The sequence below is a fragment of the Gossypium hirsutum genome, chromosome D11 (genome assembly GCF_007990345.1).
Source record: "Gossypium hirsutum isolate 1008001.06 chromosome D11, Gossypium_hirsutum_v2.1, whole genome shotgun sequence".
Classification (NCBI taxonomy): Eukaryota; Viridiplantae; Streptophyta; class Magnoliopsida; order Malvales; family Malvaceae; genus Gossypium; species Gossypium hirsutum.
The window spans coordinates 33,279,718-33,351,806 of NC_053447.1; the positions used below are offsets into that span (position 1 = coordinate 33,279,718).

Here is a 72,089-nt window from a genome sequence, read left to right on the forward strand (position 1 = left end):
TCTAAAGAGGAGGAAGAGGAAGAAGAAGGAGGAAGAGGAGGAGGAGTAGGATGAGGAGGAGAGGGAGGAAGAGGAGAGATTGAAGAGGACTTCCTAATTGCCTATAATTTTGAAGAGGAATTTCGAAGGGAACAACCTTCGATGAAAGGTGTTAAGCTTCGTAACCCAACCCACTCATCTAGTGGAAAATCTTCAAAGATGGTTGCCAGAAGGGATAAGGGGAAAATCATGATGGAAGAATCGTCAAACTCTAATTCGGACGATTATTGAACTTTAATTTTTAGTTTTTTAGTTTGTAAATTTTTAAACTTGGATAATACTTTTAAATATGTACTATAGATTAGGATTTTAGTAGTTATTATTATTATAATTATGATTGACTAACTCAAAACAAATTTGATATGTTTCTATGTAGGTAACCTATACAGAAGGTGCACAACCTTACCAAGCTGAATATACAAGAGAAGAACAACCCAATTACACCTCGCTTGGTTGGATAGTTCTAAATCTTATCTTTAGTTGGGGCACATTAGGGACAATGTGCAATCTAAAGTGTGTGGGGGGTTACGTAAAAAATTTTTATTTTGCTGATATTTTTGTTTATTTTTATTTTCATTTTCATCAATTTTTTTGTTTTGTGTGCATTGTTCTTGAGTTTGCAGCAACGCAAGTGATTACATAGGTAATTATAATTTTGTAAATTGGACATGATAGTAAAATATTTTAGGTTGTTAAAATTTAGACTAGTTAGTTCACTTTATTACACTGTAAATAAGTGAAAGAATTTGAGTATACCGAAGGATGAATGATTACATAGGTAGTTATAATTTTATAACATGCATGATTGAATCCAAGGATGTCGAGGTGACTTGGGATGAATGACCTAAGGCATTGTTTGGTGAAAACTAGTGCCAAAAAGTTAACTGTATGCGTGTGTAATCTAGTACTTATACTTGTGCCTAATCCACTTTTTGATAGCCTTCATATGAAACCATGAACTGAAAGGAAAAGCTATTTATCATTTTACTACCCCCAAATATAAATGCATGAATTTCAATGTCAGTCCATATATATTGAGGGTTAGGTAGATACATCAAAGAGGTTTTAGAAAAAAATAGAGTGAAACAGTAAGAAATGTTATGATATAGTAAGTATAGAATTCTTGTAAATAAAGTGCCTAAATGAAAAATGGTGTAAGACTAAAAGCATTGTGAGGATTAAAAACAATGTGAGAGATATAAAAGCATGAGACGTGATCAAATCAGTGTGAGTGAAAATTAGCAAAATAAAGTGATTTAATAAAAATCACAAATACTTAGAAAATTTTCATTCATGTTGCACAAAACTCGCTAAGTTAATTGTATTTACCAATATTATAATTTTTCTTCACATATGGAGAGAAAAGGAAGGTGAGAAAGGGGATAAGGAGGTGAGCTGAAAACTTATACTAAGGGGGCGCATAGGGAACAATACCATGTGCCAAACTAATTTCACACTTGAATTATTTTGGAGCTCCCAGTTCTTGAATTCCAAACCAATTTTAAGCCTGAGAACGTTACAATCTGAAAAGACCTTTGTGACTTAGGCAACTATGTTTATGGATAAAAATCATGTTAAGTATGTGAAATCATAATTACTTTAAATCTTCTAACATAAATGTTATAACTGTGTAGTTGTTTTGATGGAGTCATATGCTTAGTTATCCTTTTACTTATTCACCTTGTAATTTAATGAAATCTCTTGTCTGAAATTAAAAAATGTGAGTATTTTATACATCATGTCGAAATTGCATGTTTTAACAATCCTTCCTGTTATCTATGTTTCGAATTAACCATTTGTATGAAGCATGCTCAAGGGGCGTCTTTTCTTTTTATTTTTGCATATGATTGTCTTGTTTGCTTAAGGACAAGCAATGGGTTAAGTGTGGGGGAATTTGATTTACCACAATTTGTTGCAGCAAATTAAGCTCTTTTCAACACTTAACGAGCTAGGATTCAAGTCATTTGTTATATTTTCATTCTGTTTATCGATTTAGTAAGTTGATCTTTGAATTTAAGAAAATAAAGATTTTAGTATGTTTTATGACTTGTTGGCCAATCTGGGCCTAAGGAATGACTAATGTGTTGGTTGAGTGTGTAGAACGACGTTTTAGGCAAAGGAATCAATGGACTGCCTCGAATTTCACAACATTTAGTGAAGACGTGTTGCAAAATAATTTGAACGATGTGCAAGTGTACACAATCATTGAAAAGTAATAAAGTAATGAGTAAGAATTATCATCTCCATAGGGGCTGTGTAAGCAATTATTGTGAAATTTATCATTTACAAGTTGGTGATTAAGATTAATTAAGAGAGGTTTGAATTAACTAATTAACTTAACTAAAACTTAACTAAGTGTGCTAAAAATGAATGAAAGATGTAAGAATAAGATAGCAAGCAACAATTCACAAGGTTTAATTCCAATTACATAAAAAAGTTAGATTAATTGTCATCTTTAACTTAAAATTATGAAAACATTGTAATGATGTTATGAAATAAATCCATGGCAACTTGGCTTTCTATTAGCCCTAATTTTAACAATGCTCGGCTTCTCTCGGAGACTAAGCTTAACTTTTTAGTCTCCTTGCATATTTCTATGTCAAGTTCGACTTTAAAATTACCTTTCTAAGCATCGTTTAAGAAATCACACTTATTAAATTATTAAGTTTTTCTAGCATATGTTTGTGTTCAATAAACTCAGTTCTTTAATAAGAAGAAATCATATTATGTGAGGTAACCATAATTTTTCTATACTGAAACAGTTTAATCACATTAATCCTAGGGTTATGCAACATAATAAAGTTCTTTCGATATTATTACTAATTTGACCTAATTTCACCATAAAAAGATCAAACATGCACCATTCAGATATTGTGTCAATTAATTACAATATAGTTCTAATTTAATAATTAATTCAATTGCATCCCTACATTTATAATGAACGAATAACATGTTCATGATTTTATCTGAATGAATAAGCAACCAAGACACATAACATCATTAACAAAATTCTAATAATCTAAGCTAACAGAATACAATCAATATAACATAAAAAATTTAAGCCATTTTAATTAAAAAATAAGAAATATATTTAGCAATCATGTTCATAAATTTAGAACAAAAATGAAAGAATTAAGAAAAAGAAACTATAAGACAAATCTGGTGTTTCCGTTGCACAACTTGTATTGATTTTCCTTTTTCCTTTTGTTTTGTTCCTTCGCACAAATGCCTTTTACATGCTGATTTTTTTTTCTCACAAGAAATTTTGAATTCTCCTTACAACTCTTATGTTGCTCTCTCAAATGGGAAGTGAAAGAAGAGAGAATGAGAGAAGAGAAGTGGGTGAGGGATGAATGAAATGGAAAGAAAATGCCTCTCTATTTATACTAGTGAGGAGCCTCTCGAGTTTGATATTTTTAGCATGATAATCCCTATTATTTCTCTCATGGGTGATCGACCCCTTGTGTTAAGGAAGGAAGGTGGATGACTTTGCTAAATTTAGTTAGTTCTAGCTTGATTCATGGGAAGACAACTTGAAATAGGGAGGGGAGTTGAACGGTCTCATGGGAAAATTTTTGTGGTTGATTTGTGATATTTTACCAAGTTTTGGGAGGCAAATTAACTAATTTTATGAACGATTGGACTCCCCTAGGTCGGATTGGGCTCTTTCCTCCCTTAGTGGATGATTTGGGCTTCATATTTGACAACAATCTTCTACAATAAAGTTCAAACCTCAAAGGGAGCATTAAGGTATTGATGTCATGACAACAATTCTTCAATTTACTAACAACCAACTTCCAACCAAGAGGTTTTATATTCGAATTCCAATGTTATGATAACATGTAACAGCCCGAATTTGGGGCTAGTCAGAATAGTGGTTTCAGGACCACAAATTCGACGAAAACAAATTATTTTCATTATATTTTTATGGTCTACGATTTCACAAAATAATTTCGTGAAAATTTCGTTCGAGAATTTTGACGTTTGGGCACTCAATTTAGTCAAAAGGACTAAATTGTAAAAAGTGCAAAAGTTGAGTTCTATATGTTAGAGGTGTCCAATTGTTATGACATTTTAAATTGAAGGTCTTTATATGGTAATTAGACCATTGGTTAAGTTGGTGGACAAAACTGGGTATGGTTAGACATGTTTCCAAAATTTTCAATAAGGACATTTTGGTCATTTAGTTATTAAAATGAATTAAAAACAAAATTAAAAGCCAATTTTTGTCCATCTTCAACCCCTAGGCCGAAAATTGCATGGAGAAACCATGGCTAGGGTTTTTCAAGCTTCCAAGCTCGATTGGTTTGTGTTTAAAAATTTACCCATGAATAATATGCATGTATTTTGATGTTTTATGGAAGAATATAAATGTTTGGAGTGTGATAAATGATTTGTGCTAAGTAAGTTTCGATGAAAATGCCTAAAAGGATTAATTTGTAAAAGTTATAAAATATGTCACAAGTGTGTGAATAAGTAAGTATTGTGGACTGCTATAGTTATGAAAATGGTTTAGCTAGGCCTAAAATGTAAGGAAATTGAATAAAAATTATTTTACGAGCCTAGGGGCAAAATCATAATTTTGTGAAACTTTAGGGGAAAAAATGTAATTTTGCCAAAGTATGATTTTTGGACTGGAATGAATAGTGTGAATGTTTTATAAGTTAAATGTATTGTTATAAATCAAGAAAGACGAGAAATTGAAATTGATCGATAAAAAGAAAAGTGAGAAAAAGTGAAAAATTCCCGAATGAAACTTTAGAATAAAAAGGGATACGAATGAAGTGACAGAAATGATCACATGTGTGGCACAGACTGTGTGTAAGCCGTTATGTAAAAGTGAAAGTGATGGTCACGTGTGTAATACTATGTGCAGGCTACTACGTGTACCGAAATTATAGGTCGCATGTGTAGTACTATGTGCAGGCTACTATGTGTACCGGATAGTTTCGATCACGTGTGTAATACTATGTGCAGGCTACTACGTGTATCGGATGGTAATGGTCACATGTGTAGCACTATGTGCAAGCTACTATGTGAACTAAACATCATTGATTAGTAAGGTGGTTGCTATGTGCTGATTCCACCGGACATCATTGATTAATAAGGTGGTTGCTATGTGCTGAATCCACTGAGTATCTGTTATTATTCTGAAATGTCCATCGGGAAATTGACTAAGTGTAATTGAATAATGAATATAGGTGTGGAATTGAATTGAATATCGACTTAGAAATGGAAAAGTGAATTTTGAATTGAATTGTGATTGAAAGTGAAAAAGTGAAATTATGAAAGAGTACATTTAGCAATAAAATAGTTTAGACAACAACAGTTGTGTGACTTTGAAAAATCAACAAAAATGGTGGAGATTTAATTAGAGGCTGAATAATATATGAAATTGAAGCTGAATGAGTCTATTTTCACATAAAAGAAACATAGCAAGCAAAAGAGTTATATAGTTTGAGATATTTGAAGTTTAGTTAGACAGATTCAGAATGAGTTCGGAATCTCCTATTTTTGAATTTGAAAAATTGTCAAATATTGTAAAAAAATAATTATGGGATAAATTTTATATTTTTAGAATACTCCGTGAATCTATTTTCAATAGAAACATACGGAAACAATATCCAAATTTTGTACAATGAGATAATTAATTTTTAGTGAAGAGATGTCAGAACTATCGAGTAGTGAAATAGGGGACACTTTTTGGAATAAAATGTACTATTTGGCTAAAGAAAAAATTATGAAAATTTTATGGTAAGAAGATATGTGAATATATTTTCGAGGAAAATTAATGGTTCTTAATTTGGAGCTCTGTAGCTCCAAGTAAAAATAATTTAGTGACTCTAACTCAGAGAGACAATTTTAAGTATACATGTAAGTGAAAGTGAAACTATAAAAAATGTTATTTCTAATAGTGTTATGTACATTAAGGATGTGGAATGGAGAGGAGGAGGAGGAAAATTGGAAGAACATATGAATGATTTGTGTATAATTGGCCATATGCTCGATTATAATCAATAAACGATTGAAAATAAATGATGTTTATAATTGTGCATTATTAGTTATGGTTAAAGTTCATGTGAGAAAATAAAGTCTCATAGTATGTGTATGTGGTATACTTGGTATATGATTTGGTATGTAGCAATGTCAGAAATGGTTTATGAATTAACTCACATTGATAAGTTTGATACATAAATAAATGTGGTGCTTATCCATGCTTATAATGCTTTTACTATATGTTTATTTGGCTAGCATGTTTAGTGTATATGCTTAGGCTTTGGCCAAGTTGTGGCTGGATTACGCCATATTAAATTTATAAAATTATGCATTTGTGATCATAAAAGGGTGGTAAGGTTTAAAGTTTGTAATCTTTATCAAAATGGTTTATCATGTGGTTAGTCTTCAACAAGAACTAGCTTGCCACTATGGTTGAGTGTAATGTTTATATCTTGTGTGATATGCATACGAAACGAGAGTGGAAAGGAAATGAAATACTAAGTTCATGCTTGAAGTGTAAAATGATGTAAAAAGGGGACGTTAAGTTAAACAATAAATATGTATTAGTATTGAACTTAATGAAATTGAACTGTACGTGAATTAAATGGAAATTGCAAATGATATGATTTGAATTAAATGAATTATTGTGGTATTGAAATGTATATTGGATTGAGAAATTGAATTGAATCGTGAACATGAGAATCGTGAATTAAATGAAATGGAAATGAAGTATTGAATTGCATGAGTATGTATTGGGTCTCAGAAGCCCTATTTGTTACAAATATAGTATTTTGAAGTTATAACGTGAAGATTTATAAAAGCATGTTAAAAATTTGAAGAGTTTAAATTTGAATGAAATTTTATAACTCGGTTTAATGTGTTTATAAGTGTATGTGTTCTGGTAATGCCTCCTACCCTATTTCGGTGTCGAATATGGGTAAGGGGTGTTACACAACAACTCTTCAATGTCTCGACAACCAACTTCCAACCAAGAAGTGTTATATTTTAATTCCAATGTTACGACAACAACACTATGATGTTGCGATACCAGTTTGATGATGCCCATTTATAAGCTAAGGGTATTTTTCGTCCGCACAACCTTAATTAACATAATTAGCACACTGTAATTTACCTGATTTAGTAATCTAAAAACACTACTATAAATGTTAGTGCTCAAGATTTAATTATGGGGGCTTCTTTTAATTATTGAAATTTCTTTTTTTTTAAAATTAGGGTTTATATTGGGATATTTTTGTTAAAAAATCTTCTATTTCAATTCAAGTTTATTTTTAGTTTCTTTTTGCAATTCTACTTGTTTACTTCATTTGTGGTTCAATCGAATCACAATAAACGTCTATTCAAAGGGTTTCATGGAGCGATATTCAAACACACAATTTCAGATCTAGATATCTCTTCTCCCTTTTTTTGTTTTTACATTTATTCTAAATTCTAAAAATTTGATTAGGGAAGATTGCATCCATAATGGCTATGCACTAGAATCCTAAGAATATTTTCTAGCGGAAGTAAGAGTGATTGGCTAAGGGTTTATTTTTACTCCAAATTAGTTGGCATAAGTTGCGAAAAATGAAACCCTAGGATTGATGACCCTAGGAAGTAACTCAGGTAGATGAGGTTGAAGGGATAGTCTACTAAGCTATCAGGTTGAAAGATAAGTAGATTAAATTGATCACTGAATTTTATTATAGCTGAAAGTATTGACTAGGTCAATTGGTAGCTAATTTGTTGAAATCTAAATGTGAAGTTAATTATGAACACAAATGCAAGTTAATCTTCTATTTGCATAAATTGATTGAAATCAAGTTGTTTATTTTAGCTTTTATTTCATGTTATTTTAGATCAGCTGTTTATTTTTTTCTTTTGATAATATAATTAGTACATTATTACTATTTAGATTTATTCGTGTGATAATTTGCAATTTAGTTTAGACAAACCTCTCTTGGGTCCGATGCTCGGAATACTTTCTTGTGTTTTGCTGTAACACTTCTATATTATAATTTGACATGTATACTTGTAGATGCCACACTTCAACTCTTATATTTTATTACAAATTTAGAAGCCCCGACGATGCACATCGGGGCACGATCAGTATTCTCTAAGCACTGGTTTTTGCTCTTTCTTGCTACTTTCAACCCTACCATCTTTCTCAATAACTTCTTATTTCAGCTTCTCTTTAGGCTCAGTAACACCTTTCCACTTCTTAAAGAAACTGTGTTTACTTGCTCTTTTGGGTTTGTTTCGGTGTAACTAGGTAAACTGTCTTATTGTCTCTCAGAAACAATTTTAGCAAGCTAGACAATCTGATTCTCGAGACCTTAAATAGATGCATGTTGATTCCTCAGAGTTGTTTTAGTGTTCTGAAATCTAGTTTTTTAAAGTTAAATGAATTTAGCCAATATCTTTTCAAGATTTGGCTTCTTCTATTGCTGGTAAGGCTGTTTAAAACCAGGAGGGGGTTATGATCTTTGATTCCCTTGACCACCTAGGAGAAGTTTGAATGATTTCTCTATCCTGGGTTATAGGTATTGCTATAAGGGTCATTCTGAGGTTTAGAATTATTATCCATAAACTCAACTTGCTTATGATCTATGTTAGATTTCAAAGGTAAGAATTCCTGATTAATCATACCCGGTCCAGTCACATCACATTACATCACAGGAGTAACATGTTTACCTAAACTCCGACCATCTATCTTTCTACCAAGAGTTTCAACCTAACTTGCCAACATAGTAACTGACTCTAAATCATAAACACTAGCTACCGTTGTAGGCTTTGCCCTTGTTACTTCACACTGATAATTATTCAATGTCATCTCCTTAATAAACTCTTGAGCCACCTAAAGTGTTTTGTTATTTAATGTTCCCCCTAGCTACTACATCAATCATTTGCCTAGTAATTGGACTTAAACCGTCTTAAACCATTATAGAAGGTCTGAACTTGTAGTCATAAAGGTAGAACCATGATGAAGGCACATTCTCAAAAGATCTTTAAGTGTTTCCTAAGTGTCATAAATTTTCTTAGGCTCTAATTAGAAAAATGAAAAGATATCGTTCCTCAACTTGGTTGTCTTGGCTAGTAGAACATACTTCAATGAAAACTTTTCTGTCTTCTGAACCCAAGTATTGATGGAACCTTATAGAAGTAAATTCAACCAATGCTTTGATATATTTATTAAAGAAAATGGGAACAACCTTGAGCGTATGGCATCATTAGAAACACCATTGATTGAAAGCATCGCAAATCTCTAAAAAATTTGCTAGATGAGCATTTGGATCTTCATCTTGTAACCCATCAAACTGAACATACTACTGCACCATTTGAATTGTGTTTGAGTTTATCTCAAAGTTATTTGTAGATACATTCGGTCTACTCATACTAGACTCAGCCCTAATCAAAGTTGGCTTGACATAGTCATACATAGTCCATGGAGGATCTTCCATTTCTTCAATAATATCTTCTTCCCCTTGATTGTCTAGGATAGTCTAACGCTGATCTTGCCTTGCTTCTCTAACCTCTATTTGATTTTTGCGAGCAGTTGTTTCAATCTCACTATAAAAAATGACTGGTTCTAATGGGTTGCCTCTAGTCAAAAACCAAAAGAACCTGTCAAAAAACAAATGAAAGCCAATCAATATCTCAAAATTAGAATAAAACCAAAATAACATAAACTAAAATAAGATGGTTAAATTAACAAAAATAAGATTTTGCTAATATCTTAGTCCCCGGCAACGACGCCAAAAAGTTGATGCCCACTAAACTAACTAATAAATTGACCAAGGCAAGTGCACCTATCAATTAATAGTATAGCTATGATGAGCACATATATCGTTCCCTCGAGGACTACAATTATTAGTAATTACCACCTTTATATTATTTAACCTAATAATTCAAAGGATTGATTAAAATTAAATCAAACTATCTAAATTAACTAATGAATACACCAAAGAATGAAACACAAAACCAATCAAGTATCAACCAAGTGACAAAACAATACCTAGGTAAGAATCCACCTAGATTTCATCTATAATTCTCAGTCTAATTTATGCATTTTATTTTTTTAGCTATTTGATCTGTAGAAATCCTTAATTTATACTAATATCTCTTTCGAGCATAAGAGCAACTAACTCTAGGTTGATTAATTAAAATTTCTTTCTAATTAAAACTCTTATCATTGCATTAATTCGCTTTATGGATCCCCCTATTAGATTTGACTCTAATCTGGTAGATTTATGTCATCTTATTTGTAGGATAGCATGCAACTCCATCCAATTATGCAATATCTAATCACAAGAAAGGTCTATTCAACCTCAAATTTATGCACTTCAAACATGAATTAACACTCTAAAATTTTTAATCCAAGGATAATATAGCAATTATAATTGAAAACAAAGAGACTAAGAATTTATTGCATAAAAATAGAAATCAAACAATAGAATCCATCCTATGGTTCATCTCCCCTAAGTATTAAGAGATTTAGTTCATAATGGCAACAGTAGAAACAAAAAAATATAATACAATCACTAGAATAAAAGAAATCCATGATAATTCTTATGAAAATCAACTTGGACTCTTGAATCTTAGTGGAAAATTGATTGAAAATTGGCTCCAATAGTGTTCTCTAGGCAATTTTCTTCCCCTCCGTAGGTGGTTGCCTCTTTTCCCTTTTATTTCCTTATTTATATACTATTAAAGTGCAAAAAACCCCTAAAAATTGTAACTTTTAGCTGTCAGTGCACACATTTCTCGATATCGACACACCTTGGACACACAACTGTATAAATCCACACAACCGTGTAGATTGCATGTGTGAAACTGCTGCATGTGTTCTAATTTCCTATTGTTCTAATATCCACCATTTTCTACTCCAATTGCTCCCAAGTGCCCTATTAAGCATAAAAAATAAATATAAAGAATTAAGAGTATATAATATAAAATTAATATCACATAATCACCCAAAGATGCACTAAGAATAAGGCTAAAATATGTTACTTTTGACACTTATCAAAATCAAACTCCATTTTCTTTAAAGCTTAACATTCAACGATACAAAATAATAAGGTAATCAAGCTAGTTTTCATGTAATTTTTATAGATTTATGATCATGGAAGCTTGACTTAGCTAGCCCATGTATCAATTTGTTCAATCGTTAAATTTTTAGCAAGTTTTCATTGTTGAGAAATTGATGAATTAGGCTAGAAATTGATAGAAATTAAGCTTGGATCATGATAAGGACCAAATTGTAAAGCTTAATAAACTTGATAGTTAACTTTGTAACATTACAGACAAAATCGAATAAATTGAAAACCTATCATGAAATTATGCTATAAATAGAAAATATAAGGTCCTTAATGAAATAATGTGAAATAGGATTTTGATATGAAGCTAAATATCGAGAGATATGCATATCTCGAGTTTATGGATTGAATTGAATAAAATGAAAAATATGTTTGACTTTGTATTTAAATATCAATTGGATAAAAATTGATATTTTTTTATTTGTCGTATTATCATACGTAGCTAAAGATAACACCAAACCGTCGAGAGGGAAAGGAAAAGTGAGTCGTCGACGAGTGACATGAGGATTTAATTTATACTTTTATGATTCAAGCTCATTACATAAACACATATACATATGCATATAAACACATATGTTTGATACGATACTATCTATTGAGGTAAGCATAATACTATTGCATGATTCGGTTAATGCATATTGATATTGAATGTCGAAATTTAGATTAAATTGAATATAGTAGAAAAGATAATCAAATGAATTGATAAATAAGATGGGATATGAACTGACAATGAAATGTAGTGAATTACATCGAATTGGTCATGGTATAAATGAATAAGTGATTTGTAGTAATTTGGTGTAGTAGATTAAACTAGTTTTCGCACTTTAGGAGCTTAAATACAAGCATTTTGGTTAAGTTTTAATTAAATTTTTGAAATTTTAGTTAAATTCAATAAAGTGTGTAATTTGAGTCTTTTATTGACCTTAGAGGCTGAATAAGGCCGAAGGGTGAGCTAATATACTTTATGAGAGTGTAGGAGACCATTAGAAGGTGTGCAAACTTGATACTGGTCACTATATTGCACAACGGAGCATTAGATGTCGCAACATAAAGAGCAGTAAGAAGAATTCCAAGACTACCTTCAATGTTACGACACAACCTGAGGATGTCGCGGTATACCCTTGAAAATACCCTAAAGTTGAGCATATTGCCCTCGATTTTGTGACACAGGACCTGCTGTGTCGTGACATCACCTCTGTATGGGAAATAATTACGAGTTAAGAGCATTTTTCTTTGCACAGTCAAATGTTAAGAATGAGGATGACAACTGACCTAGGGTCAAGGATGACGACCACTCTAAAGTCTATAAACAGGCTCATTTAACACATGTTATGAGCAACTTTTGATATTGTATAATTTTATATTTTGATCTAGTCTTTAGTTTTTCTCTTTTCTTAGGTTTTAGATTTTATTTCAATTCTTGTTACTTGCTTTTGTGGAGAGATCAAATTTATGAAGTACAATGAAACTCTGTGAGGATTCGATTCTTAATTCTAAATACAGATCAGGCTTCTTCTAAACCTTATTCTCTTGAATTATCTTTCATGTTTATTCTTTTTTATCAAGTTTATATAACTTACTATATCCATGAGGAACTAATCATCCTATGGAGGATTAGTTAGTGGAGGTATGATTGATTAACTATTTTGTAGGGGTTTCTCAACGGGTCAACTGTTCAAGAAAGAAAAAACCTAAATCCTAGGCCTGACAACCCTAAGAAGTCATTAAGGTAGAAATTAACCCAATTTTGGTATTGTCTATCCATGAACACCCTAACCCTGAATCAGTCTAGACTGTGAGGTTGAGAGATAAGTAGTTTTTACCGAATCAGTATTCTAGTAGAAGGTCGGAAGATCCTGTTGGGATATGGACTAGTTGATTGAACGAGAAAACCTGAAGTGACAGATGATTATGACTACTAAAGCAAGCTAATCACCCATGACCAGATTTGATATATTTTCATCTTTGATTTCTCATGTTTTATTTATTTCTTTACTTTGTTTTACTATTATTTTTAGTTTAGTCTACCAAAACCTTTTTGTTTTTTATTCTTTCTAATATAATCCAATTAAAGTACTAATTAGATCTATTCATGCTTAGGTTAGAATTAATTTAGTGCTCTCCTCCCTTGAGTACGATCTTCGAAATACTCACCTACTTCATTGTAACTATATTACAACTTGACCTGTATTCTTGCGGATACCGTATTTTACATATTTTATGCAGGAATTCTTCTCTAGACATTGGTACATTTGAAGGCGATCAAGTTGTTGGCACTAATTTCGGGGAGGCAACGTCGCTATATTGATTTTAATTTTACATATTAATAGAATAATTAGGAAATTTTTAGGTTATAGCTAAGAATTTATTTTTCTTATGTTCTATTAATCTTGTCTTTTGGGGTTTACTGTATGACTCATAGTAGGGGAACACTTATAGGGCCAACCATAGATCCAGAAAGAATAATCTAAAGGAATCATTGACAACAACAACAACAACAACAACAAGAACAACAGCAGCAGCCAATGTAAAATCTGTTACCTGCTGGAGGTAATTTACCACCATGTGAGAATCCACTGTTTAACAAGGCTTACAATAAAAATCTAGAAGATCCACCACCACTTGCACATCTAACCGCAACTATAAACATGGCACGTAACGAGAGGACTTTGAGGGAATATGCGCTACCAAATCTGGATATGGTTCAATGGAGTATAAAGAGGCCAACTATCACAGCCAACAATTTTGAGATTAAGCCAGCTATGATCTAGATAATCTAAAATAATTTGTATTTTCCAGGAACAATGATAGAAGATTTGAGTTAGTATCTAAAATGGCTCCTCTAGCTTTGTGATACCTTCAAATACAATAGCGTCACTGGTGATGCTATCTGTCTTCGGTTGTTCCCCTTATCATTAATCAATAACACCTTTTCTTAGCTAGATTTGCAGGTACCAGGATCCATCACGACATGGGACGAACTCACAGGGAAATTCCCATTAACAAGACGGTCTAGCTAAGAAGGGAAATTTTGATGTTTAAACAATTAGAGGGGAAATTTTTCATGAAGCATGAGAGAGTTTTAAAATGTTGATTCAGAAATGCCCACACCACAGATTTCCTGAGTGGTTACGATTGTAAATTTTCTACAATGGGTTAGATGTGCATTCAAGGTCAGGATTAGATGGAGCAGCAGGAAGTGCGTTAATGAACATAACATATAAGGATGCGTACGAATTAATAGAAAGTATGGCAATGAAATCTTGCCAGTGGCCAAATAAATGATATATATAAGACCAACGATCATCTACAATGACGGTTGTCTAGGAGGATGACAGATATCAACAATTAATAGACAAAATCAACCGAATAGAGGCTGAAAAGAATGCACTATCTATATATGGAGGAGACAAACTGCTCTTCCTCTTAATGTGAACTATATCAAAAACAAGGGTAGAAATCCCTCTTCAAATATATACAATCTCAAATGGAGAGATCACCCAAATCTGAGATAGGAAGGAAACCTAGGAGGAGGTAATAGCTCTAATCAAGTTAAAAACACTAACTATCAACCTCCTTATTTATAGAAACCTCAAGAAAGGGCCAACCCCAATGACCATACTGTATGTGTTCAATGATTGGATAGAATCGAAAGGGAAATGTAGTCAATGAGAATAGACATGAAGCATGTGCAGTTTGAGTGCACCAATTCAACAAGAACATTGACGAAGTTTGAAGATCAAATGAGCCAATTGATGAGCATGATGGGGAATATAACAAGACAAATTGGCACAGGTATTCCTAATAATACCGAAAATAATCCTCTTAGAGAATAGAATGAGCATGTAAAAGCTATAGCACTCCGATCGGGTAAAGTATTGAGTAGCCCAGAGAACCCCACTAAAGAGATGAATAAGGAGAATACTGATGATCTTCAGGAAGAACCTTTAGAAGTTGATGATGAACCTGAAATAGAGGAAGTAGTTGCACCCACAGTTGAGCCAGAGATAGAAACAATTAAAGATTCTATCGTTGCAAAGATATCGTTCCCTTCAAGGCTAGAAGAGAAGCGAAAATGAGATAAAGACGAGTTTGTAATTTTTTAAAACTTTTTCAAAACGTTCATGTCAATCTACCTTTGATTGAATTAATTGAGTAAGTTCCTAAGTACACTAATTTTTTAAAAGAAATTATTTCTAGGCGTAGGAAAATTAAGGGAGGAGAACAGATTAACATGAGCACTTCTTGTAGTGTTATTATTCCTAGACAGGTTCCCTAAAAGCTGAAAGACCCGGGAAGCTTTACAATTCCCATAAAGATAAGGAGAATTCATTTCAATAGAGCCCTATGCGATTTAGGAGCTAGTATCAATTTAATGCCTCTATCAATATGTGAAAAAATAGGGTTAGGGGACCTCAAGAATACCCAAATAATACTACAGTTGGCTAACAGATCTTCAGTGCATCCGAAAAGAGTATTAGAAGATGTGCTAGTCAAAGTGCGTAGATTTATCATTTCAGCAGAATTTGTAGTTCTAGATTTTGAAGAAGATCGAGAGATACCAATCCTGTTGTAAAGACCTAATCTAGCCACTTCAATGTCCACCATTGATATAGAAAATAATGAATTAACAATGAAGATTAATGGTGAAACGAAAGTTTCTAAATGTGGCCACCAATAGAGTGGAGAAAATAAAAAGGACTTTGGGGAGCATTGTAATGAATTATCTATTTTTAACCCTAATAAACCCAAATCAAGGGATTTACTTCCTTTAATCCATGCAGGTAAAAAGATTAAGTTCAAGGAAAGAGATAAACAAAAGAAGGTTGAGTGGCATGATGGGCGATGGACTAATACTAAAAGAACCAAAGATTCATCCTTATGTGAAATAATGGTGTTATCGGATGAATATGGTACTAAACTTGATTTTTAAATTGATGTTTAACTTTTTGTATATTGTTGTATATTTAACTAATTGTTTAGTTTAGATTTTAATTTTTATTAAACCGTGACATTCTTGAAATTGAAAATTTGGGCAGAAATAGAGTCAATGTTGCAACATGACAATCTCGTGTCGCAACACTAAGGCTAGAATCAACAGAGTTGAGAAAATCAACTCGACGTCGCGAGACAGACTTTGTGTGTCGTGACGGAAAAGTTAGTTTACGTAGAAATCCAAAATCCCAGAGTGTGTCATGACATCGAACCCTAATGTCGCAACAACGAAAAACTGACAGGGATGTCACGACACAGAACCCCTATGTCACGATATCGCTGCAACATTCTGTAGGGTTGACCCGACCCATTTGCGCAACCCAGCTGATTAATCCCTAATTATACTTGGTTTAAGCCCACAAATATTTATTTTAAAACTCCAAAACATTTATTAACCATTACTTTAATCTCTAATTCTTTCAAAATCCTCTAAACTTATTAAAACCCTAAAATTCTCAAAATCTCCCAATCTCCTTTTCTTCCCAAAATCTTTGTTTTGCAAATCTTATTTTCGAAATAGACTCACTCGATGCAAGGATTTGGAAACATAGAAAAACAAGATTTCCCAAGGGAATCTGATGAATCTGCATTTAGGGTTAAGGGTTCCTAAACTCCTATTATTCCAATAGTGTAACACTTTATACTCAGCCAGATTGCCAAGCACGAATCTTAGGATGCCACCACCGTCTCACAATATACACAGTACAAATTAGCTCATTCTTAAAGAAAAGTATTCCATTTTAACATATGCACAAGGTATGAGTCAAAATTACTCTAATCATCCTTAATACATACTAAACATACTTCAAATAATCTTACAAATATAATTAAACATGCATAGGGTTCATTTAGAAGAATTTCAAAACTGACTATGTAGGTATTGATACTAAAACAAAAGTATCGAAAATTCCTTTAAATGGTATTGATACCAATTGGAAAATCGGTTCCAAAACATCATCGAAATTATTAAATATCAAATCCCAAAAAATATCGGTACATTTATTAAAGTATCGATTATTTTACCTCGAGTTTTGATACTTGTGATAAGGTATCGATACCAAATTACAATACTAACTTCTTGCACAATGGAATATCATAGAGGTATTGTTTTATAAAACTCGAATATCGATACCTCTACTCTAGACACCAAAAATACAATAAATTATTCAACATGTAACTAATACCTCGTCAAATAAACAATAGAATGACCACAATAATAGTTCAATCATCGAAAACATGTCCGAGTAACCAAACGTATAACAAGAATAGTATACATAAATCCTAATAATTGATAAGCTATGAAAATAACCAAAAACATCATGGAAACATTTATGCAATATTTCTACAACATTGCCTTATTCCCAAAACATGAACGGGTAAATAAACACCTACAAATAAATATAAAAGACTTGCCTTGGATCACCCCTTGGAATCACACTGCTCACACTGGAATGCTACTAATCTGCAATGGATCAAAATTAGTGGGTGAGCTTAACAAGCTTAGTGAATGCCTAGAATTACTACCATGTAAACAATTCATCAAGCATTAACAAAACAACCATATAGCACAACCTTAACAGTTCCAGCTCTAATGTCATATTATACCCACTCGTGCATTATTTACTAGTTCATTTACATGGCATTACACATATAATTACACAATATTTAAGCATATATCACAATACTCATAAAAATATTTATAGATAATTTGACACTTGAGCTATGAAACGTAAAAGTGAGCTCTATCACCACTCATCAAATACACAGATCTCCAACACACCAAAAGACTCATAGAGTCGAACATATCCAAAAAAGTGAAGCATATAGTTAATGCTCTCCATCACACCAAACATGTCTCATTAAATGAAACTTAGCTCACATTCCCTAATCTCTCCAACATGTCCCAGAGCCTCAACGTCCAAATCACATAACACATATAGGTGAGTACTTACAATCCTATGGCATGCCAACTATATCCAATGGTCTCAAGGTTCACAAGCCCAAAATATCTGTTATTAACACATATATTTACTTACCATTCACTGCACTTTATCTCTGCATAATCACATTGTTAGCATAACATATTCACTATCATATGGCAAGTATACCATGTCCACAATTAACTCTTTCACAATAGCCATCATAAGCTTATTACACGAGTAGCCACAATTAAACGGGTAGAAAAAGTACGTGAAAAATAAAAGCAATTGTGAGTGAGGTACTGCGAAAAAGAAAGAAAAGTGACAAAGTCAGAACGATAGAAAACTCGTTCATTATTACACAATAAACTCCTAAGCTAATCATAGTTACTATATGATGCTGAAATTTCCTATGAGGAGACATAAGGAAGGTGAAAGAAGGAGAAATAAAGCGATGAGCGGGAAAGGGTTACTATGGGGGAGAATAGGGGACAATATGACGTGTCAAACTATTTTCATGCTTGAAACTATTTGATGCTTATTATTCTTGAAATCCATACATACCCTAAGCCTCAAAACGTTACAAGCCGAAAAGCCATATGTGATCTAGGGAAACTTACTCACAATTTGAAATCATACTGAATAATTGCATTTATGATTGTTTGTATTCTGCTAGAATAATCAAAGTACTTGTATAATTTATTGACGGATTCCTGCATTTGATACCCTTAATGCTTGTATGCTTTGTAATATACTGAACTTAAGTGTTTGATATCAAAAGTGGTAAGTCAGCTATATATTATGCCAAAATTATGCGTGAATATGATTTACTATATCATTAATGTTTACAGTTTATATGATATTTCTTTTTATGCTTTATTAATAGAATCCTGTTTTAATAATCAGACAAAATGTTAAAAAAAAATTCCTAGTCAATGAAAAGCATTTTACAATTTACACAACTCTGGATTTTTCTTTTATCTCTGAATTACAAGTTTTAGTAATCTTTTTTTCTTTTTAAATTCAGTCTTTCATTACTATTCCATGTTAAGGATTTAATGTATGTTTTGTTTTTTTTCTTTTTAGGAATGGTAAGTTGAAGTTCTTCTACGTGACATTTTCATGAAATTTCACCACCATATCTTAATCGCGTTGAAGATGATATTGTTTCCAAACATATATACTCACTATTTATGTTATTAGCAATTTTCTTTTACTCATTAAATGTTGCTTCTTTTTTGCAGAATCTCAATGTCACCTACCAAGACAGTTGGCACTCACTTTCATGAAGAAATTGTACACTTTAGATTCTACTACAAAGATTGCTTATATGAGTCTAAAAAGAGCTTTATGTTGACTAAAAGTTTAAAGAATTACTTATTTCTTTGCATTTATTATTTATATTATGCTGAAATTTATAAATAAAAGCAATTGTTAAAATAAAGTGTTTGTGATTGATTGTTTCATGCAAGTTCTTTTTACCCAAAGTGAAACTTATATCTACTCTACTTTTACTTCATTCGAAACTTAAACTTTATATGTAATTACCCTTTATACAATTATGTCATCAACATGCCATAATTTTTAATTAAAGATTCGCAATAATGTACTATGGTTATATTTCCTTAAATCCTACACTTTACATATAAGTTCTATAATATCAATTTCAATGTTTTATATTAATCAAATTATTTCCTAAATCAAGGGCTTTTGTATATTTCCTTCTTTATATCACATTCTCTTTACTTTTAATCTTAATAAATTCATGAAAACAAACTTTCGATTCTATTTTAGCTGATCATTTCTTGATAATGTAAATCGATGGTATGGTAATCCATACTGGTTTATTTGCATGTTCTTAACTACAGTGTTTTGAGTGTCTTTTATGCTTCTATATGATTTCATCAAGAGATATTTGAAATATTGAAACAATATATTATTCTATCAAAAATATAAAAGTACAAATATTAGCATTTAACAATTAAATCAAACATAAATATGAGAAAATAATAAAACATAAAAAATTTAAATATAACTAATTAAAATAAAAATAAATCCAAATAAAACTTTAATGAAGCAAAATTAGATACCCATTGAAATATATATTATGTAATATATACTAATTGAAAATATTTTAAATTGTTTTTTTAATTTTTTTTCTTTGATTATTTTATTATTCATTTTTATTTAGTCTAAGATGGATAATTTTTATATCCATTAAAACCCATGCATTGCACGGACGAAAAACTTGAAAGCGACATTTTCAACACAAATCTCTGGGTACATTTAATTTTTTACAAGACCTGTATTTTCTATTTACTAATTTAGTCCTTATAATTTTATATTTATTCTTAATTCAAAAATAACTTAATAATGTTACCTACATTAATCTCTATATACTTTCAATTACTTATGAAAAAAATTGCCTTATATTTTTTTCCTTTCTTATTTATAAAATCTTACTTTTATGAAATTAACATAAACATTTTAGTCTCCATGATTTCAGTATTTAATATATAACTTCAACTAAATATTGATAAATTGTATTATTATAGTTAAACGTTATAAATTTTGTAAAACTTTTTTATAAATAAATAAAATATATTTTAATTGATACATACAATCAAACACATGCATTACATTACAGTTTTTTGACACATGGCACTCTCTATTTATTACAAAAAATTAATAAATTATCTATTTCTTTTAAGATTTTACTTAATTGAATTACCTTCTAATGTTATAATATTAAAATTAATAATCATTAAATTATTAAGCTTAAAATATGGCGTCTTTTTTTAAAAAAAAGATACATATTGATAACAATTCTCAAATTAAAATTCTATTTTTCAAATATAATAAGAGTTAATTACATTCACTAATTAATTAAAGTAGAACAAAGATAAATATAAAATTAAAAAAAACGAATATTAACAACTTTAACAATAATAACCATATATAAAATAAATAACTTGTAAGAAATTATTAATAATATTATTTAAATTGTAATGTATCAATACTAGTACTCAAATCATGATAATTTTTGTACTATTTTAATATTAAATATTTTTAATTTAAATAAAATTAATATAACTAATTCTGAATTAGTTAAATATTTTTAAAATATATTTTGTAATTACATTACTTTTCAATTTATTAATGATATTTTTGAAGAAAATCATTAAAAAATTTTAAACAAAAACTAATACTATTAAAAATATTATTTAATATACACAACTACACGTGCATTGTTGATCTATCGTAATTTGATATGTCAAATTAGGCTCTCCATTACACTTATGGAGATCATTCTTGAGCAATTTAGATGTATTTTCTTTATTATTCTCGAGAAATTTAGATGTATTTTCTTTACTTTTGACGGGTTTTAGTTCTTAACATTAATAAATTATTTTTGTTAATTTTAAGTTATTTTTTAGTCCCAAATTGGTCAAACGCGCCATAAGGAATTAACAATATGATTGAGTGGTGTAGGAAGTTGAGGATGGCCCAGAATCGAAGCAACCACCTCTTGAAGGGGGTATCGCGATATTGAGTCATGAAAGTCGTGATACCCCTGACAGTGCTGAAGAGAAGGAAATTGAGGTCATTTCCAGTGATATCGCGATACCAATGATAGGTATCGCGATGTCGAGACCCCCCCAAGACTCCTAAGGTCAATACTGCTTAGGGTACCGCGATACCAGAGCTTGGGTATTGCGATTCCGATGCTCGACGAGGAGAAATTTAACTTCAGGGGTAGTTTTTATCCAACACCAATGCCAATCAAAATACAATATCCAGGGGCAATTTGGTTTAAAATTTTGGGTTGTAATTAGATGTTAAAAACCATATTTGGCTGAGAACTAAAGAGAGCTGCTTTATTTTTTGTTCTTTCATCTTTGTAGCTAAGGTTTAGAGTTTGCTTCTTCATTTCTAGGGTTTTTAGGTATAGCTTTAGGGTGTTAGTTGTTTGTTAGTTAGTTTTACTGTAGCTAGGTGTTATTTACCTTTAAGTACTTGGACTTTGCATTGTATTTTCATTTTTATCCCAAGATTTTAATATAGCTCAATCCTATTTTCAGTTTCTTAGATAAAAATCTGAGCTTTAGTGTTCTTGTGCATTTCCTTTACTGTCATTATCATTACTTCCAAGCTTTTTCAAGAAAAGCCCAAGCTTTTCTCATTTTTATTGTGTTTACCTTAGATACATATTTTGTCTAATTATTGTGTTTTTTTTCTTAAATATGATTATTGGTAACTAAATCTAAAGTGGGAGGTTGATGGAAATGTTAGGTAGTTAACTTTTGGTTGAGGGACTAAATTGCAAAATTGGAAATTGAATTAGGATTGACACCTCTAAGGGAAAATCAAGATAAATAAGATTGAGAGGAGATCTTACCGGGCACCAATTTGATAGTCCCAATTTAGTTGGGTGAGGTCGAGAGATAAACCGAACTAATTCATCCAACTTGGTAAAATGGAGATCGAGAGGTAAAATTAAGCCAAATTAGGAGCTTAGTGTGTAACACGCCAAACCCGATCCTTTAGAAAGATTCAAGTATGACGTGTCACTATTTAGAAATCATCCTGAATTCAAAATCAGTTCTGACAAAAGCTTTGTAAAACTTCAATGTTTGAATTAAACCATTATTGGATTAAATATAATGCTTAAATCTTATGGCATTTAAACTCAACTATAGTAACTTTATTAAACAACATACAATATTTAATATCCAAAGCATGAAATTTTACAAAGATTTCAGAAAAACAGTATTAACAAAAAGAAGTTATTTGTAGAAATTCTTTTAAAAGATACTCCTAGATGTCACCCCACGCTTCATGCATAATACAAACAAAACATTTATCTCACAATAGCAGTAGTGCTCTGGCGTAGTCCTTCAGATATGTAACACCCCAAACTCGGCCTAAACATTAGGGCCGAATCTGGTGATGTCACATTGTAACACCCCTTACCTGTATTTTACGCTGGAATAGGGTATGAGGCATTACCAAAATAAATACACTTATAAACATATTAACCGAGTTATAAAATTTCATCCAAATTAAAAAATTTCAAATTATTATCTTCGAGTCACTAATTAGGGTTTACAAGGCCTAATACATACCCATTCATATGCTCAATATATCCGTTAAATCAATCCAATATTGAAGAATCCACTTTAAGTCAGAATCAATATTAATCACAAACATAAATCTTTTCATGTTATTTTCATATATCACTAACTGAACTTTGAATGTCAATTTACGAATATGTAATTCACTAACACATTCTAGTATATACAATGTTTAATTGATGAAATCATTTAATTGAGCTAAATTCCATATTCACTCCAAATTTTCTTCTATATCCATAAATGCTTTCACTTACCATTTACCTAACCAATTTCTCGAACCAAGCTATCACACAACAATAATACATCACCTGTGCTTCATGAATTCAATGTTCTAATCTTATCACCATCAAATCCATGTCATTCGAATACTTAAAGTTTATTCAAGCATATATTATTACGTTTCATATACCAAGCATATGTCAAAATTAAGAATACGCAATCAATTCATTTGTCATTTATTTAACTAGCAAATTAATCTCAAAATTCATAACATTCCATTACTTAAGATATGCCATAAAACACTCCTTTAACATAAACTAGCACCATGGCCGAATTTTCAGTATGCTATTTATTCGCCTTTTTCTAAATCACATAGCAAAATTAAACCTATTTGCATGCTTATTTAACAATCATTCATGCCTTTAGCACACATAGTGGTAAAATCATCATTTCATGCTTATCATATGAGTATCATATATAAAATTAAACTAAGGGCATGTGTTAGTCTTAGAACACTTAATTAGACCCTTGGAAAAATGATTGTCTTAATCCGATTATAAAATCTTAGAATCAATTAATTAGAAACTAAATTTGTAAAACTATCAAAATATTGAGAATTATCCAAAATATAATATTTATTGCATTTTTATGAAATTAAACATTTAAAACATAAGCATGCAAACTTTCAAACCTTTTCGAAAACATCTCGGGCTCTAAAAATCCAAATTCAACATGACAAATTTACCATTCATGCTTTTCAAAGATACCTAAATAGTCAAAACATACCAATTCACCTATTAAAACATGCCTCAAGGGCCAATAACCAACATGCTTATTTTACCACATTTTAGCTAGTCTGCTAACATTCCAAACATGAAACATTTTTCCAACATGCATCAAAACATATCAACCATATATACCATCAATATAAATGTTCAACTAGTAATCAAACTGTAACAGCCCGTTTTTAGTGAAATTAGAACAATGGTTTTGGGACCAAAAATCTGACGATTAAATATTAATTTTATTATTATTTTAATGTCTACGATATGTTAGTAGGGTCGTATAAAAATTTTGTTAAGAAATTTTGACGTTTGCATGCTTAATTAAGTGAAAAGGACTAAATTATAAAATGTGTAAAAGTGGAGTTCTAGTAGCTAAAGGTATCAAATAGCTATGAAACTTTAATGTGAAAGGACTTAGATGGTAATTAGACCATTATTATTGTTAGTGGACAAATATGGGCAAGGAATTAATGTTTTAATTAATTTTAACTAAAGGTTAGTAAAGTAAATAACTAAGGTAAAATAGCCTAAAATGAATATATCATCTTCTTGAGTGAGATACTCCACCAAAATTAGGAAGAAAAACCCTCCATTGTCGCACCTTGAACATTCGGCTAGCTCTCTCTTGCATATAACTATAATTTTATCCTGTTTTTAATGATTTTTATGTTTTCACGATTGTTATAGCTTAATCTATCTAGCCCAAGGATTAATTTGCAAAACTATTAAAGGTTTAGGGTTTTTCTATGAGAATTTTTGCATGATTCTTAAAATTTAATGAAAGATTATGAGTCATTGTTGTTAAATAAACAAGTATTGTAAAATGATTTTTGATGAAATTATCATTTAGGGACTTATTTGTAAAAGTAGTAAAATACCATGGTAAAGTTGTGAAATGATGATTTGTATGGATTGATATAAGTTCTTAGGTAATTTGGCTAGCATGAAATATGGATGACATTGTATAAATTTCAATTTACTAGCTTAAGGATTAAATTGTAAAGAAGTTAAAATATTAGGGGTAAAAATATAAATTTGCAAAAGTATGAATTTTGGAATAAATTGAATAGTATGAGTATTAAATGGATTTAATTTTCTTATTTAGATCAAGATAAACCTCGTATGGATCTAGATTGAGAAAAAGCTAAAGCCTCGAATTAGTTGATCTTATTTTGACATCTTTATAATCAAGGTAAGTTCGTATGTTTAAATAACGATTTAATGTTATTTTGATTCATATGTCATTGTGCTATTTATCATGTAAATAATTGTGGAAATCCAACGATGTTACGACGATGATCAAGCCCTATTTGAACCTTAGGAATATATAGGATACAAATAACCTGTCATTAAGGTTACCATGTTTCGAGTGTTGGTCTTGAATGTTCTACCGATGGCTGAGGTCCTGCATTTGTTGCAGATGCTCGTCAGCTTATGTGAGTGGCATCGTGTAGCTTACATTTTGACCGTCAACTTGTGTGAGCAGACCCATTTTACAGCTCGTGTGAGCTATGATGTAAAGGAAAAAGATAGGAATGGTTTCGACCATATGTTTAGCACACTTAGTGTGAGTTTTCTCACATATCTGATGTTATTCTAAATGGTTCAACGGACATGAAAAGGGAAGGAACAATAAGTATTCCAATCGACTATATTATGAACATATGGAAATGTATGAAATGATAATGATCAATGAATGCATATCTATGTTTATGAAAAGTATGAATTCAATGGCATTATGTTCATGTAAATCTACGTTATCATGTGATAATTCAATTGAGTTATATGTTAAAGCACTAACATATGTTGTTAATGATGCTTAGGCTTGTGCTAAGCTTATGTTGGATTGAATCATATTTAAATTATAAGGTTTTTCTGAAATGGTAAGTTGTATTCATGATTTACAAACTTACTAAGCATTATATGCTTACATAGTTTTCTTTCCTATGTTTATAGATTATCAGAAGCTCGATCAGTTTGGAAGCTCGTCGGAAACCTATCATACTATCCAGCAAACATATCGGTAGTTTTTGATGTTTTGGCCAAGGTTATAATGGCATGTATAAGTAGACTTTTGTTTAAAGTTTGAGTTGAATGTTAAGTGTTGATGTTGGTATGTATATATATATATATGTTGATTGTTTAGTACCATTTGGAAATGTTTGGTTTGTCTCACTTATGTGATTTTGATGCATGTGAATAATGGTCCAAATGGTAAGTTTATATTGACATGGTATAGTTCAAGTATGGTATGTTTTGAAATGATAGCAATGTGATCAAATATGCTTATGTTTAGGTATATTATTTTGATTCTGATTGAGGTGCCTATATGGCATATTGGTTGAACGGAATTTGGACTAATGAATTGGTCATTTTGTGCATGTTTTGGTATATTTTGATGCCTTGGTCAAGGGTGCAAATGGCTTGTAGGTACATTCTTGAAATAGGTGATGGAAATGGCTTGATTTTGGCCAAATTCATGTCCACACGACCTAAAACACGGACGTGTGTCTCACCCATGTGTGACACACGGCCATGCTACACAATCGTGTGTCCCCTTTAGGTTTTAAAGGTTACAAGTCAGGCAGTTACACGGCCCAGCACACGGCCTGGCACACAGACGTGTGAGGCCATTTTGAAAGTTACACGACCTGGCACACTGGCGTGTGGCTTGGCCGTGTGACCCAACTCAGATATTTACACGGGCATGGAAACGGGCTGAGACACGACTGTGTATCCTTATTTTGATGTTACATGGCTTGGCCACACGGCTGTGTGACCCCTGCATTTCAATTTTTTTCAAACTTTTTTCTTAAATGTTCCAAATGTTTCTGATTTAGTCCCGAATTATTTCTAAAGTGTTTCTAAGGCCTCGTGGGCTCAATTAAGGGATGATATGCATGTATATGAATGGATTATGCTATGTTTATTTTATTGTTTGGAAATGTATGATTTTATGTATGTTTTTATAGTAATGCTCTGTAACCCTATTCCGGTGACGGGTATAGGTTAGGGGTGTTACACAAACAATCTATAAACAACATAAAATGTCTCCTTCCAAAATTCCATATCACGTTGCTTTTAAGAACTAACACAAGTTTAATACACCTACTTAAGATGGTAGATTCCTTTGGTTCACTTAGCTCACTTGCCTACACCTTTTGGTATTTTACTTACCGCACATTTAAAATGAATAGTGTGAGCGAAATATAGCTCAGTGAATGTTAAGGTTACTACTAAGTAAACATAATTATCCAAGTAAAATAAGGCATGTTAAAACTTAACTACACAATCATGATTTCCAAGTAGAGAACATACTTTTAGATTTCAAATACCGGACATACATACTTAACCACAACGTATAACAACATACTAATCTCAAGTAGCGTCATCAAAAGATATATTGGCACTTAAGGACCATGCAACACATATATGCTTACATATACATTGGATACTCGGATCTCTAAGCACACCAAAGACTTAATAAGCCATATGTTGTAGCTCATGACTAACACTCTCTAAACACACCACGCTGTCCTGGTGAACAGAGCTCAGCTCAACGCTCCCTTATCTCTCCACATTGTCCCATGAGCCTTAATGCTCATCACATATAACACATAATGGTGAGTACTCACAATCCTATGGCATGCCAACTATATCCAATGGTTCCAAGTGATTAGAAGGCCAATACATCACAATAACACATGGTTTATTACTTTTTTATGCATATTATACAACCATTTCACATTTTCACAAATACTTTACACATTCACTTTGCATGCTCACATATAGGTGTTTACAACACTTTCACAATGCTCATAGAGCCTCACACACTTAGGCTTTCATACATGTGCATGAAATCAGCAACTCACATCACATATATATATTAAATCACATTTCCTTACTATTTTACACACTTATACATCATCAACAAAGCATCACATAGGCATACTTTACTCAACTCAAGCAAAAGGTAAAAACACTTACACCAAAGCCTTAAGTCTCATTTCAGACCTCCTAAGCCTTTGATTAACACCCGAAATTACACTTACCAATAGCCAAACACCAGAACACTCACCTTGACATTTCCACTCACTTTTTCAGAAGCTCAACCGACTTGCTCCTTGCCTCTCTATTTGTTTGATGATAGCACCGATGGATTCAGCACTTCAAACACACCGCATACAACATACATATATGTTAGATCACATATCAAAGCACTAGAAATTCAAACAAAACAATATACTATAGCCTCTATTTTCCAAACTGAAAACTTAGCCGAAACTAGTCGAAATTCAGATTTCTCAATCCGGATATATTCTAACCACTCAAGAATCTTTCTAAACACTTATTATATTCTAAAAAGTTGATCTAAACAAATTTAGACTTAAGAACTCAAATTTACACTTTTCCAAAAAAAAATTCCATTAACAAGCTTTAAATTCAACTTTGTTATTCAATTTCTTTCATGATCTATTGATTTATGAATAAAAAACCCTCTTAATCTAGTAAAATGTAGTTGAAAATACTTTAAATAAGAGATTTAATAAAGAGATATAAGATTTACCATTTTTAAGCTCATTTCGATCAAAATTAACTGATATATGATAAATATATCTAAAATTAAGTTAAACTCAAATTAAAGACTCAAATAAACTAAAAACATGATTAGGAATAAAAAAATTACCTTAGCTTGGATCAATAATGGTTGATTTTGAAAATTAAGTGTTGTAACTTTGAAAAAACAATAGATAAATTAATAGAATTTATAAGATATTTTTGAAAACTTGGTGAATATTGGGAGGTAGGATGAAAGAAATTTCAGATCTGGAATGAGAATTTGAGAGCTTCTAAAAAAATCAAATGAATGCAAATGAAAGAGATGAACAGTGGGGGTTTATAAACTTGTAGGGAAGAACAACCAAATTTAAGAAAAATGGCTATTTGACACTCCTATCTTTCCCTTGTTCTACTATTTAGTCATGTGTCTCAATTAATCACTCATTTATTAATTATTCCAATTTAACCCTATTATTTTATTAAAAAATTCAATTTAATTGAAATTTATTCTTCAAAATCCATTTCTCCCTTTTTTTCTCACAAAAATCATTTACTAAATTAATTTTTCAAATTAATAATTCTGAATTCCTAATTTCGTACCAACCTCATCTTTTTCGAAAATTAAACCTGACTCTTGAACCAAGAATCCAGTCCACTACCCCAAAACTACCGAGCTCAATTTTAGGGTATGACACTTTTCATTGTATTCTCATTTTCATCCCAAGATTTTAATATAGCTCAGTCCTATTTTCATTTTCTTAGATAAAAATCTAATCTTTAGTGTTCTTGTGCATTTCCTTTGCTGGCATTTTCATTTCATTACTTTCAAGCTTTTTCAAGAAAAGTCTAAGACTTTCTCTTTTTTATTGTGCTTACCTTATATGCATATTTTCTGTGATTATTATGTTTTTGTTTACTTAAGTATGATTATGGGTAACTAAATATGAGGTGGGAGGTTGATGGAAATGTTAGATAGTTAACTTTTGGTTCAGGGACTAAATTTTAAAAATTAAACTAAATCAAATAGATTTTAAAACTTAAGATTGACGCCCTAAGGGAAAATTAAGATAAGTGAGTGATTAAATGCCAAAGTTACATATTTTATGTAATTAAATTGGTTAATTTATGAGAGTGCACCACTAATTTTTCCATGTTTTTGTTGAATTTTGTGCAGGGTGTAATTTGGGGCTAAATAGAAGAAAAAGGAAACAATTGGGCTAGATTGAAGAAAGAAGCAAAGAATGAGGGCCAAAGCAGAATTTTTCCAAGAATAATTAGCTGAAATTGTTGACTTAGTGGGAGATTATTTTGGGATATTTTTTATATCATGGAATATTTTTCCTTGATTTTCTATACTAGTTGGCTCTCAATTTAGCAAGGCCACTAGTATAAATAGAGGCTACATTGTTCATTTTAATCATCAATCAATTCATAAATCAACTTTCATCATTGAATTCAATCTTTTCTCCATTTTTTCTCACGTAGCATCTGTTGTTCATAGTTTCTTTTTCTTCAATTTATTAATTCCTAGTTAGCCACCTCCTTAAATCGTTTGCATTTCTTTTTTCAAATTCCCTTTTCATTTCTAGTAGCCAACCATCCATTTTAATATATTACTAAATTTCTAGCCTCCGTATTTAATTACGCCACCCATCCTTTCCACTTATTTTTTTACCTTATCCAATTATGCCCAATACCATCATGTCCCAAACCTTAGCCAACTAAACCCATTTTCAGCTTTAGGCCGAAATTAGCCTCGTCAAAACCTGTGAGTTACGAACCTGAGCTATTTAACTCCTAAAATTCCAGTACTTATTACTTCTCCGGATTAAGAGTATGATTTTGTCAACTCACAAAGTCAGATCAACATTAAGTCAAAAAAGACACCGTTTGATTTAGTGTGGTTAGACGTACAGTTGGAATTTCGAAAGGAACGTTTCTAATCGGTTTTCTGTGAACCCATTGGCGTGCCAAGTGGAGATTGCTATTTGGTTCTGTCAAGGGAAGTAGTAACCGGATTTAAATGTCCCACACGGTTGAGGGCATTGGTTCAAGCTAGGCTCTTCTAGAATGCAAAGCTGCCGGAGTTCTAAATCACGAACGTTTCGTGGTTGTTCGATCGGTAAAGGTTAGTTATTAGACGTTCCATAACTAATTTATACAAGGAAGAGTTGGTGTTTGAGGCGTCCTTGGTAGCTATAACTAGCTTATTGGAAAAGAGGAGTTCATCTAATTTTGAGGATCGGTTTAAAGACGAGGAAAATTCGTGCCTAAAGTTGAGCTTATTCTAATTAATTTTTCTTCATATTTATTTAACTGTTTTTATTATTTTGTTTTCAACTTTTTCTTTTCACGCATTTTATTTATTTATTTCAAGTCTTCAAATTTTATCCCCCCGAACTTCTTGGGCACGACAACTGCCCCGACATAAATCTAGTCAAAAGAGGAACAATTTGCAGTAAACCCAGTCTCTAAGGGATTAACCCTACTCCCTATACTGCTTAAATCACAAATTAGGCGTAGGTTTATATTGGTGGATTCGACACCCATCAGTTTTGGCGTCGTTACCAGGGACTGGCAACACTTACAAATTGTTTAAATCATCTTCATGACCAGGTCTTCATCCAGAGATCTCGAATACGACCCAGAGATCAAGAAATTAGCATGAGCACGACGAAAAGAGATAGAAGCTCTTAAACGTGTAAGTAAAACATAAGTTGAGCTAGGACAAGGGATCCTAGAATCCAACGTCGAAAAGGTGAGACAAACAATTCGTGCAGAGGCAATTCGACGTGGGAAACAAGTCAAAGTGGTTGAACCAAAGACCGGGCCACTTCTTGAAACAAAAGAAACAGAAGTTGGTGAACTAGAAAGGATGGCAAACCGAACCATTCATCAACTAGCCGTGCTCCCAACGAGCAAACACCGTTATGCATCAACTATCCAACCGAAGAAACCCTGTTCGAGTTGAAGCCAGACCTAATTCACCTTTTGCCCACTTTTCGAGGCTTGAAGAATGAAAATCCAAACACTCACTTGAGAGAATTCCACATGGTCTGCTCGAGCATGAAACCTCAGGGAGTAACCGAAGATGAAATTAAACTTTGGGCCTTTCCTTTTTCTTTAGTTGATACAGTAAGAGAATGGTTATTTTACTTACCTCTAGGTTCTATTACAACGTGGGATGGCTTATCTCGTGTATTTCTTGACAGATTCTTTCCAGCATCGCGAGCAGCTGAACTTAGGAGAAACATAGTGGGAATTCACCAAATGGAGAGTGAATCGCTCTACGACTATTGGGAGCGATACAAAAAGCTGTGTGCAAGTTGTCCTCAACACGGTTTGACCGGACAATCACTTCTTCAATATTTTTATGAAGGTTTGCTCCCTAAGGAAATGAAAATGATTGACGCTGCTAGTGGAGGGGCGTTTGTCAATATGACTTCTCAAAGGGCAAGAGCAAATTCTCAACAGTATCAGCCGAATTCAGAACCCACAAGACGGGTTAATGGGGTAAATGTTTCATCCTTAAAAGATAAGTTGGATAAGCTTACTAATATTGTTCAATCTATGCTTATAGAAAAGAAGAATCTGACCCAACTATGTGGAATATGTACTACGTCTGAACATCCGATGGATTTGTGCCCAATCCTTAACGAAAATTCAACGGCACATGTCGACGCTGTCGGAGGTCTTCCGGGACCTCCACAAAGACGCTATGATCCTTTCTCCAACACCTGTAATCCCGGGTGGAAGAATCATCCCAACTTGAATTACGGAGCTAACCCCAGATATAATCCATCATACCAACCAAGACCTCCGCAACAGCCATCCAAGCCGAGCACATCTCTAGAAGCTATTATAGAAAGACTTACCGTCGATGCTGCAAAACACCAACAGAGGACAGACGCATCAATACAGGAGTTAACTAATCAAGTAAGTAAACTCTCGATGGTATTTAATCATTTGGAATCTCAAGGTAAATTACCTTCCCAGACAGAGCCGAATCCTCGGTAGAATGCAAGTGTAATAACTCTTCGTAGCGAAAAAGTTTGGGAACTAGTTCCCGACAAAAGTCATGGGCAAGACAAAGAACGAGAAAAGCAGATCTCTGATCCAAAAGCCAGACCGGAATCAGAAGTTCAGAAACCAGTTGTGATGCCACCTCCTTTTCCAGGGAGGCTCGCAAAGGATAAGAAAGATGAGGAAAAAGAAATCTTCGAAACATTCAGGAAGGTGGAGGTAAATATCCCTTTGCTCGACGCTATTAAACAAATCCATCGTTATGCGAAATTTCTCAAGGAATTGTGCACTAGCAAGAGAAGGTTAGTAGGTAACGAAAGAGTGAATGTAGGAGAGAATGTCTCCGCAATACTGCAAAAGAAAGTTCCGCCCAAATACAAGGACCAAGGTATGTTTGCTATTTCCTGTGAAATAGGTAATGTCGGCATTAAGAAAGCCATGTGTGATTTAAGGGCTTCCATTAATGTTATGCCTTATCCTATTTATAAGTTGATTAACGCGGGTCCTTTGAAAAAGACAGGAGTAATAATCCAGTTGGTGGACAGGTCAGTCATCTATCCCGAAGGGTTACTTGAAGACGTCCTTGTTAAAGTTAACGAATTTGTTTTCCTTGCAGATTTCTACATTATTAATATAGAAGACGATAACTCAACTAATTCATCTGACACTTTTCTTGGAAGACCGTTCCTAAGTACCGCAGCGCAAAAATTGATGTTCAGAGTGGAACATTGACAATGGAGTTTGATGGTAAAATCATGAAATTCAATGTCTACGAAGCCATGAGTCATCCTAACTCATTATCAAATATTTCTAGTATCGATAGTATAGATTGTTTAACTCAAAATTATTCTGAATATCATGACTTTGATAAGTTGGAAACTGTCCTTTACAGAAGCATTGACATGGATGCTTTAAGTCGTCTCGAAGAATTATCAATTATAGAAGATCCGTTACGAGAAATTGTCAAACACTTGGAGACGCAACCATCGTTGACGAATCGAGGTAACCAACTTGAACTATTACCTTCCCAAATTAAAATGTTGCCTTCGATTTTACAGCCACCAACCTTGGAGCTTAAAGCATTACTGGACCACCTCAAGTATGTCTTTTTGGGAGAGAAAGACACCTTACCGGTGATAGTGTCAAACAAACTAACCAAAGACGAGGAGGAAAGTCTAGTTCGAGTTTTGAAGGATTATAAGGAAGCTATTGGTTGGACAATAGCCTACATAAAAGGGCTAAGTCCATCCACTTGTATGCACAGAATTTCCATCGAAGATAACACGAAACCAAAAAGAGATGCCCAGAGGCGTCTTAATCCACCCATGATGGAGGTAGTAAAGAAGGAAATCCAAAAACTGTTGGATGCTGGAATGATATACCCGATCTCTGACAGTGATTGGGTTAGCCCGGTTCATGTCGTACCCAAGAAAACTGGCGTGACAGTGGTGAAAAATTCGTCAGGAGAGCTAGTTCCTACCCGAGTCCAGAATGGATGGAGGGTTTGCATCGATTATAGAAAGTTGAATGCAGCTATCCGGAAGGACCATTTTCCACTTTCTTTCATCAACCAAATGCTCAAGTGATTAGCTGGTAAGACCCATTATTGTTGTCTCGATGGATATTCAGGATTTTTCCAAATTCCGATGGCACCTGAAGATCAAGACAAAACAACTTTCACGTGCCCCTTTGGAACGTTTGCATATAGACGAATGTCGTTTGGACTCTGTAATGCTCTAGCCACTTTTCAGATATGTATGGCGAGCATATTCTCTGATTATGTCGAGAAAATCATTGAAGTCTTCATGGATGACTTCACGGTGTACGGTAACTCCTTTAATGAATGTCTCGATAATCTTGCTAAGATATTACAAAGATGCCTAGAATTTAATCTTGTTTTAAATTATGAAAAATGTCACTTCATGGTTGACAAAGGATTAATTTTGGGTCATATAGTTTCCTCAGAAGGTATTGAGGTCGATAAAGCAAAAACAGATATTATTAACTCATTACCTTACCCCACATCTGTGAGGGAAATTCGTTCGTTTCTTAGCCATGCAGGATTTTACAGACGATTCATAAAAGACTTCTCAAAGATTGTGCAACCACTTTGCAGTCTATTACAAAAGGATAAAGAATTTGAATTTGACCAAACTTGTAAAGACGCATTTGACTTGCTGAAGTAGAAATTAGTCTCCGCTCCCATAGTGCAACCACCAAATTGGAACTTCCCATTCGAAATCATGTGTGATGCAAGTGATCAAAGTGTGGGAGCTGTTCTTGGCCAAAGAATAGGGAAAGAACCTGATGTTATCTACTATGCTTCGAAAACTCTGGATGCTGCCCAAAGCAATTACACAACCACTGAGAAAGAACTATTAGCTGTTGTGTTTGCTTTAGATAAGTTTAGATCTTACCTGTTGGGAACTAAAGTGATTATCTTTTCTGATCATGCAGCTTTGAAATATTTGGTAGGGAAGAAGGAGGCAAAACCTCGACTGATCAGGTGGATTTTGCTCCTACAAGAGTTTGATTTTGAAATCTGGGATAAAAAGGGATGTGAAAACTTGGTAGCTGACCATTTGAGCAGATTGCCGATTCTAGTGGATGACACACCATTGAAAGACAACTTCCTAGATGAAAACCTATTTTCAGCAAATGCGATTCATCTTTGGTACGCAGACATAGAAAATTACCTCATGACAGGTACTACACCTTCAGAATTACCAAGGTCTAAAAAAGATAAGATCAAAAAGGATGCTCGATATTACATTTGGGACGATCCTTACCTTTGGAAGCATAGCTCCGATCAGGTAATTCGACGGTGTGTAGTAGAAACAGAGGTTAGTTTATCTTAACTTTTTGTCATTCTTATGCATGTGGAGGACACTTTGGTCCTAAACGCACCGCACATAAAGTCCTCGAGTGTGGACTATTTTGGCCAAGTATATTTCATGACACCTTCTTATTTTGCAAAACCTGTGATAGATTCCAAAAAGTCGGTAATCTTAGCCGTCGAAATGAGATGCCCCTTACTCACATCCATATTTGCGAAATTTTCGATGTGTGGGGCATCGATTTTATGGGTCCTTTTATTTCTCCTTTCGATAATTTCTATATACTCTTAGCTGTTGATTACGTTTCTAAGTGGATAAAGGCAAAGGCTACTCGCAATGATAATGCTAAGACTGTGGTTGACTTTCTTAAAACTTCTATCTTTTCCAAGTATGGTACTCCACGAGCATTAATCAGTGACAGAGGACCTCATTTTTACAACAAGCTCGTAAGTGCACATATGGAGAAATAAGGAGTGACTCAACGAATTGCCACTACCTACCATCCACAAACAAACGGGCAAGCCGAAGTGTCAAACCATGAAATCAAGTCCATCTTGGAGAAGACTATTAAACCTAACAGAAAGGATTGGAGCTTGAGACTAAATGACGCACTTTGGGCTTATAGGACAGCTTACAAGGGACCAATAGGCATGTCACCTTATCGACTCATTTTTGGTAAACCGTGTCATCTCCCGGTTGAATTAGAGCACAAGGCATTTTGGGCAGTTAAACAATGTAATATGGAGATGGAAACTGTAGGAAGAGCTCGAAAGCTGGACATTCAGGAACTTGAGGAAATTAGAAATGATGCATATGAAAATGCTCGAGTTTATAAAGAAAAGACGAAGGCGTTCCACGATAAGATGATCACTAGGAAGCAGTTTTCAATAGGACAGAAAGTTCCTCTATACGACTTCACCTTAAAAATTTTCGTTGGTAAGCTTCGATCCAAATGGATAGGTCCATTTACTATTACTAATTTATTCTTGAATGGTGCAGTGGAAATTCAAAGCGAAGAAACCTGGAAGTGCTTTAAGGTGAATGGTCAATGACTAAAACCCTTCTACGAGAATTTTCAAATGCACACAGTTGAAGAGATTATTCTCGAGGAGCCCAGAATTTGAATAACAGGTCATCGAGCTTAATGACGTTAAACAAAGCGCTATTGGGAGGCAACCCAAATTTTCTTTTCCTTTATGCAAATAAAATTTTTGGTAAAATGGAAAATGAAAATGCATGTCAAGGATTAGTTCTGTCTAAGGAAAGACTTGGTACTTAAGAATGTCCATTATGACTCACCTCTCTTTCCTGGGAACTTACTTGGTGCATTTATCACGACTATTTTACCAAATCTCGTAATCTTGGTTTTTAATAATTTATTTCTCGAGTTTATAGCTTAGCTAATAAATTTGAATTAAAAAATATTTTCATTTTCCTATTATTATTTATTTTTACTATTTTATTTTATTTTCATTTTTATTTTTGCAGGAAACATTCCAAGACAAAATTAAATTCCACATGTCAATCCACAAAATTCTTTTTATTTCAGCCAAGGCCCACTCTACCTACGAGACCACCCTCCACGACGTTGAAATACATGGGGAGTTTCTTTTTCTCTTTTTCTCCTACTTATCTTTACTTTTATTCTTTAAATTACATTGGGACAATGTAAAATAAGTAGGGGAGAGGGAAACATAAATTGGAATTTGCCTATTTGTCATCGCTATTTTTGCATGTTTTACATAAAAGGTAAATTTTTCTTTTGATAGGATGGGATGGTCCACTTATGGTTTGACCTATTTAGCTATTTAGTTCTTTACACATAAACTTTTCAATAACCTAGACTTAGTGGGTAAGAAATTTTTAGGAATTATGAGTTTGCTTGATTGCCTACCTTATACTTTTCATCTTTCAAAAAAAATTAATAATAATACTCCCTTGATACGAATGTTAAGAGTGAAAAATTGGAGTTGTACACCAGACTGAGTAACCGGAATGTGGTGCTTGGGTTGTCATTACATATCGTGTAAAAAAGTTTGTGTGACTGTCTAATTTCTTTGCACTCACTCCGCTAACAAGCTATCACGAGTAGGGCGAAATAACCCGCTTAGAGACGTCCGGATTGAGTAACCGGAACATGATGCTTGGGTTGTCATTATGTCTCGCGTAAAAAAATTCGAAAATGTCCTAAGTACACAAAAAATTTAGGGGTAGCCCTATCAAGCTCTAATAATTTCGAAATATATTTACTTACTTCTTAGGCTAGGTTATTTGAGATGTTAATGTTCTAGGATTAAATTGTTGAATTGTGCAAACCATGGGGGTCAAGTCCTATTTTGGAGAAAATTTTTCCTTTTGCAGATTCATACAAAATGCTCGAGGACTAGCATAAGCTAAGTAGGGGGGATTTGATTAAATGCCAAAGTTACATATTTTATGTAATTAAATTGGTTAATTTATGAGAGTGCACCACTAATTTTTCCATGTTTTTGTTGAATTTTGTGCAGGGGTGCAATTTGGGGCTCAATAGAAGAAAAAGGAAACAATTGGGCTAGATTGAAGAAAGAAGCAAAGAAGGAGGGCCAAAACAAAATTTTTCCAAGAATAATTAGTTGAAATTGTTAACTTAGTGGGAGATTATTTTGGGATATTTTTTATATCATGGAATATTTTTCCTTGATTTTCTATACTAGTTGGCTCTCAATTTAGCAAGGCCACTAGTATAAATAGAGGCTACATTGTTCATTTTAATCATCAATCAATTCATAAATCAACTTTCATCTTTGAATTCAATCTTTTCTCCATTTTTTCTCACGTAGCATCTGTTGTTCATAGTTTCTTTTTCTTCAATTTATTAATTCCTAGTTAGCCACCTCCTTAAATCTTTTGCAATTTTTTTTTTAAATTCCCTTTTCATTTCGAGTAGCCAACCATCCATTTTAATATATTACTAAATTTCTAGCCTTCGTATTTAATTACGCCACCCATCCTTTCCACCTATTTTTTTACCTTATCCAATTATGCCCAATACCATCATGTCCTAAACCTTAGCCAACTAAACCCATTTTCAGCTTTAGGCCGAAATTAGCCTCGTCAAAACCCTTGAGTTACGAACCCGAGCTATTTAACTCTTAAAATTCCAGTACTTATTACTTCTCCGGATTAAGAGTATGACTTTGTCAACTCACAAATTCAGATCAACATTAAGTCAAAAAAGACGCCGTTTGATTTAGTGTGGTTAGACGTACAGTTGGAATTTCGAAAGGAACGTTTCTAATCGGTTTTCTGTGAACATATTGGCGTGCCAAGTGGAGATTGCTGTTTGGTTCCGTCAAGGGAAGTAGTAACCGAATTTAAATGTCCCACGCGGTTGAGGGCATTGGTTCGAGCTAGGCTCTTCTAGAATGCAAAGCTGCCGGAGTTCTAAATCACGAACGTTTCGTGGTTGTTCGATCGGTAAGAGTTAGTTATTGGACATTCCATAACTAATTTACACAAGGAAGAGTTGGTGTTTGAGGCATCCTTGGTAGCTATAACTAGCTTATTGGAAAAGAGGAGTTCATTTAATTTCAAGGATCGGTTCAAAGACGAGGAAAATTCGTGCCTAAAGTTGAGCTTATTCTAATTAATTTTTCTTCATATTTATTTAACTGTTTTTATTATTCTGTTTTCAACTTTTTCTTTTCACGCATTTTATTTATTTATTTATTTCAAGTCTTCAAATTTTATCCCCCCGAACTTCTTGGGCACGACAACTGCCCTGACATAAATCTGGTCAAAAGAGGAACAATTTGCAGTTAACCCAGTCTCTGAAAGATCGACCCTACTCCCTATACTGCTTAAATCACAAATTAGGCGTAGGTTTATATTGGTGGATTCGGCACCCATCAGTGAGACGTCTTATCAGGCACCAATTTGATAGTCCAGTGTTGGTTGGGTGAGGTCGAGATATAAACCAGATTAATTCGTCTAACTTGGTAAAATAGGGATCGAGAGGTAAAATTTAATCCAAATTAGGAGTTTGGTGATTTGGATCCCTAATCCAAAGTTTAATTAGCAACATAGAAGTTAACCAATCGTTGCTTGTCATTTAATTGATATTTGCTTAATTTTATCTGTTTTGTAATTTAGTCATTTTCAATGCTAAGTAGTTAATTAGATTAATTAACCCCCAAATTTTGTATTGTCATAATATAAAAATTAGTGAGTATCTAACTAGACTCCTTCATTGCATGCTTGTTGAGTAGGAATCATTAAATCATTGACTTTGTTGGGTTCGATCCTTGGAATACTCGGGTGTTCCATTGGCACTATAAATATTACAATTGACCTGTCACACTTGCAAATACCACTTTATTATTTGATTGTGTTAGTGTTAATTTCGCACCTCGGTGGCACGAGCGGTCAATTGCATGGATATACAAACTAATATATATACTATAGCAATATTATATTACAAAAAGGAAATCATTCATATATGTCATAGCTTATAAATTGTCATTTGTCACATGTAAAAATATAGCAATAAATTTGGGATAAAAGAATTCCTTATGTTTTTGTTAATATCTTGAAAATTTTGGAATAATAATAATAATAATAATAATAATAATAATTTGAGATAAATTCCTTATAGAAAATATATTTCCTTTAATTCAATACATGTTGCTTACTTCAAGAAAACAAAAACAATACATGTTTTTTTATATTTAATTAATTCATTAATTTAAAAAACACTTATATTTATTGCTTACAATATCTATGCTTTTAGACATTTTATTTTTAGTATATTTTTATAAGTCATATTTTTGTTGAATAAAATCAACAATATTTATATGAATACAAGATTATACATATATAAATATATTTTATTTTTATATCAATATTTTCGTGCGATATTTAACTTAAATAGTACACGCTCTAAATATGCATGTTTTGAAATGTGCATGAATGTATTAAATATACACTAAAAAATTAAAATTAATTATAATTCTATCTATAATTAAGCAAAATAAATTACAGGAAATTCGCATGAATATATATAGTAAAATTTTAAACTTAAATTACACTTTTAAAAAACAACTTTTAATATCCATAATATTAAATTTAATTTATAGTAAATGGTTAAATTTAAAATATATTTTTTAAATAAAGACACATTTTAATAATATTAATTAAATTAAATTTATTTTTTCTCAAATATATATATATTCAAATCATTAATTAATTTAAACAAAAATAATATTATAATATTGATACACACAAACAATCCTGCATCTCACAGGAATTCAAATTAGTTTGCACTGCCCATTATAATCCCTATGAATAATGCTATTTAATTCAATTTCATATAATAATAGTTGATTTTTTGTATTTAAAGTTATAACATACAACTACAATAACAGTTACAAGAATTAAGCTGAATAGACCCATTCTAAAAATAATAAACTATTAATTCACCTTAATAATTTTGGATTCAACCCATATTGCAGGGGGGAAGTGAACAAATTTTTAGGGCTAAACAAATTTTAACTCTTTATAGCTTATATCTTTATAATTTTTAAAGGATTAAATTAAATTTTTATAATTTTACAGGGACTAAAGTATAATTTTACCTTTACTAATTTAAAATTTTAAAAAATTTTAAAGAGTCTAAATAACAATTTTCCATTTTAGGGGGAGTCAGGGCCATTGCCAGCCCCCTAGATTCGCCTCTGCACATATGTTAAATCATAACAATCTTATTATAGATTCTGATTATATCTGCTTTTTTTGACACAATACTTAAAATTAACTATAGCCATTCCTCAACTCATAAATAAGTGGGCTTCAATAGACTCGAATCCACGTTCTCCTACATTGATAATAATACTCATACCAATTAAATTATCACTCAATCAACAATCATATTTGAAAGTATATGATAATCTCAAAGTTATCATGATCTCTTACTTACCATTAAGATAAAATCTAATTTAAATTAGTATCATATTCAAAATTTAATATTGTACAAATATGCAAATATCTGACGGTTCGGTCAAGTACTAAAAAATATGATTTGCAATTTACCCAACCTTGCTGTGTACCGAACTCCAGTCAAATTCTAACCCAAATATCATCTATCTTTGTTTATATTTAAACCCAGAGAAACCAGTTAGGACAGCTGGGTTCTGAATTTGATTTCTTCTCATTATTCTCTCTCTCGCTTGAAAAAAAGAAAAAAAATTACTTCTTTTGGCTTTTCTTGATGAACAGTCTTAGACTATTTGTATTTGATTGAGTAAAAATGTAGTGAAAAACAAGGAGAGATTGAAGAACACGACAGGTTTGTAATTTCTTCTCTTGTAGGTTTGGGTTTTGGAGGGTGTTTTGGTTTTCTTGGAAGCTTGGCTTGTTTGGTTTTTGTGGCTTCCATTTCTTCTTGTTTTTGGATGGGAACTGTGTTGAAGAAGGAGAAGAAATATGATGGGGAAGTAATTGAGAGAAGCCAATGGTCGTTGTTATACAGTTCTAAACTATCATATTACACCCTTGTACAAGATCTTTTTGTTTCTCTTTTTGCATGTCAGAAAGTCCTGCAATATCCATAACAAACATCCTTTGATCACCTTAAGAAGAAGAGATCTGTTTTTGAAAGTGTTGTTTTCATCAACAATCATGAAAAGAGTTGGCAGCTCACATTCCTTGGGTGCTATGATGTCCATCTGCCCAATCTCAGGTTCGATTACACTCATAATACCCTGTTTTAGTATCTTAATTATGTATGTACTTAGGTTTGTTTTGTTACAGATGACAACCAGATTTACAGTAGAGAGTTTCAGTCGATTTTAGATGGATTAGATGAAGAAGAGGGCGTGGAAGAATCAGGGTATGTTGCAGAAAAGAAGAGGCGATTGAATGTAGATCAAGTGAAAGCGTTGGAGAAGGATTTCGAGGTGGAAAACAAACTTGATCCTGGGAGGAAATTGAAACTAGCTCAACAACTTGGCTTGCGACCTCGACAAGTTGCTGTCTGGTTCCAAAACCGCCGTGCTAGGTGGAAGACTAAACAACTGGAGAAGGATTATGGGCTTCTCAAAAACAGATATGAAACTCTTAAGCTAAATTATGATAGCCTCCAGCATGACAATCAAGTTCTTCTTAAACAGGTAATAAGCTTGTTTCATGGATTTGAACTTGGGATGGTTAGAGTTTTTTTTTTCATTTTTTTTCCGGTTGATGATGCAGATAGAGGAGGTGAAGGCAAAGCTGAATGGAAAGAACAATGTTTCAGTGAAGGAGGAGGTGAATGTGACTAAAACTGCTAATAGAACACTAGAACAAAGTGAAGCACCAGTAGAAGTGAAGTATGAGAGCTTGAAGAACAACAGCAAGGGATCAAATGGGGCCATCCTTTTCCTAGACTTAAAAGACGGTTCATCAGATAGTGACTCAAGCGCTGTCTTGAATGAAGACAACAACAACGGCTCGAATTACGTGGGTGTATCTTCATCTGGGGTTCTACAAAGCCAACATGTTTGGATGTCACCGACAACAGCCTCTTCACTCAATTTCAACTCTTCATCTTCTTCTATGAAGTGCCTCCAACCCCAGCAATTTGTGAAGATGGAAGAACAAAATTTCTTTAGTGCAGATGAAGCTTGCAAGTTCTTCTCAGATGAAGAAGCTCCAAGTCTTCATTGGTATTGCCCTGAACACTGGAACTAAAATCAGCATGCATGTAATACGGGATCTAACCAAAATGCAAAAATAAATAAAAGTAGCAAAAAGGTTGGGAGAAGGCTTCACGTGGGGTGGAGGAGGCTATGGCGATAGGTGACGCCAAAATGAGGAGGTGGACGGGCATCTTGGTTAGGTCCTAAGTTCCCTCAAATGGAGCGAACCAAAAATCAAAAATCAAAATTATCATCATCATCATCATCATAGTTATTATCAATTATCATTTTCCTGGGCTTCTTTTGTAGTTTCTTTATGCAGAAAAAAATTAATCAGTTATTCCAATTTCAGAGTTAATAGATTATTTTAATTTAAGATTTCTGTGTTTATTTTTAAACAAATTTAGCTCTATTTGCTCTTGAAAGTTAAAAAACTTTGGCCGGACCTTGGTATTTTTTTAACATTCATTCTGATAAAATGGGGTAAAATTTTGCTATTAGAACTGTAATTTGCGTATTTTAATTTAATTAATTTTAATTTCTTTAATTTTTTATTTTAGTATTGATCAAATGATAGTAGTTAAATCTATTTGATTAAATTCTGCTATTAGTCTTATATTATGCGTAAAGTTGTAGATTTAGTTCGTATTCTTAAACTATATCATTCTTAGTTATATTTTTCAAATTTCGAAATTTTAATCTTTAACGCAAATGACAATCATGAAATCTACTAATTTTTTTTTTGTATTTGTGTTAACATGGTATTACACATGCGATAATATTTTTATCTCATTAAAATTTAAAAATAGGAGAACTTAATAAATTTAATAACTATGATTTAGGGGCAAAGCTAGAATTGTTGTTAGGGGTGAGATATTTTTATAAACTATATCTTAATTACTAAAATTTAGGAAAAACAAAATAAGTTAAATGTTCAATTTGTATTAGATATTTTAATTATTTAAGTTTATATTTTTTCCTAATTAATATTTAAATACCATTTTTACTTAGATATTGCAATTATTAAACTTTGTTTTATCAAATTAAGATTTAGATATACTTTATATTAGTTTACCAAATTAAACTAAAAATTTTACTACATTTATAATAAAAGAAACTAATGAATTCTACAAAAAAAATCAAATTAAAAAAAAACTTTGTGTGAAACACAAGTTTAGCTTTAGACACTAATTATACTATCAAAATAAAAAAATTTTAAAACTCAAAGGGGCTAAAAGGAAATTTTACAAAATTTGGGAGGGTTAGGGCCTTTGCTGGCCCCCGAAATTTGTCTTTGCTATCATTTGATCAAGGTTAAAATTTTAAAAAATTCTAAAAATATAAAGACTAAAACAAATTTAACCAAATTATAGTACAGTGACTAAATCCATAACTTACGTATAATACATGTACTAATAGCACAATTTATCTATAATATGGTGTTATCTCTATATATAAACAATCCTTAACAACTAAGTTGTTTCCTAGTTGCTGGCAAGCTTCCTATTGTGATGACTCCAAATTTTTGGATTCCTACCCATGTGAGCTTAGCAATTTAGACGATTGAGATTGAATTAAAGAATGAAGTGTAGCTTAAGAAAATAATATAAATCCAACTTGAGAATTTTACGAGCTTGGTTTAAAACTTTTACTTTTTGAAATAAAGTTACAGCACCAAAATGTTATTACAAATGTGAAACTCTACAGTGACTAGCTCCTAAGACATCCTTTAAGAGGATTGTAGAAATCCCAGCAAAAGTTACATTGTAAATGTTGGAGAAACCTAGAGTTGGGAAAGAGAATAACACTTAAGATGTACTTTTGGTTTATAATGGCTTCTTCATATACAATCTTTATTTTTTATAGATATTTCAAGGAATTTTTATACTTGATAGAGCGAAAATAAATTAAAAGGCTAGAAAAATAAATAGAAAATTTATTTATATAGTTTTGCTTAGTAAGAAAATGGAAATTTTAAAAGATTTTTTTTCCATCCATTGTTTGGTAGAGTTGAAAAATAAAAGAAATGAAAGTGGAACTTTTTAAAAAAATATATAATTTTGAACTATTATACACCCTTCTCTCATTTTTTTCCCTCTTACAATAATTCCAATTTAATGGATTGCTTTATGCATTCGGATTAAAAATAGTCATCTCTTTTATATTCTTTCATCTCACTTTTCTTACCTACCAAGCGTACTCAATTTTTTTTCTACTTTTCCACATCCTCCTTTCATTCTTCCACTTTCCACTCAACCAAGCACACCCTTAAATTCTATACATTTATGCATCTTAGAAAAATAATTAAATATGATTCTTTGATCTAGTACAATCATCCATCCTAGTTAAATGACTATTACATTTTCTAAATTAATTCATTCTAGTCACATTGATTGAATACAAAATTTAATTACAACACATTATTCAACATATTCCCCTTAATGTGATGTTCTTTGACTCCCAATGCTTCTTTGAGTTATTGGAATCTTGCTCTTGGAAATGCTTTAGTAAAAATATCTCTTAGTTGCTCCTATGAAGGACAAAACTTATTTGGATCTCTCATGCTTTAGATACTTCTCAAATGAAGTTTGATGTTGATGTGTCTAGTTCGGTTATGATAAACTGGATTCTTTTGGGTCTTCATAGCCTCCTTGAATAACCACAAGACATTAAGGAAATGAGTTGAGTTTCCGATTTTATTGTCCAAAAGTCATAACTTTCACCCGTGAAAATAGAACTTGAACATTATTGTATATTGTATTGTTAATTGTTAAATTGCTTATGGAAGCCATGACTTGTCACTTCATTTTCACACACATACAGAGTTAGGACGAACCACTATTTCGTCATTTGAGATAACTTGATGCTCAAAAATAGAGAAATAAACTTGAAGCAAATACAAGAATTAAGCATACCAGAATTAACATGGAAAACTCCCCAATTGGAGAAACAATCTTGTCAATGACAACCAGGAGAAATTACTATGTGAAAATTGTTACAGCACACAAACTATTTTCTCTACCCAAAGGCCTAAGCACACCTGTATTTCCAAAGAAAATATTTTACTACACCTGCTAAACATTCTAACAAGAGAAAATACTCTGAAACAAGAGAAGGATAGGAACTTGAAAAAGTCAAATACAATGCTCGATACTTGGTGCATTTGTAAACCAAGGACTTGAGTTCTTTATATAGATTTGCAACCCTTTTACCCTTTGTTTCCTTAGAAGTGTGGGATTCCTTACATAAAAACATGAACTCATTTCCTCATTTTCAAGTTAATTTAGCCACTATTTTCAATCAACCTCAACAAATCTCCATATTGATTAAAAATGTACACTCCTTCAACTTTCAGTATCTTCCTTAACAATAATAATTCTCAACTTAGAGAGTTATCATACTCCACCATAAAAGTACATTCACTAAACTTTTCACCTCTATGTCACGTGTTGAGATTTTAGCTCTGCCAATGTGCGGGCTTAGGCTAGGTCCTTGTGACAAAGAGCCTAAGTTTGTACGATAGTTCTCCACCATAAAAGTACGACAGACCACCAAGAGAGCTTCTACACTCAAGCACACAAGGGTTGGGAAAATGCTAGGAGGATTTTTATTACTCAAGACAAGTATGTACAAATGAGAAGAGGGCCTTCTTATTTATAGGCCAATCCATTCAAAACTAATGGCTAAGATCTATTTTATCTGAAGGTCTACATCCCGTGTCTAGAACTTTCCCACTTAACTATACTTAATGTTATGTACAAGTGGATGTATCTAGACCTTCAAGAACCTTTTACCTATTCGTCGAGCTCTTAATGGGACCAAACTTGTGCTAACAACCATTCTCCTCTTGGGCAATCTCTAACCTGATGTTGTTTGTCACATAAGAAGCTCAAAGGTCTCCTCTATGCCCTCTCTTGTAGTTGCCCAGTATTGCCCCTCTCTCGGCTAGACATTCTCATGTTAGCTCTATCCTTCCTCAATGAATCACCATCTACTCGATCACCTGGCATCACATTGACTAACTTTTTTGGATGGCCTTTCTCGTCGCACCTTATAGCTCAACCACTTACTTTTCAAATTGGCTCATCTTGGTTGAACCAAGTCTCTATGCGCATACATTGTAGGGTCAACCCCAAGCTTTGATACCACTTGTCACGAGTTGATACTTTAGCTCCACCAATGCATGACCTTAGGCTTAGTACCTATGACAAGAAACCTAAGTATAGCCTTTGATCCTTCCTCAGAGAGGCTAGCTTTGCCTTTAAGTCACTACAAGCTACTAAAAGAGCTTCTACACTTAAACACTCCAGCACACAAGGGTTGGGAAAATGCTAGGAGGATTTTTATTACTCAAGCCAAGTATGTAAAAATGATGAGGGTAGCCTTCCTATTTATAGTCCAAGCCTCTCAAAACCAATGGCTAAGATCTATTTGATCCTACAGTCTACATTGCGTGTTAAGAACACTCTTACCTAAATATATTTAATGTTATGTATAACTGGATGTATCTATACCTTTTGGAACCTTTTACCCTATTCCATAAGGGTCCAACCCTTTACATAACCTTTCGGAACCTTTCAGGCCTTTTAGACTTCTCTAACGCATACTAGAAGTGCCCACCATGTTCTAGGGCATTTTTGGCTCTTTTGCCTCTATTTCACGCCCTTCAAAGCTTGTTGCATCTCGAGTGGCTTACTTCACACCATGATGACCTCTCTCCATACTATGGGGTGTGCTACTCTTCAACGAACCGTGACATTTACACATGTTGAAAAAAATACTAAAATTTATGGTGCAACTTCCATGTTAGCTTTCCTCAAAAGTTCTTTAACTACTGACATAAATCTACCATACATCTTGTTCAATGAGAACCAATGCCCATGTGCTACTTTAGATTTGATAACAACACCACATAATTTTCCATGTTAAAATGGGCATAGAATGAGGACATATTGATCAATTTCATAAAAGAACACCATCATCCATGACAATAGAGACACTATTAGCTTTTGATTTGGAGCCTTTTGTTGAACTAGCTCCTCCTAAAAAATTCTTCTTTACATCCCTAGATTTTCCACACCCTTAACAAATTACATTTTTTTTCTTATTCTTTTTACTCTATTTTTCTGCTACCAATACAGAGTCTGACATAGCACAACCTCTATTCTTCAATCTTCTCCCCTCATAAATGAGCTTGCTAACAACTTCTGAGAAATTTAGAGTTTTCTTCCCTTACATCAATATATGTTTCATGTACTCATAAGAAGATGGAAGAGACCATATAAGTGTTATAACTTTATCTTCATCTTCAATTTCCATACCAATAGCTTCTAGTTCAAATACGATACCTTTAAGGGCACTGAGGTGATATGAAATCTTTAAACTTTTATCCATATGTAAAGTATGAAATTGTTCCTTCAACAACAACCTATTTGAGATACCCTTCGCCTGATACAACCCTTCAAGCTTTTCCCAAAGTTCTTTGGCACTTGATATTCCTTACACATTTACAAGAACATTCTTTGTCAAGCATAGATGTATTGCACTTGCAACTTTCAAATCTAGCTCCTCCCAATCTTCATAACTTATACTAACCACAACCTTTCCATAATCCTTGTTGGTTGGCTTTCCTTTCAATGACTTGTGTAACCTATATTGTATCAATACATCATTGACTTGAACTTTCCACAAGCCAAAATTAATCATTCCATATAATTTCTATGATGTCACAACTATATGTTAAATAGTGAACGTAGTGTTAGGATCTAGTGCCCCTAGTGTAATGATTGCGTTTATGTACTTGTAATTATTTAAACAAGTTGGTTTAATAAAACTCCACCATAATCATTAATATCTTTTATATAATGTCCTCAACAATTTTTGCACACAAAGAAAAATTAAAGCAAATATTGACTCATTGATTATCTAATGTTTAACTGATACTAAGCGACATTATATAGTCGAATCATAATGCGAGAAGATAGCTTATATCAATAGATAATCAAATACGTCCTCAGTCTAATCAAAATTGAGCAAGTCAATTGAAAGACTAATATGTTGTCTATCAAGTTCAATCAATGAGATACCTTGTCTTAGGTATTAAAACAGATGGCTCCCAAAAGATAGAGATATAGATATGACTTAATGGACTAACAGTATGTTAGACATGACCCAAGTAGAATAAATCCTAGATCTGTTTATGGATTTATCCACTTGTGATGTTCATAGTGTGTCTTACCTTAATCTTGAGTAAGTGATGAACTATGTATTTGTGACTCATATACTTTGATGTATTGATAGTCTATGTTTAATTGGTAATAGAGCTGAAAGTCAATACGTTGGGTATACGGCTTTTATGTGACATGGCTTCACTTACAATAATGGAATTCATAGCCTAATAAAGGGTAAATGATATCCTCTCATCGACATTACATGATAGATGAAAAGTAATGTGGTCATAGGCCATTTGTCTTAAGATGAATAATTTAATTACTATTTGTTAATAATCAACTTTTTATGTAGGAAGATGTAATGATTACCGTTAGATAAAATAGGATCATGTTGGGAGAACAGATTTATACGAAAGAGATTAAGGATATCCTATGAGGGTAACACATATATGACAAGGTTATTGGATGAGCATTTGATAAAATAGCTTTCATAAAGGTATATAATAGTGAGAGCTCAATCATTGTGCTTTAGTGGAATGACTCCATGATTAAATAATGTTATAATCAATAGATGAAGAGTCAACACTTAATTACAAATAATTTGAGCCCCAATTATATATGTCTAATTGGTCCCTCTACTAGCTCAGTATAACATTGATGGTTTGCGTTAATTGATAAATGAAAAATGTGAAACGACAAACTAGAGAAATAGATCGCATGTATCGCTATTTGCGGTAAATACATTTTCTCACTATGAATAAGAGATTACTCGAAAATTAATTTTTATCTTAGAATTATTATTTAATTAATTTGAAATTAAATAATAGAAGTTTGAAGTGGAAATTAAATTAACTCATCATAGTTTTCATAAGAATAAGTCTAATTGCATTAGTTTACTTATAGAGTCTAATATGGTAAAGTCATCATGACTTTAACGGAATTGGAATTGTATTGAGAAAATAATTTAATTAGTATAATTAATTATTTTAATTAATTAAATAAATGAATAAATTGTTACGATCTAATTCCTTAAGTGTAGTATATTCATTAATTTATACATGTATTTTTCCAACAAATTGGTTTAAATAAAATTCCATTATACATTAATATCATTTGTATTTTCCCTCAATGGTTTTTACATGCAAAGAAAAATGTAAGCAAATATTGACTTATTACTAAATGAGAACATTCAAGCATCATTTGGAGTCATTTTGGAGTACAAGAACATAAGTTTTACAGTGTTGGGAAGCATGTCTTGAGACATGCACCCCATGTCTCAAGACTTTGACACAAAATTGTAGCAAGTTGGTTGTTTTCTTATCTTGAGACTAGAAAGGCCTTGTTTTGAGACTACATGCAATGGACCTCAAAATTGACAAAAAAACACCTCAAAACATCCCTAAATGTCCACCTATCAAAACCAATCATAAAAAACCTATTAAAACCTTAAAGAACTTTAAATAACAGCTAAAACACCATATGCTTAAATCAAATATCATTTACAAAGAACTTGATAAAATGCTTAAAATATTACTAACTATACATACACATAACCTATGTATATGCCACTCTAGATTCCCTACATTACACAAAGCATTTGACCTTGAATTCTTTAGGTGTGATGTGATACAATAGATGTATCCAACTCCCTATTATTTTCTTGAACAAGTCTTCCACTTACATGTTTTAAAAAACTAACGTGTTAAGCTCGATGAGCTTAGTAAGTACACAAGGATTCCCTACTTAACATTTATTTAAGCTCATGGTTATTCTCTTATGAATAAATTGTAAAAGCCTATTTTTTAGTGGTTTCAAAAACAACGATTTCAGAATCCCATTTTCGATATTCAAGTTTATAAATATTAGTAATTAATATTTACGAGGTTATTATTAAAGTTTAATCCCTTAATTTTGTCAAATTGATAGCTAATTAAGGTATAAGGACTAAATTATAAAATTGGTAAAAGCACATCACTATGAAACTTAAGGAAGCTAATTTTCTTAAGCTCTAGCATTCGATCCTTAACTGTAAGTTAATTCCAAGCCATTTTCTTGTAATTTTTATGTTTTTGAGGTCGTGGAAGCTTGATTTAGATAGCCCATGTACCAATTTTTAAAATAGATAAAGTTTCTAAAAGTTTTCATTGATGAATCATTGAAGAAACTGGTAGTAAATTGTTAGATTTTAAGCTCAGAAGTGAAAAAAAAAGACTAGATTGTAAAGTTTAATTGCTAGCTTTTGAACATAAGGACTAAAGTGTTTAAATTTTGAAATTGTTGTGAAAATCCTATTACAGGGTCATAGAAGGATGTAATTTAGATCGGTTTTCAAATTGAAGCACAAATTTGAAAGATATTGCAATTTTGATTTTAGGGACTAAATTGAATAAAGTGCATAAATTTAAGGGCATTTAGAAAATGAAAATTGAACTGATTCATACTTATAATACGATGTTATAAAATGTTTGAAATTGATAAATTGAATTCAATAATTGTATAGATAAAAATTTGGATCAAATTATAAATAATCGAGGAAAAGTCAAAATTGTTGAATAGCCCTTGAAGTTCAAACTTAATTGCTGATTTTTTCAGGTAAGATCATATGGTATGAATTGTTTTTAAATTTTTATATATTTGAATTATGATTTTGTGTATGTTTGATAATACTTTGAATTGTTTGCAATTTGATATAAAAGGTGATGTATGGACTAAATCATAAATAAATGACAAATTGATTGATTAATTGAGCATGATGAATTACAATTTGAGATTGATTAGTTGAATAGAATTGAAAACAGTGAAATTTGATGAAATTATGGAATTGACTTTGAATTGGGTTGAAATAGAATTTACTATGTGATGAATTGATAATTTGAACAATGAATTCAATTGATGAGATGCAAATCAAACAAAATGATGATTTAATAAATTATTATCCTATTAACTGTTTGGGTAGAGTAGGATATAATTGACATGCCATAAGATAGATCGAGCACGGTTGCTTTGACTACATGTTGATGAGTGTTGGGCACAACTTATACTTCGATTATACCGAAGAGTGCTGGGCGCAATATATATACTTCGAATTTTCCTATGAGGCACTGGGTGCCAAATTTGGTGTGTTGGTTGGATCCATGTATCAATTTGAGTCCAAGTCAGGTTAATAGGGGTATAAAATGTAAATTTGATAATGGTTTATCAATTGAATTTATTTCATGAAATAATGCTTGAAAGAAGAGTAATAATATATGAATTTCAATAGTATCAAAAGATTATGCAAACATGATATACAAGTTTAGAGGACTGATATGAGAATGTGACGAATTAATCAATTCAATTTGAAAAAGGATATGAATTTGATATTGAATTGATTAAATGCTGACTGATTATGTGAATGGTATTGAAATGTTGATTATAAGTGAATTGGAATGTTATATATATTTGAATTACTATATGATATGATTATATATTGAACTTACCTTGTTCATATATGGTTACCATGTTTAGGAAAACTTGTAAAGCTAGTAGTTTATTGTATTAAATTGCAAATTGAGGTAATGTTTAATGCCTATGAACTTACTAAGCATTTGATATGCTTACCCCGTTATTTTCTCTTTCCTTGTAGATTGCCAACTTGTAGAATGTGTCAAGCGGATTATCAAGAAGCTCACACTATCCTATATTGATTCAGTAGCCTTTGAATCATTTTAAGCTCAATTTTGTGGCATGTATATAGGTGTTATGTATTTGGTTAACCTTGAATGATATCTTAGCTTAAAATCTATTTTATGTATGACTTTGCCTAATGGTAATGCTTGTTGAGTTAGTATGTTTTTCGTAAATGGTTTGAGTTGTGATTATGGCATCTGAATGGTAATATTGGATGTGAATTGATAATGATAAAAATGGTTAATGGTTGATATGTGTACTTTGATAAAGGAATGATATGTATAAAGGCCATTTAGATACTATAAGTTGAATTAATGATGAATGTGATTATTGGGACATGTTTGGGTATGAAATTAAAGTGACTTTGTGTAGGTAAAGTTGTGTATTGTGAACAAAATGAATGAATTGTGTGAGTTAACCATGAAATAGGTACCAAATGGCCTAATTAGTACCAAAAATAAAATCTACGTCGTGACATCGAGTGATGGTCGTCATGACAAGCTCTAGACTTAAAGCCAGAATGTGACGACGAACCCCGTCGTCATAAAGAGGTCAAGTCAACATGTCACATCATGACGAGGAACTCCCTCACGTCATGATGTCGACCTAAAGTTTGAAAATTTTACAAATCTTTCCTTGCTCGATCTCAGGCTAACTTTAGAGCATACGTAGGCTTGCATAAGACCCAAGAAATATTATGTATCATGTCTATGGTTTTAAAAGCTTATGTCCGCATGTATTATTCCTTGATTTGCATGTTAAATGTTAGTAGTTACTTTGGCAACAGATGTGGCATCCTATAGTTCAGATCCGGTGATCGAGTCGAGTAAGGACTGTTACATAAATGGTTTTAGGTTGTCCTATTTACTTAACTATTTATCAGACAACTTCATAGGTTCACTACTTAAGTCATTTTTCCAAATTTCACTTCATCTATTCACTTTACACATCAAATTCATTATAACTTATTAATCATTGTTCACTTGGTGACCATCACTTAAGTCATTCAATCTTTAATTCATTATCTTAATTATGCACATGTTAATTCATTTTGTCTTCATAACTTCTCTTTAATATCATTTTACAATTTCCATTTCATTTATTCACTTACTTATTTACACATAAGAATTTAATGTCAAGCCTTAATTTCACATTCTCAATTCTTAATTATTTAATCATTTATGATCTAATATATAATCTATAGCATGTTGGTTTCACCTTTAACCAAGCCACATTATCTTTTGTCTTCCTTATTACAAGACATACTCTCTTTACTTATCTTTTTTTCATAATTCAGGTATGTAACCCATAGTAAACCTAAGTAAAATATGACTGTTGACACTCGAGATTCCAATTGAACTCCTCACATATTGCACATTTAGTTCATCCAACCTTAACCCACACATACACACATATATGGGCCCATGACGCAAATAAGTGTTATGTTATAAGGCATCACATCATCGTTCCAAAGTACACACACTAATCCCTATGGCATGCCAATTGTATCCTAACTATTCAATTAAGCTTACTAGGGCAATTCACTTATTTAATCATTTAAGCATCTTAAAATTCATATAACATCAATATCATAATACAATTCTCATGAACATATACATATACACATATCATTTCTCAATGATCTTTTTATCGATTTTCATTTATACCATTTTACAACATATTTAATGTTTATATCATAATAGTCACATTAGTATATTTTAAAATAGGCATTTCCTTTTCATTACTTCAATATCCACTTTTATCGTTATTTCGCTTCGTTAAAATGTATTATAATTTACTCTCTTTTTTTGCAATTAATCACATTTTATTTATTTCATCATTTCTCCCACGATATCATGACATTAAGGTTCTCATAGCACTTTTTTAACTCATTTACATTTAGTTGAAGCCATTTCTTATTATTAATAATACTGATATTTAAACTACTAGCTAATTCAACATTTTAAGCTATTGTTTTCTAGTTTTAAACACATATTCACTTCAACTATTTATTTACTTAACTCATAACCATCTTCATTTAAGGAAAGCTTAAAAATCCATGGATACTATATCTTAGATGAACAAAAATCTAATTCATGCTTCTATTTTCTCTTCTCAACACATAAATCCCTTTTTTCCTTGGCTTGGATTCTTCCTCTCCACTATTCCCATTTTCTCGTCACCAAAACATTAATATAAACACCATTACAATATGCTCAAGTAGCTTTCACATACCAAAATCCCAAATAACAATGATGGATTAATTGTATGGATCAAATCATAGTTAAGTGCATGGATTAAGGATGACTGATTTGATGGTTAATACATTTTGTTTGAATATTAAAGGTTTTGTTTATAAATTGCCAAATGGGATATTGTTAGATTTAGTTTTGTCTTCCAACTACAATGCCATTGCAACTTGAGGTATAGCTAGAAATTGGAGAAAACTTTCCTTATTTAAAATGACACATTTTTTTGTACAAAACTTTCCTGATCGAATCAAAGTCTTTCAATGCCATCCAAGTTCCCTTATTTAGAAGATCACATCATTTTAAGCTAAACTTTATTTGATAAATATTTTGATATAAAAAAATATAATGTTTTTGAATAAAATTTGCTAAATTTCAAGTGACAATATGTTTCAAAATATTTCTAAGAGATAAACTTTTAAACCTATCTTTCAAACACTTAGAAAATATTTTCAACTTGTTCAAAATGATAAACAATTTTTTCAAACATTTTATCAAGTACAAAACTGCTCCCAGGGATCAAAGTATTGATCCCTTCTATATGGTATCGATACCCTAACCCAAGTATCGATACCCTTGTCTGGTACCGATACCAATTTGAGCTTTGAAGTTCAAAAAAATTGAGCAAAAATCAAAAGCATCGATACCCGTAACAAAGTTTCGATACCTTTCATAAAGTTTCGATACCTTATCCTTGTATCGACACCATATTAAGGTTCTATGTTTTAAAAATTAAAGAAAAATTGCGCTAGTATCTATACCCTCCCCAAGGTACTGATACCTCATAGCAAGTATCGATACATTCCCTATAGTATAGGCTTAACGATCATTGAATTTAGGTATTAAATTCCCCAAAGTATCAATACCCCTTCAAATGTATCGATACCTTTTGTTGCAGGAGTCATTAATGCTCTAGTTTTTACACCTCCAATGACTCAATTCATTTTCCCAACAACCCCAGTGGTTGGAAATCAATGAGAGGCTATAAATACCAACTTCCAAAGCTTCTACAACAATAAGAGATATTACAAGAGATCAAGAGCTATTAAGAAACATCAAGAAATTTATTATCAACCATTTGTGCTTCAATTTTTCATCTTTCTCTTGTAAAAACTTGTGAGAATTCATTGTATTTTCTTAGCTCAAGTGTTTTTATTGGGTGTGTGCTTCATTTGCAAACATTATAATTTTGTTAGGATTGTTTCTTTGTTTGCTTATTTGTTTTCTCTTTTGAGAGGGTTTGTGTCTTAAAATTTCAAAATCTTAAGGGAGTTGTACGGTTAAACTTTGTCCTCAAAGGTTCATCTAATTAGTGAATTTAGGAAAATCCTTGGTGGTGAAAAGCTAAGGTAGTGGAGTAGGCAATTGGGGCTGAACCATTCTAAAATCATTGTGTTAATTGTCTCATTTTCTTATCCCTGCTTCCTCAAAATTTTTAAAGGTCAATTCACCCCCTCTTGGCTATTTCGGTTGATCGTTTGAGGTAACATATCATAATGGTAAAAATATACTTTGGTCCCCTCCTAAGATGAAAAAAATCTAAGTTTAATCCCTTTAAAATTCTAAAATAACTAGCATATATAAATATAAAATTCTACTTTGACTCTTTTAAAATTTTATACTTTAATTCCCCTCTCAAATAAAAACTTCTAGCTTCATGCCTAAGTTTTGACTTGATTGAAAGTAAATAATATAGACTTAAAATTTGTAAATATAAAAATTATACTGAATATATATTATGAATATATATAACCATACCAAATTTAAGCTTAAAAATATGTGCTCAAGGTCAGTTCGAACAGAAAAAGAGTACTCAAATAGAAGAAGAGCTTAAACTTTTGTCTAAATTTATTTTTTGGACTTTACTTTTTTTTTTTCAAATTCTTCCACCTTTAGATGGATCTATGAATTTAAATGAATAACCCAAGAATAAATTTAATACTCGTAGTTATATTTTATTTCTCTCATAACACAGTAGTCGTAAACAAATATGGAGTCCACGTCATACACTAATAACGCTAAAAAGAAAAAACACCATCCATGCACGTAGCCAATAGGATCATTTGGCCCACCCTTTGAAATATGAAATAAAAGCAAGCTTTCTTTTGTTTGTCTTTTCTTTTTTCACCCCATAGCTGGTAAAATGAAGCAGTAGATTTGTTTTAAATTTTCTCTAAAAACATAACATCAGGACTGCTTTTGTAATTTTGCATTGCTTTATCCTTGGCTTCCCCACCCCCCAAACTTATTTCATCTTCTCGCCATGACTAAAAATATATATAAAACCTAAATTAAATATCATATGATTTACAAGGAGAACATTTTAATTTTTACTAAATATGAAGAACTCCAAACCAAACCAAAGGAGGGATTTGGCAGGTTGGTGTTTGTCTTGTAGCGAACAAGCAGGTAGTGCAGTAGTATGCAGTTCTGACGGAGGCAGCAAAAATTTGCAGCTTAATAGTCCTCAGTGTCCCACACTAGACTGGGGGCGCAGCTACTGCATAATAATGCCACTAAGTTTCGGTTCATCACATCTCATCTCATCTCATCTCACCTTTGCATTGGTTGCTATTTTATCTTTACTTAAATGTTACATACAAATCGTACGCTATATAATATATATTATAGATTTATGCAGTGCGGTGTAGGTATCGGAAGAAAAGCATGCATGTGATGGTGGACCCTTTTTCGCAATAAGGCAAAGTCGTTTTCCATCAGTAGTCACATTAATCCACATCAAAGTTTGCAGCCAAGCAAAGCCAAAACCAAAAGCAAAGCTAAGCTAAGCTAGAAGTGGAAATGATACAGGAAATTTAATGTGTTAATCAATTTGTTTTTAAGTTACTTTTTTTTCTTATTATTTATTTTTAAGATATAGGTAAACTACATGGTAGATCATTATAAATAGTATTGTTTTTATTTTGATCATGCTAAATTTTTTTCATCAATTTAATCACTCTAATTAAGATTATTATTCGAATTGATCACTGCCGTTAAAAATTCCATTAATCTATTAATAGATTGCCGACATGATTTGTTTTTGTACTTTTGATCAAATTTAATAACCTTTTTGTAATTAGTCTAAAACATTTTTATTTATTTATTTACAACATAAGGTTAAAACTTGTAAGTTTTCCCTTTTGTGTTTTCCTTATTGTTTGTTTCCCGGGAAAACAATGAAGTAAAAGTTTTTTTTGGTAAATTAAGAAAAAGAAGTTGACAATCGAGGTTGATTGATGTTAACAGTAAAAACCCGGGTTGATTTTGGGACATGGGTTTTAACGTTCAAATTCATCCATAAAGTCCATAAAGGTTAACCATATGTTTTTTCTTGAACAAAAAAAAAAAAGTCGCTCTTTTGCTCGCTTATCTACTTTAATGTACTATTTGCTTTTATTGTTTTGTATATATATTTTTTGGTTGATTATATGCTTAGTCAAATTTTGTTACATGTTAATTTTCAGTGTGCAATGGTGGTTGATTCCATTTTTACTGCATCTATTTGTTTCATTCAAATTGTTTGATACGTTTATGTTTCACCGTTATAGTTTAGATTTGGCTGTGTTTATTTTCCCTGTTCAATTGGCACGTTAACATATGGCTTATCATCATGTCATTATCCACAAGTGTTTTTATGTGTTTAGGTTTTTTTTTTCTCTTTTATTATTTTTTTCAGGAAACAAACAATAAGAGGAAAAAGAGAAAGTTTATAAGTTTTAGTCTTATATTATAAAAAAAATGATTTGGATTAATTACAGTGAAATTCCTAACTTTAGTTAAAAATAAAAAGAATATCGCATCAACAATCCATTAATAAACTAATAAATTTTTAAAGACACTCTCGAATAATTATCTTAATTAAAATAATTAAATTAACAAAAAAATAAATATAAAAACACCACTCAATTTTAATCTATCCTATTCTAAAAATACAACTGTAGCCATACATAACCACTTTGACAAAACACAAGAAGGTTTGCACTCACCAACACCTCGTTTTGAATTGGGTATATGAAACTTTTAAATTGAGAATTTAAATATCATATAACCAATTCTATTTAGATTTTATGTGCATCTTCAAATTGATGGAAAGATTATTCCGTAGAAATTTTTTCACATATATACGCATTAAATAATTAAAAGTAAAGTTTGAAATTAATAATTAAAAAATACAATACTTACGAAAGTAAAATAAAAATTTAGATTAAATTGTAAATAAAAGGAAATTAAAATATGTAAATACATCATATTAATGTATTAAATGGACTCCAATTATTTATCTTGGCATTTTTATTTTCTTATGCTAGTATCGAGTTAACTTGTGACACAAATTCAATCAAAGATATTACCAATACATGTTGGAGATTGACCAGTATAAACAACTAGTAAAAGTGAAGAGTAATAAACACAAATATTTTACGTGAAAAACCCTCAAAGAGGGAAAAACCACGGACAAAGGAGGTATCGATTTTTCACTAAATGAGTAAACGAACGAGAGTATAATATGGAGAAAATAAACCTAAAAGTACTAAACATACAATCCCAAAACCCGAAAACAAAGTCCTAACTCGGGAACAAAATTCTTTTCATTGTTTCCACGAAACTCTCACCAAAATTCATATGAGACTACAACTTGTCGCCATCAAGAAAAGCCATTGCTGATTGGCGTCTTAAAACAGAGATAAAATGACCCCTTTAAATAGGCTAAGATTAGAGTTCTAATCATACTAAAATATCCCTAGAATAATCAGAGTCCAACTGGGAGAACCACTTCTGTTTGAAACCTAAAACGCGACTGCAATAGCTTGGAGAAATCGTCGTGACGTGGCATATAGTATCGTCGCGTCGTCGTCTCTGCTTTGTCGTTTCAACGTTGCCGTGTCGTCCCAATGCTCCTCGTTGTGATGTCGAGCCTGTTTTGGGCCTTCATTAGTTGTTCGTTGATTGTTGTCTTAAGTGGTTGCAAGCTTTCCGATAAATGCGAGGCACACCCCACAATATATATATATATATAAATAATATGGGTGAAACTATGTGTAATAACATTGAAATGTATAAAAAATATTAACATAAAGCTTTGGTTAAAGTGGTATAAAATGATTTTATTGCCATCAACCTCCTGACATAGTGGTAAGAGTATAGATTGTACCCATGCTTGAGTTCAATTCCAAGCAATCCCTACCTAAAATTATAGGGAAAAAAAGTTATTGATATCGATGGCATTCGTTCAAATCCTAACATTTACAACTTTTTAAAATAAGAATAAGATAAAAATACCTTAGTAATAACATAAATTAGTTAAAATATGTAAGATCTTTTTAGTAATTTCCTTGTCCGAACTGGTGTTGAGTTGATTCATGACACCAACTCAATCACATACTTACATAATAGTATAAATTAATTAACAAAACTTAGATCCAATTGCATTATTCAAAGCTTGGGAAAATTCTCCTTCGATAAAAGTTTCATAGACACCCCTGTATCAAGAGTCGGATGACATCTTACTCTCTACTTAAAAATGGGGAAATTAATCCATGTACGATAGATAAAAAAGGAAACTAGTCATTATGTTAAAATTCCATCCATTTATACTGTTAAGTGATGATATATCACTATTTTGTTGCTTGAATTAGTCCCTCCATGTTAGCATCAGGTACATGTGACGCACCAAGTATCACTTTTTGGTTGCTTCATCAACCATGTCAACATTTAACAATAATTACGGATGAAATTTTAGCAGAAGAATAAGTTTGCTCTTTGATTAAATATACAAAAATTGATTTATTCATTTTTTTTATAAAAGGGGCAAAATACAATTTGACTTGTAGTATAGGGGTCTCCATGAGTACCTTTAGGGGTGAGCAAAACTCAATTGAAATCGAAAAAATAAAAAAAATTAAATTTTGAGTTAATGGAATCGAGTTATTTGAGTTATTCAATTTTTTCGAGTAAACTCGAATAAGTTATTCGAGTTTTGAATTTTAGTCAAGTTGAAATTTACAATTGAATAGCTCAAATAATTTTAGTAACTCAAATAATATATTGGTATAAATACTCATTTGATCTTTGCTCAATTTTGAAAATAAGTAAATTGGTCTCTCTCAACAAAAATTTAAAATTTTTTAAAAAAATTTTTAAAATCAAAATATTATTAAAACAATCCAAAATTTATGTATATTTTAAAAATTATTATAAAAATAAAAAAATAAAAATTCTAAAGAATATATAAAAAGATTAAAAATTAATTTCAGGACCTAAAAAATTAATTAATAATTTAAGTTTTTCATACTAAAGTATCTTATTTTTTTCTTATTTTACTTTGAAAGCGCTTTCCAATAGATATGGTTTTAAACCTGTATGCTCTAAAATAAAATTAGTTATATGGTAATAAGATTTTAATTTGACATGTTTAATTTTTTTTATTTTAACTCGAACAATTTTACTCTATTCGACTCAACTTAAATTTTATTTCACTCGGCTCGATTCGAAAAAAATTCAAGTCGCATTAGGATAATAAAATGAGACTCGTCAACTCAAAATTCTTTTACTCGATTCAATCTAACGTTGAACCCTAATTGCGTTCCTCTCTCCTTTCAAAAGTGGCTGAAATAATGTCATTGGTGGGCCTATATAAAAGAGTTTCTTGGGCCCAACCAACAAGGAGCACCAACGAATGGGCCCAGAGTAAAAGCTGGAAGGCCTTCTTCGGCATCGAGAATGGTCAACTCTACTGCATTGGAGCTGTTCTTAAACTTTTCGTAAAGCAAAATTCTCACTTTTTTTCACAAAGCAAAATTCTCACTTTAGTTTTTAAGAATTCACCATCTTCTTAGAAAACAAGAACATGGAGAATATTTCGCGGTTCAAAGTTTTTTAAAGATTGTGCAGCTTTCTTCCATGACGATATAAAGAAAATTTGATGTAGTACTTAACAATTATTAATCATTTGTCGGGGTCGATTGTGTTCATTAGAGCTATTTATAGGTTAGGTCACTCGATCTGGCTTAAAGACTTGCTTGAAAAATGAAAGGATTTGAACAAAAATATAGACATGACAAATAGGCTTCGGTAAAAAAATATTTAGAAAACAAGTTGACCTTGGTAAAGGTTTTTTGGCTCGGGCTTGGCTCAAATTTGGGAAAAAAAACTGTTGTTTTCCCACTGCTTTGTTGTTGTTTTCTCATTATTTTGCTGCAATTTCACTATTATGTTACTACTATTTTGTTGTTATTGTTTGAACATTGTATAACTCTTATTTTATTATTAATTTTTCAACTATTTTAGAGATATTTGCTTTTTAAGTTGTACCTATCTTAGTGTTATTTAAATATAAATTTTTTTTAAATTTATTTTCAATTTTTAGGAAACATTTATTTTAATGCTTTTAGTGATTTTGTTGCATTATATATATTTTTAAAAATTATATAAAAAATTAATATGGGTTGAGTCAGACCCCGATTTTAGCATTTTTATCCGAATCGGGCTTGTGCAAAATTCTAGGCCCATTTTTCAAGTCGGGCCGAGCCCGGGCCTATCAAACAAGCTTGAAATTTGATCAGGACCAGACATGAACTCGACCCATGGACAAGTCTAAACACAATCCATTAAAGAGTTATGTTGAGCTAATGGAAGGACTAATTGAATATATATAATTTAGATTAAATAATTTGTAGTTAAGTCCTAACTTTTCATTTATTAATCACAAATTATTTAGCCACAGAGTTATTCTACTAAAGTACCATGACTGTACTTCCCACAATACACCATTATGAAAGATAATAAATTCAACTTTTTGTCCAATAACCTTATACTATGTGTGCTACCTTAATAGGATATCCATAATCCCTCTAGGTTAAATTTTTTTCACTTAATTTGATCAATTTTATCTCATGGTCACAATTGTATATTCCGCAATGAAAATGACATTACTCAAATTAGTAATGATAAAATCATTTGTCTGGGACAAATGACCCCTGGCTAGGTTCCATTTTCATAATTCATACAATGCCAACAAGAGGATACCATTTAATCCCTTTTTTTTTCTATCTATGAATTCTATTATTATGAGTGAAGTCATATCATGTATAAGTGATCTGCCGTCAAATGTAGTAGTTAATTTGAGGTCAATTCCGCACTTAAGAAGCTTGTGTTCTATGCAATTTAGGATTTTATATTACATTTTTGGTATTTAGGCCATAGGATTAAATATTACTAAAATAAGTTTTTTAACACATTTTATAAGTGTTGTGACCCAATAGGCCGACACGGGCCTTAGGTTGTGCTAATATGTTTAATTGAGTGTGTATAAAGATTTAAAGGCCCAATTGACATGGAAGCAAAGGACAAGTGACACACAAGCTTCTCGGGATGTCAAAGCATGAAACAAATGACACAAGGCAGAATTTAAATGTCTTGTCGTGCCATAGACATTGTGTGGCACGACACAGGTCGACGTGATGTGTAAGAATATCGAGGCTATTTTCATCTGTGCAATCAACTTTTGAAGACCTAGGATGTGTCGAAAACCTAACTTGGGCTGTCAAAACTTCTATAAATAATACATTAGCGGGTTGATGTAACGAAGTCGTCCTAGATGCACTCAAAAATCCTAGTAGTTTAGGAGTAGGATTAGGTTAATTTTCTTTTGGTTTTTGATAACTATTTGTTTTTCCTTTTGGAATAAATTTTGATCCAAGAGCTATTTTTATATTATTGAAGTATTTCAGTTTATTTTCTCTTCGCATCTATTTCTTTATTCAAATCAATTGATTTGCTACTCCATTCTCCATTCGATATTAAATCCACGATTGTTCAAATCTCGTTTATCTTTCGAATCAATTGTGTTCTCTACATGATTTATTCAATTGAGATTGAGATTATGAATAACAGAAGTGGCTAAATCCCAACCGGATGGGGATGTGATTAACGAAGGATTTAAAGTCTTTCCGAGAGGGTTATTTGGCATAGATTATGTGTTCTTAACTCCTAGGCCTAACAACCCTAGAAAGTTATCACAAGCTAGACGAGGTCGGGAGATAAGTCGAACCGAGTAAATCATAATTTATCTTGGTTGTGAAAGTGAAGTCGAGAGATAAGCGAGTATCAACCAATCGATTAGTTAATTAGAAGACAAATGTAATAATTGGTTAATCGATAGCTAATCCGCACTAAAACCCTAATTTGAAGTTAGTTATAAACACTGAAGTGAGTTAATCTTCCTGATTGGTTTATTAATTTAAGTAATTTGTTTATTTTTGTTTTTTATCTCATTATTTTATTTTATGGTTTATCGTAATATAGAAATTAATTACTACTACTTAGATTTCTTATTGTAAAAAGGTTTTTTTAGATTTATTCCATCCACCCTTACGTAGGATCCTTGGAATATTTCAAAGTATTTCTTTGTACTAACTATATTACAATTTGACTTATAGACTTGCTAACACCACCATTATAATTATTATATATTTTTGGTGTTATATTTGACTATAAACGATAACTTGTTTATAGGCAGTCAATAAGTCATGAACCCAACATACCAACTATCAACCCATTACCATGAGAGCTCAGGTTTTTAATACATCTAGGTACATTAGTTATACACACATGATCATTTTCTTAATTAAGATTAAGGTAAGTTACACCATGAACACCGCAAGTGAATAAATCTATAAATAGATTTATGATACTTTCAACTTGAGTCATTTTTGAAGTATTGTCATTTCAGACAATCACATCTATATCTCTATTTCATATAGTCAATTCAAGTCCAATAGTCAAGACAAACTATCCCCCAATTGGACTTATAGACAACATAGTATTCCCCTATTATTTGATTCATCTGCTCAATCTTATTCTATGAGTTATGGACAATTTAGATTACCTACTAATATAAGTTTTCTTCTTACATTATAATTTATCCATGTAATACATCTTAATATTAATTAAACCTTAGGTATTTATTTACATATTTTGATTTATGTTTAAAAACCATTAAGGACTCTTGCTATTGTTGCAACTGTTGAAGAACCTCCCATGTTGCATCTTCAGGAAAAGTATTGGTCCACTCTACCTGTACTTCAGTAACTGCCTGATTCAAACAGCGGACCATCCTACGATCCAAAATTCTGATTGTTTCCTTAGGCAAAGTTCCATCTGAACCAACTAGAGGCAAAAAAGGTTGGACAGACTGGTGGCCTACATGTTTCTTTAATTGGGAAACATGAAAGGTAGGATGAATACGTAATCTTTGTGGTAGTTGAAGGGTATAAGCAATAGATCCAACTCGATTTATGATAAGGAAAGGTCCAAAGTACTTAGAGGCCAACTTCTAGTTGAGAACCTTCCTGACCGAGTGTTGTCTGTAGGGCTGCAATCAAAGATACACCAAATCTCCCACTTGAAAGACTTGGTCACTACGATGCCTATCAACCAGTTGCTTCATCCTATCTTGAGCACACTTGAGATGGAACTGAAGTAACTTCCTAGCTGCCTCACGATGTTGCAGACTTCTATCAACACAAGCAATTATGAAAGTCCCAGCCAAATAAGGTAAATAGTGGTGAGATGGAGTCTAACCAGTAGGGTTCTTAAAAAATTAGCATACTCATCTAACATTTGCTACAACTTTAGTGGCACAAGGACAGAAGTGATAGATACAGTTCGGGAGGGAGTGATCATCACCATTGAACAAGGTCCCAGCAACTGACCCACTGTGGATAAACATTTGGCACATTAAGAGGCACTTATCAGCTGGAGTTCAATAGGGGCAATACCTTTGCGTTGACAAAGTTTGTCATAGTAGAGGAACTTCATGGTAAGTGAACTGAATTCCCATTTGATGTTGCCAAGTGATTTCAAACATTAAACCCCAAAAACCAAATCACACCCCTTGACTTATAGTATTAGGAAGTTAGTAGAAAAATGCATTCCTTATAATTCCTATGGAACTTATTGACAAGTCCCACTAGTAGTAAAAAAACCACCATTAGCAATAGTGACTCTAAGTCTGTCCACCTGTCTCACTGGCCATAAAAGTTGTTTGACCATCTTAGAACTAATAAAATTATGTGTACTCCTAGTGTCAACTAACATAATCATTGGAATGGTACCAATATGTACTGTAATTTTCATTGTTTATAAGCCTTGTGAACCTTGTAAGGCATGTAAGGACAAGGTTGGAGCCTTAACTACCTCTTCATTTTGAAAACTGTCATCTAGATGGTCCAAACACTCTTGATGTTCCTCACCCTCACCATCAGAGATTGAATCAAGTAGCAACTGATACAGTTGGGATTTAACACATTTGTGTCATGAAATATACTTTAACGCACAACAAAAGTAGAGATTATTTTCCTTTTTATCTTCAATTTCAGCTGCTGAAAGAGACCTATTCTTGACTGAACCAGTAGGGTAGGTGAACTGCTGCCCTGTGTTATTGTATTAGTGGATACGAGACTAGAATGCAATTTGAACATTAGGGTAGGTAATGGGAACAATACAACCCCTTTGTGATTACTTCCCAATCCTAGAGAATAACTTTTCTTCTATGAACTAGTTAATATACTCTCAACATACCTAGCCACTAAGAAACCTTCAACAAGTGACTTAGGCTTAAATAATTGGAGATACTGACTGATTTCAACCTTGAGGTTATTGGTGAATATGCTCAGGGTGTAGTTCCCAGGTAGTTGCAACTAGTTGTGGAGACTGATGAAAGTGTCATGATAGTTGCCCACAGTCACTGTCTGCTTGAGTGAGACCAAATCTGCCATTAGATCCTTATAGACACTAGAGCCAAAACACTTTTTGAGGTGGTGAGTATAAGATGGACATGTCAGCAAGTGGAAACCTTCCTATCTTTGAGTGAAAAAGTGGTGTCAATCCAATGCTTCCCTTTCAAGGTGTAGCATCCTAATTTGTACCTTGGCATGGTTTGGAATCCTTTCAGCTTCAAAGAACTACTCCAATTTACCCACCACCCTCCAAAATCTAAAACATTGAAATAAAGGCATTCAAGTTTGTGTCCTTATGTGGTGACTCTAAACTACTAGACCTTATCATAGCTCTTAAACTACCTAAATCAACCATAGGGAAAACGGGTAAATGCTCCTTGTGTGGGAAGCCAAGTGGAGGTCCCCCCAATACTCCCTTTCCCTTGCTAAAAGAAGAGGCGGTGGGTGTGGTTGGTGTTGAGTTACCCAAACACTTCTCGAATAGTCTTTACATCTCAGATATGAGTTCATCATTGAATTTATTCATATGTGTATCGAGCTTACTGTCCCATTGGGAAACTTCTAATTGGAGCTTGGTCAACTCCTGTTGTAATTGTGTTGTATCTTTTTGAAATCTGGTGGTGACACCACTACCATCAACTCCTGTTGTAACTGTGTTGTATCTTTTTGAGATCTGGTGATGACACCACTACTATCCATGAGGAATGTATTGCTCTAATACCTTTGATATAATCCAAACAATTGACACACAAGAAAAAAGAGAGAAACAAAGAGAAACATGAGAGAATTAATGAGAAAGAAGAAATCAATTCAATTTTCTGCATGCCCTTCCCCTTAACAAAATCAATAGAAATAGAAAAGAGAAAATTAAACTGTTGTAACAAAAAATAAAAACAAATGAAACGCATTGTTCCATTTAAATCCCAAAAACATTGAAATGCATCGTTTCCTTAAAAGACCCAAAACACATGGTTTTATTTAAAGCAAAATGCAGTTAAGAGTAGTATTTCGATAACAAGCTTTTAACGACCATATCAAAAGCCTTGTAGGATTTGACCAAGTACAATGATTCCATTAACTTTCTTCATTGGCCTAATCCTAGCGCAAAAGAAAACTATAATTTTTGGAAACTAATAATAAATAACTATAAATGACTAATAATATAGAGCTATAATTGAGAAAAATAGCGAGTTAGTGGACTTTATTGAGAATTTTTAAAAATTTTGTGACTGTCAAGTAACAAGTTAAGTTTAAATTATGGTTTGGTTAGGATGGAACCCATTGGTTCTATAGTGGGAGACATAATAATTGTCAGTGATTGGCTAAAAGAGATTGAGAAACCATGTATAGGATTTATATATATAGGTGAGAATAGACATTTTTGGAAAAGAGATTCTTCTCAATTATGTCTACAAAAATTGTTTCTCACTTGCATTTTCTTCTTCGATTGTTCCGAAGGAAAGGAGAATTTAGGAGAGCTCTACATGGAGCAGCAGTTATGAGATTTGAGGTTTGGAACTAGGGAATCTGAGAAACCGGTAAGCTTTTTTGTCTTTTTCTACTCATGGATTGGAGGAAGAATGAGAGTAAGGATTCTTATTGAATTTCTGTATATTAGGTTCTAGATTTTTAAGGTTTGAACATTATTGGTTTAACAAATAAATGGTTGTCTTGCTTAGCCATTAGGGCGAAGGAGACTTTAGCATTGCGACAAGCTAAGCTACCAAGGAGGAAAGATTTAAGGTGAGTTCATATGCACTTTTCTTGGTTGATTCATGGATGAGTGTTGATGGGTGATCTATGATTACATATGCTTTGTGTTGGTTGGAAATCTATGATGATATTTGATTTTGATGAATGAGCATGACATGCGTGTTTGAGGTATTTTGAATTTAAGAAAGTCTACAAGTTTGTTCTATAGGATAGATCTGTATATAATGTATTATAGTGTGACGTACTCCGTAAAGTAATATTATTTGGATTGATATGCATGGAAGGCATGATTATAATGTATACGGAGTATGGAGGGAATTAACTTGATGGGGTAGATAAAGATAGGAATAATAGGTGTGATGGAGGAACGGACAGGCAAAAATAGGGATTCAAGGGAGTTTGGGCAGCATTGTGGAATGGTATTGACTGGCTCATTAGAGCAACACCGTGATGATGGTCTATTGATTCTATGGAGCGCCAACACGATGGTGGCTATCAATTGGCTCACTTGAGCAACATCACGATGACTATTTTTTGACTCTATGGAGTGACACCAGGACGACGATTATCGATAGGTCCTTTAGGGTGACACCATGTAAACGGTATATAGGTCCTTCAGGGTGACACCGTGTAAATAGTTTATGGGTCCTTTGAGGCTACATTTCGAAAGAGGTTTATTGATTCCTCAAAATCAGAAGTCCATCAAGATAATAAACATGGGATTATATTATGTAAGACCATAATTGGCTATGAGAACAAATGAAGCCTGCTAAGATAGTGAACTAAGAAGCTCGTCAGGGCATGAAACGAGAAGTTACTGCAAGACTTACGTGACAAATACTATGATGGAATAATTGTGGTGCGTTTGAGAGGGCGAACAAATAGGATAATAAGGGGATTTGCCAAGATGCCACAGTGAGTAGAGCTGATAGAAGCATTCTAATGAAAGTATATGTGAAAGGAAGGTGAAATTCCTTTAGTAAATTAGCAAAAACAACATTCAACAATAAGAGTTTGCTAGAGAGGATGTGGAATTGACATTGGCTAAGCAGATACAAAATGGGCTATCGTAGGTTAAAATCTCAAGTGATAATCGACAAAGAGGTAGCCAGAAAAGTAGGTAGTCCATTAAGGGACCCCGAGGAAGAAAATGTCCGCACAAGGCTAAATAACCAATAAATTCCTCCAGATATTTACAGAAAAAGAATGTTCGATTAGGACTACATAGCACGGGAGAGTCCACCGGGACTAACAAATGAAGAAGTTCCCTAAAGACTAACTTGGGTACAGAGTTTAACCAAAAATAGTGAAAGAAGCAGAAGTTCATCAAGGACATATAGCATGGGGAAGACCATGTAGGATTACCAAGGTTGGAAACTATCTCTTAAATGGAGTATGTTATATATTGTTCTTGTTCAATCTTGTGATTAATATAAACCTTTATATTACTGTTATTTTACTAACGTTTGTGCTAAATCTTAAGACAGACTCTTTAAATCTTTCTAATCCGAGACGAACAGGACACCAACGAGAAATTGTATTCTGTTTCAAACATTGAAAAATCCTGTTTCAGTATTTTATTCCTGTCGTTTAACATGATTTATTTGATTTCTGTTTCAAACAGAAAATCAATTGAACACTGCTATTTCAGGATTTTACTCTTGTCGTTTAATAGGATTTGTTTATTTTTTCAAATATAGACTCAATTGAACACTCCTATTTTAGGATTTTATTCCTGCCGTTTAACAGGATTTGTTTGATTTTTGTTTTAAATAGGAAACTAATTGAACAATTATGTTCAGGATTTTTATTCCTGCCACTCAACAGGATTTGTTCGATTTCCACAATTCTGTTTCAGGATTCTATTCCTGCTGTTCGATAGAATTTATTCGATTTCTATTGTTAACAGTAATCCTTTGAGAATAACAATTTTGTTATCAGAAATTGGTGATTGATTTGTTTCAGAATTATTAAATTCTACCGTTTAACAAAATCAAAGGGTAATATAAATTAGAAATTAAATTTTCTATTGTTACTAATTTTGGTTTCATTTCTGAAATCTTAACAGAAGAAATGGAAACTTCCACCAATTCACCCAATTTGCAATCTGGAGCATTGGTTCAAACTAAGGCTTTGAATCAAAACTCAATGGTGCTACTAGTGGCTATAAACCACAACAAGAAGCCTGCAAAATTCTCTTGAAAAAATTTCAAGACATGGCAAAAAAAGATGCTATTTTATTTGACCATGTTGACCTTTGCCAAATTTTTGAAGGATGACCCTCCTACTATTAAAGAGGGTGAGGTAGATGATGTTACCGCCTTCACTGCTATTGAAATATGAGAGCTTTCTGATTTCCTATGCCCTAAATGGGCTGTAGAATGCATTTTATAAAGTATACAGTGCCAAGAAAACGGGTAAAGAATTATAGATGTCAATGGACCGTAAATAAAAAACCAAAGATGCTGGAGTTAAAAAGTTTTTAGTTGCTAAATTCTTGACTTTTGTAATGCTTTATTCTAAACTAGTTGTGAACCAAGTGTAGGAACTTCAACTAATCATTCATTGAATTCTTGTTGAAGGGATGGTCATAAGTAAATCCTTCCAGGTGGCCCATTATTGAGAAGCTACCTCTTGCTTGGAATGACTTTAAGAACTGCCTAAAGCAGAAAAGAAAGGAAATGTCTGTGGAAGACTTGATTATCAGAATTAAGATTGAAGAAGACAATAGAAGTACTGGAAAGGACCTTAACAAAGCAACAAATGTCAATAGTGCTAGGGCAAACGTGGTAGAAGTCAAAAAGGACTTCAAGAAGGGAAAACAACCTCAGAACAGGTCCAAATTGGGACCAAAAGGTGGCGTTTCCAAGAAGCAAAAATTTCAAGGGAAATGCTTCAATTGCAACTAGATGAGGCACAAGTCATCTAACTGTAGGCTTCCAAAGAAAGTTAGAACTAATGAGGTCAATGCTGTAGAAGAAATTTCCAAGGAAGTGTCTGATATGGATTTATCTACTATGATTTCTGAAGTCAACATGGTTGACTCAAATCCAAAGGAATGGTTATTTGATACTGGTACCACACGTCATATCTGTTGCGACAAAGACTCCTTTTTTGAGTGGTGCCTTATGAAAAAAAAGAAAAGCTCTATATGGGAAATGCTGCGACTTCCAAGATCAAGGGGAAGGGTACTGTAGTCTTGAAGATGATTTCTAGAAAAGAACTCAAGCTTCAAAATGTGTTGTTTGTGCCTGACATACGCAAGAACCTTGCTTCTGGGACACTCTTTAGTGTAC

The 72,089-nt window shown here is 32.3% G+C and overlaps 2 protein-coding genes and 1 non-coding gene across 3 annotated transcripts; 2 read left to right on the top strand and 1 right to left on the bottom strand.

Annotated features, from left to right (window-relative positions):
* Nucleotides 1-14,143: 14,143 nt before the first annotated feature.
* LOC121223905 (small nucleolar RNA R71) lies at nucleotides 14,144-14,248 on the bottom strand. Its single transcript, XR_005921372.1, has one exon. It is a non-coding gene; the product is annotated as a small nucleolar RNA R71 (small nucleolar RNA).
* A 17,764-nt stretch (nucleotides 14,249-32,012) lies between these two features.
* LOC107911140 (uncharacterized) lies at nucleotides 32,013-33,497 on the top strand. The gene is made up of 2 exons (XM_016839025.1): nucleotides 32,013-32,678; nucleotides 32,760-33,497. The coding sequence occupies exons 1-2, from the start codon at nucleotides 32,013-32,015 to the stop codon at nucleotides 33,495-33,497; spliced, it is 1,404 nt and encodes a 467-aa protein (XP_016694514.1).
* Nucleotides 33,498-41,642: 8,145 nt separating this feature from the next.
* On the top strand, nucleotides 41,643-43,630 carry LOC107913406 (homeobox-leucine zipper protein ATHB-6). The gene is made up of 3 exons (XM_016841980.2): nucleotides 41,643-42,317; nucleotides 42,389-42,747; nucleotides 42,827-43,630. The coding sequence occupies exons 1-3, from the start codon at nucleotides 42,257-42,259 to the stop codon at nucleotides 43,304-43,306; spliced, it is 900 nt and encodes a 299-aa protein (XP_016697469.1). The 5' UTR covers nucleotides 41,643-42,256; the 3' UTR covers nucleotides 43,307-43,630.
* Nucleotides 43,631-72,089: the final 28,459 nt, after the last annotated feature.

Bases quoted from the DNA above. Each gene is read 5' to 3' on its own strand.
- LOC107911140 (XM_016839025.1), top strand. From the start codon at position 32,013: ATGGAGAGTGAATCGCTCTACGACTATTGGGAGCGATACAAAAAGCTG. The intron at 32,679-32,759 runs GTAAGTAAACTC...AATCCTCGGTAG, and splicing joins TACAGGAGTTAACTAATCAA to AATGCAAGTGTAATAACTCT.
- LOC107913406 (XM_016841980.2), top strand. From the start codon at position 42,257: ATGAAAAGAGTTGGCAGCTCACATTCCTTGGGTGCTATGATGTCCATC. The intron at 42,318-42,388 runs GTTCGATTACAC...GTTTTGTTACAG, and splicing joins GTCCATCTGCCCAATCTCAG to ATGACAACCAGATTTACAGT. The intron at 42,748-42,826 runs GTAATAAGCTTG...TTGATGATGCAG, and splicing joins ATCAAGTTCTTCTTAAACAG to ATAGAGGAGGTGAAGGCAAA.